Here is a 72,089-nt window from a genome sequence, read left to right on the forward strand (position 1 = left end):
GTCTCTCCAACATCACCAACAGAGTGGATCAGAGAGCAGAACCCTGAGCAGCTGCATGGCAGGGTTTAGACTGGGGTTTTAGGAAGGACCAGGAAGTTCCAGTTTAACAGTTACAGGACTGGGTGACATTCAGCAATGGCAAGCTTTTTATAAAGTGATTGGCTAGCTAACATAACTAACATTGAGCAAGATATCTCTAGGCCTCAGGAATGTTAGGTATTTTCTGTGTCACTGAATGTTCTACAAGGTTGGTAGGGTGCTCAGCACATATGTCCCACTTTAAGATACTTTTCCATCCTTGTGGTTATCCTCAGACTGTTCCTTGGGTAGGGAATCTCACAACATGGCCCAATTCCTGGTGACCTTATGGTAGAGTCACTAGTCTGGTGACATTTAGGTGACCTTCTTAGGCCTAGTTCCTGGTGACCTTAGGGGGTGTCAAGTAGGTTCTCCCAGTTCTAAAAGATCCATTTGATTTTGTCAGGGGTTTTAAATGGTATTGTCCTGTGTTAGAGAGCCCTCCAATATTAAGCTGTGATATAGAAGAGTAGAACTGATGATGTAAAGGATTTACTATTGCTGAGAAACTAGTGGTCTGAGTTAGAATTTAGCTGAAGGAAGATTATGTGTAAAACATTCCACAGATAAGCAGTATGCTAACCAGGCCTGTTAGAGATTAGGATCCCCGGATATACATGTTTGCTCACCAGGATTATCTAGAAATGTGGCAGGGTGAGGTTTTTTAATTTGTAACTTCCCAACATGTACTTAATAATTTATGATTGTGAGTGAAAACAGACCAGATTGGTGGGTGTTCAGTTTAGGTCAGGTAACTTGATCCAGTGAATATTGAATTTTGAATTAAGAGACTGTCCTATGCCCATATGTACAATCCTCATTGATACAGTTCTGTCAGTTCAAATTTGAGACACAGGCTATTGGCTAAAGCTGTGTCTGTCAGGTTACAGGTCTCAGCAGCTAATATTGTAAACAGGGAAAACATTCAACAGTATCTTATTAATGGCTTTCCCTCTACAAGAGAAAGGTCTGTGTTTGCAAAGTCAGTATGCCTATATGTTTTATTTTTCAACTCTGAGGTAAGAGCACTGGATGCTCTTCCAGAGGTCAGGAGTTCAATTCCCACCAACCACATGGTGGCTCAGAACATCTATAATGAGATCTGCTGCTCTCTTCTGGTGTGAAAGTGTACATGCATGCAGAACACTGTATACATAATAAATAAATAAGTCAGTTGTTGGTATTATTAAATTTTATTTTGTTGATGCATCACTGCTCTAGTCTCTTATTAGTTAATATTCTCTGATTATCCCAGTCATTAAGAATTTCATTCCTTTTTCTCTAGTTCTTTGATATTTGTTTTCATTTAAAGCAATGTCTCCAAAAGATTAGTCTTTCACATGTTATGTAGTTTACACTTTATTTAAACACTGAATGCTACCTCTATGCTCAGTGCCTAGAACACAATTCTGCAACTCTTTTCAGGTGGGCTCTGACTGGTCAGTGTGAAGTAAAAGAGATCTGTGAATGAGTGTCCACTGACCTCCCTGCGTTCCGTTTGTTTGTTTGGAGGTGGGTGATTACAAATAAAGAGGGACCTGTGTAAGAATTGAGATCACTGACCTACTTTGAAGCTGGTGTTGTCACAACACAGAAAGGGAGGGGGAGGAGGGAAGATGGCAATGATAATGGTAATCAATTTTAGATGGTCAGTAAATGTGAAAAGTGTATACTTAGGGCTGGGAGTCAGACACAAAGAGAATCAAGTTTATGGATTACTTGCTGAATTTGTTTCTGGAAAGCAAATTTTTACAGTTACACTAGTTCAAACACACAGAAGATCTGGACAAAGTGGGGTGGTAGTGCCTAACAGGAATGCTTTCCCCTCCCCCCATTTGAAAATGCACAACCTGAGAGAAAAGGTGTGAGTAATACTTTGTGTGCCCTAATATATATTCCCTGAAGAATATTGGATCATAAAGCCATTTTCAACTTTTAAAAAGAATTTTTGAGATTATAATGAAATTGTTTCAACCTTCTCATTCCTCTCTACTCTTACGTCTCAAATGCTGGGATGAATAGTTAAGGTGGCTACTTAACAATCAAATACAGATGGCTTTCAGGTTCTCCCAGCATCCCTCAGTCCTTACCTGTTACAAGGTATGGGTTTCAAACACAAATTTCTAGGCCAGGAGTTGAGCTGCCCTCCTCACAGCTGTCCTTCCTTATGTATTCTAACCGTTTTGGTTACCTGGTCTTTTTCATTTATCATTTATCCTCCTGGGCCTTTGTTCTGGCTCTCCACTTCCCTCTCTCCTCTCGTCTCACGTAGCTCAGGGTCATGTCAAATTTAGACCATCCCAGATTTCCCTGTGATTGACTATGTTCTCTCGTCTATCTATAATAAACTTTCTACTCCAATATTCCTAGGTACAGCCATATCCTTTTTGTTTCATTTCTCATTTTTATTGAGCTCCCATTAACTACTCCTTGCTTTCAAATTCATGGCCATTTGTTTCTTTAATGGTCGTTACTGTTTAGCTTTGACTTATGTTTGGCTGAAGGACTTCCCAACTATGAGGGGGAGATGACTGCACTGGACATTGATCGTGTAATGGAATGTGCAACATAAATGACCTGTATCTTGGAAGATGAGCAGGTGCCCTGGGAAAGTGGAAGATTGTATTTTAAAACATTTCCAAGATGAGGATGTTGCAGGATATTTGATCACAGTGTGATCCCTAAGATTGTGAACTGTAAAAACCTGTGCTTTGTTTGGTGTGGTTGAGCCCTAACAAAAACCTTAATAACAAGAACTTTCTATTTATTCTAAACAGGTGATTATGGTATTGTTACATCAACCCTAGAACATACCTTTAATTCAAAAGCTCTCTGTGCACAGGATTAAATAATATTAATCCTACGTCAAGAGGCAAAGCAAGAAACCAGCTGACAGGGATTAAAGAGTAAGTGGAACTTTCGGCTGAAATGTATTTAAGACAGAGTGTAAAAGTGGAAGGAGTTTTATCTTGGTAGATTTTGGGCTTTTTTAGCTTTGAGCTAGAAAGCCTTTGGCCTTGGGTTCCTTTGGCCTATCACCCTTGAGCTGTCATCTGAACTGGTGAGATTTTTTGGCATTTTCCTCTTGGAGGTGAGGTGAGTAGCAGGGTCAGGTGGGTGCTTTCTCTGCCTCTCTGCGCTAGCAAGTTTTAAAATCGAATAATTGGGATTTTCGTTCTTTTATAACAACATGAGGGTTCTGTGTGTCCATAGGGATTAGGGCAAAGCTAGAATGCCTCTACTATCTGCATCATTTGATCTTTGATCCACTGGTAGAGGAGCTATGACTGTCCTGACTCAGCTCTATTGTTCAAACTGATAAGGGTCTCTGGGCAGTCCTAGCAGTCAGGAGCAACAGTGGGAGGTAGCTTATGGGTTTGTTCTGGGATTTTTCTCTGATGCAGCTGTAGAGGGCTGTGAGTGAGATCAGAGGCCATGTCATGGTGAGTGTGGGGCCATTGTCCCTAGGCCAGGAAAAGCAGGCTGCTGAGCTATCACAGCCTGATCTGCTTTAACCGAGATGGGCTGTGGTTCAGACTATGGTTCCGTTGTTTTCCATGTGGTGACTTCAGCAGAGATCTTTGTCCTCTGACCCTTCTTGAGTGTTAACTGTCCAAGGAGGAGGGGACCCTGTGGCTTGGGCAGTAGAAAGTTGTGGTGCTTGTAGAATCACTATCTAGTGTGCACACCCAGGCATTGCTTTTGCTGTGCATTAATTAGATAGATTGGAAAACTGAAAGTCTCATTTCTAGAAATGCCTCATGTTATATTCCACACATGGTTTTGTGTAGCAAATTTTACAAATAGTTTTGAAACTGGTAAAAAAGAAGTGGTGGTGGTCATCATTGAGCAATAATTGCTTACTTTTTTTTAAATTTATTTTTTACCTTTCAACTACCACCGGGCACAATGGAGTGATTCAAGGGAATTCAATTCCTGGGTTCAAATGGATTTTCTGAGATGCAAAATTTTGTCAGTGTCAGGTGTGCCTGGGTTTAGGTAAGTGGGAAGGGAAGATTCCACATCTTGTGACATAATCCATGCAGCAAGAAACAGATATTAAATTATTCTTCAATATTGTTTTGTGTGTGAGTGTTGGTGAGGGCAGGGCTATGCTTGAACCCACAAGGGAACATGAGGGACTGCAAGCCATAGCCCATCTTTATTATGGTCTCCATTTTCCAAGAGACTTCCCGAGAAAAAGGATTCTCTGGAAAGGAGATTAGTAGTAGCAGGAGGGTCATAAATATAGCAGTTTAAAGGTATCACTTTGAGTTTGTCTTGTAGGAGTTGTGAAATCTGTGTTTATTTAATTTGTATTAAATTAAAAAAAATCAAAGGTACCTCTGATCCAGTGCACATTTTTCATGTTAGAGTTTCCTTAGGCCTTTTCATGTAAACTTGGCTATATTTTAGGCTTAAGTTTTTGGCTTTTTCTCTTATCCCCTCACTCTTTCACAAAATCTGTGCATTCTTGACTGTTGATGTTTGTGCTAAGTATAGAAGTCACATCATGCCAGAAGATTATGAGATTAGTGGCAATAGAATTGTCACTTATTTTTCTGTTTTCCTCTGTTTTTTACCAGGTGGCTTTTCTGATATGAGATAGAGATTTTGTGTTGTCCTTTAACAAGCATAGAACGACAATTTGCACTTATGTCTGTAGAAGGCAGAGGAGACTACATGAAGGTGGGTGATACCACTTGGCCAGTTTACTCCTTTTCTTTGGGCATAATCTTTTGGTGATCTGTCCTTTTTCTTTAGAAGTTTCATGTTTCCAGTGGACTCCATATTCTTTATTTGGATGTTTTTATTCTCCTGAAATTATTATATCAAAACCCTGCCCCATACCTAATTCTGGGGTGAGGATAGTTCCTTTTCAGGCAGTTATATCTTTTATAGGGCAAAATGGTTTTTGGAAATAGAAAAAGTATAATCTCTCAATCTAAGTTACAAAAATCTTTGAAAGTTTACAAATATACCTTCAACTCTATTTATTTCTAGATAACAAAGGACATTTACTTTGATTTTCACCCTGTCTTTTACAAGTAGCTTTTAAGTGGAATCAATGTAAATCCTATGTGCCTGCCTCTGCCTCCCACGTGGTATGTAAAAGGCATGTGCCTCCCAAATGCTGGGATTAGGGCTATGCTATAAACCACCAACACCCTGTCATTGTAACTCCTGAATTTAGAAAACAACTAATTAATAGATAACTGCTTGTCTCTGCTGGGATTAAAGGCACTGTCTATCACCACACTGATCAAATATGTTATATTCACTCCAAATTATTCCAACTCAAACAAGTTTATACCTTTGAATTTACTTAAAACATTTTAAACCTCTTAACTGTTTTTAATATGAAACAACAAAAGTATCCTTTTTTATTTAAAAAGAAAACACTAGTCTTTATAAGTTTGTGTGGACTCAAGGACCAAGTTGTCTGAGGAATAGTTACCCCTGCTTATTCAGGAGATCTCTACTATTCAAATCTAATTATTATCAATTTTGATAGGATCCACCATTCTATTCCTGTGGAAGCATTCAGTTTTACCAGTGAAGACACAGTTTCTCACTATCTACTCCTTTTAGTTATGTTTACTTTTTTTTTTTTTTGTTCTACAGTATTTAGGTGTGCTGTTAAGTTGCTAGGAATAGATCTTTCTGATTTTTTTCTGAATGTACTTAATGCTATAAACTGTCTTCTGGTCAACACTTCTATTGTGTAGTATGAGTTTTGATATGTTATGTATTCATTTCAAGAACTTATTGCAAGTTTCTTATATCTTTTGAGACTTCCACTGTTCAAGTATATCATCAATTTTGGAGAACAGTATATGAGTTGCTTAGAAGAGGGAATACAATCTTTTGTGCTTCGGTGCATGTTCTGTAAACATCATTTGGGTATATTTAGTTTTTTGATCTTAATTATCTGGATCATTTCTCTGTTCAGTTTGGTCAGAAGGACCTGTCCATTGGTGAGAGTGATATATTGAAGTCTTCCCCTACTGGTTTATGAGGGCTAGGATGTGATGCAAGCTGCAGAAGGGTTTCTTTTATAACTTGGGTGCTCTTATGTTTGGGGCATAGATGTAAAGTATTGAAATGTTATATTGCTGGATGTTTTTTTTTTAATATGCCATGTCCTTTGCCATCTTTTTATTAGTTGTTTTTGAAGTCTGTTTTGTTAGATATTAAAATTGCTATACAAAATTGATACTATTGTCCATTCATTTGGAATATCTTTTCCAACCCTTTACCTTGAGATAATGTCTATCTCAAGGTAAAGCTGTGTTTGATGTATTTAGAAGGATAGATTCTGTTTTATCATCCATTTTGTGAGCCTGTGTCTTTTTATTGGTGAATTTGGGTCAAGGGTATTAAGAGATATGAATGAACAGTGATTGTTAATCTTGGTATTTTGGTGGTGGAGGTGGTGGTGGTTTTAGCATCTTGTGTGGGGCTGTATTTATAGATACATATTGTGTAAATTTGACCTTAACATGCAACATCTTATTTTCTCCATTTGCTGATTGAAAGGTTCTGGGCATAGTTAGTAATATTTCTTGGCTTCTGTAGCATTTTAGAGTCAGAAGCACACTGTCTATGTCCTTCAATTTCTAGCATCTTAATGAGAATACAGGATTAATTCCAATAGATCTGCCTTTATTTGTTTCTTGGTTGGTTTTTGTTTGTCTGTTTGATTGGTTAGTGTGGTCCATTCGATTTTTTTTTCTGTTACAGCTTTTTATATTTTTTCTTTGTTCTATATATTTAGCATTTTGATTATTCTCTGGAAAGAGGACTTTTTTTATAGTCCAGTGTCTTTGGTATTTTTGTATGCTTCTTGTGCCTTGATAGACATCTTCTTCTTTAGATTAAGAATTTTTTTGTATGATTTTGTTGAAAATATCTTCTAGACCCTTGATCTCATCCTTCTTCTGCTAATCTGATTATCAGCACGTTTTTTCTTTTCATAATGTCTCAGAGTTCCTGGATGTTTTGTGATAGGGAGCTTTTGGATTTAACATTTTTCTTTGATACATGTATCTATTTCATCTTTTTTTTGTTTTTTTTTTTTTGTTGTTGTTGTATATTTTCAGACAAAATTGCTTTTTGTAGCCTTTGCTGTCCTGGAATCACTTTGTAGACCAGGTTGGCCTCAAACTCACAACAGTCCAGCTGTCTCTGCATCCCTGACTTCTGCTGTTAAAGGAATGTATAAACACACATGTCTTCAATTTCTTCTATTTTGTATTCAATGCATAAATTTATCTCCTTGATCTCTGTTTTCTGTGCGAACCTTTCCTCTGTATTTTCTTGCCGTAGTCTTTAATTTTTTCATTTCCAGGATTCCTTAAGTTTCTGCATTTAAAAATTAATTTTCTTTGGTTTTTTGAGCCTAGAATTCTCTGTGTAGCATATGCTGACCTTGCCTTGCTTTGTAGACCAGGGTAGCCGCAAAGACACAGAGATATCTCTGCCTCTACCTGCCAAAGTGCTGGGGTCACAGGTGTGATCAACATGGCCAGCTTGTTTTTGCTTTCTTTATTGATTATATTTCCATATTTCCAGAATGTGTTTCATTCTGTCATTCTCCATTCAGCAGAGGCCTGGAGCTCAGCTTCCAGATGAAGAACAGTGGTTCCATTTCTCTCAGGGGCAGCTAGAACACTTTAGGCAACACCCATGTTCACTAGGCCAGGGTGTGTAAGAATTTTCTATTGACTGTTACAGATAGCTTGTTCTTTTAGAATGAAATCACCAGTGGTAGTGGAAATTCTGGTATTCCAGAGCCTATGGCAATACCAAAGTGTTACCATTCTTGGATACACTGCTGTGCCTTGCTCTAAGGACTTTCACCTCCGAGGTTCAAGTAAAAGTCCATGCCTTATTGGCTTGCAGCCAATACATAGGCCTAGTGAAACACAGACCCAGTGAGGCCTAGGCACAGTGGGCCAGTGAGCAGGCCCAGAGGGGGATAAATGATGAATCTCAGAGGCCATGATGGAAGGCTGATGGTATCAGGTGGCATCTAACCTGCCAGCATGCCTGCACCCCCAGCATGTTTGTTTGCGGTCAGAATTTATAAACCTTGGCCAGAGGGACAAATTTCCAGGGTGAATGTTTGGTTTTCTGTGTCTAAGTATCAAGGATCCTTGGCTTAAATATTGGGCCATGATGCCTCATTTTCCATGCAATAGCATGGTCCTATTGCAAGAAGGAGGACACAGTACTTAATTATCCTATATGTGTGGGGAAATCTCAGCACAGTTGAAAGTCACTGCTGAAGACTAAAATCCTTAGCAGGGTAATGCATTTCTAGGAATTCCCAAATACTTGTTGGAGCAATTTCCTTATCAGGAAAGGGTTTGGCTAATAATCTGCCCTGAGGTCTATGTGAGGCTCTTTATAAAACCTGGGGTCATACAGATCCTGAGGTGAATTTTTAGGCTCTTCACTGAGAAAACAGAGTTCACTATCATAAACCAAGTGTAAATAACTGGCTATCCAGAGATGTCAGAGTTCACCCTAATCCAGAAAAGCCTCACATCCCTCAAATGTTTGTTGTTTCATGGCTTTATTTAAGGAATTTATTGGTTTCCTCCAATTGTTTGATTATGATTTTCCTGGATTTCTTTATGGAATTTATACATACCACATACCACAGCACATCCTGAATATATAAACATAACTGAAAGCACAAGAAAAAGATCTTAAAACAAAATAGATGAAGATGATATTGGTTGTTAAAGCAATTAAGGCAAAAAAGATGTTTAAGCGTATAATACAAACTCAGAGACAGATGTGGTACTGTGTCCTTACCATCTTACCAATTGGCAGAAGGATTGTGAGTTCAAGGCCAACCTAGGCTCCATAGCAAACTCACTTTTTCTTTAAAATTCTGCTTTCTTCCACTTGGCTTGAGAAATTTACATTTTCTTACACTGATGCAGACATATATCCAGTCATAGAAAATAATATGGTTTCCAAGTGATTTTAACAGATATCTTTTGCTTTATCAAAATAATATGAGATAATTTTAGTAGTCAAAATCATTTATCTTATATTGAAACATTTGTATGCTTTAATGGAATCTTCAATTGGAATAGCCCTCCACCTCCAATACATATTTTATTGTTGCCAAAGGAAATAATTAGATTGCACAAATTGAGTAATGGCCAGTGATTTCTTTGATTTTGATTTTATCTATAATCCTATTTTATTTGCTTATAGGACTATATTATTTTTATAGTCCTATCTTTGTGTTTGCTTTTGACAGGAGTTCTATGTATATTGTGTGATTTGATTAGTTATAATCTAACTATATTGTTTTTTTGAAAGTCATAGACCTTCACATATTTTCCCTTCTGAAAATTTATTATATTATGCTATAATTCCTTTAGTTTTTGTTGATTTGGAGACTTGATATAGAGAAGCAGTTTTACTTTTCTCTTCTTGATCTTAAAGGCTTGCCTCTCCTCATTTCTTGGTATATCTATGTTTTCAAGTTGTTGCAATCATCAATGTCTCGGTTTTTGCTTTTTAAGTGACTGATAGAATTAACACATTGTTTTTAGGCTTTTAAAACTTTCTCCTATATTGTTGTCTCTTTGTCCTTATTAGCTTCAGTGGTCAACATTTCCAAGCCTGCAGTCATCTGAGGGGCCTCAATAAATGGCATGCCCTCATCAGAGAAGTTGTTTGCTATAACTGTGAGAGATTGTGTTGATAGATGATTGATGTGGGAAGGCTCTTCCACTGAGAGATACAATATCCCTAAGCAAGTGGGCCTGGGCTACATAAGATAACTACCTGAGCATGAGACAGTGATGAAGCAAGAGACCAACCTAGGAAACATTTGCCCATGGCTTTTGCCTTAATTTCCTTCAAGCTTGACTTTCTATGCTAAGCTCCCAAAGTGATGGACTGTGATCTGACAGTACCAAACTAAACGTGTAAACGCATTCATGACCTGAGATGCTTTTAGTTAAGGGATTTAGTCACAACAACAAAGAAGCACATTAGAACAAAAAGTTATATGCAAAGAGTGATTTTACTGCTGGACAGAATCTTGGAATGTTCTCTTTTTAAGGAGTGCGGAAAACATCAGGATTTACGATGGCAAATGCATTACAAAGCTGTACGCAGAGATTCATCAGCTGTTCTGGTAGGACCTAGAAGATCAGAGTATTGAGAGTAATGCAGACAGAGGATGTCCATGTCATAAGATTCGGTGGACAATAGACTCTACAGAAAATCAAGCTAGAGGTCATTTGTGTGATATTTTAGCTGCCAATCATACTAATTCATTCTGCCCATGCCTTGAAATTGAGTGAGGAAGAATTAAAAATTGATGAACAGGATTTCTTAGATGGAATATTGAATCTGTTGAATGGTTAATATTAGAGAGACATTCAGGACCACAGTGAAAGAAAGAGACAAGTGGAACAGAAATTAGTGTAAAGCCTTTGTAGAGAAAAACAGTACTAGATAGTTTCAGATGGCAGTCACATGATGAAAGAGGCAGAATTTTTTCAAGGAGATTATCACCATCAAAGAAGAAGTCCTAGTTCTGGATTTGAAGCCTAAAATGATATCCATAGAGTAAATGCCTTTCTGCTAATTCTTCTGTTAATGGAAGGAGGACTCAAAGTGATTCCTAGTGCCAGGAATGAACTTCATATAAAGCCTGCTCCAAACGGTCCAAGAGTGACACCGTCCATCCCAATTTTGAATCCAAATTGACAGGCTCACCCATGTTGTGCTTTTTTTGGAAACAAGAAAGATGTAAAATTTAACGTAATAGATTCTTTGTGGTTTCTATTCAGCACTGCGCCAGCCTTCTGTGTTTGGCAGAGTCAGATCACCAGTGAAGATACTGTAAAGGTTCATTGCATGACACCATGAGGGGTGAAGCCTGAGTTGCATCTTGACACTACAAGATGTTGATATCCCTAAGTTATGAGATACCTGTCATGGAGTGCTGCCTATAGGGAGTGGAAGTAACCAATCTGAGAGATGTATGAGACGTTGCATAGATAGGACCCTCTAAGCCTTTTGAAACAGCAACAGGATTTGCTGTTTTCCTTGCTGGTCTTCTTTCCTTGGTACAGTCTTCTCTCACTGTGTATACATTCCTCTCTACTGGAATGGGAAGGGGTATTCTGTGTATCTATGTTGGAATGATGTAACTTGCTTCTGATGTGGCAGTCAAGAGATTTTCTTATATGTCAGAAGAGACTTTGGACATTTAAACAGTGTATGAGTTATTGCCAAATTTTAGGATCACTGAAGTTAGACTACTTTTTCATCATGGGATGGTCATAAGCCAATAGTGAATTTGGTCAGAAATTATTTGATCGAATCAAAAAAGCTCCCAGAGAAGATGATGTTTCTCATTTTGACATTGAATGAAAAATTTTCTGTCCTGAAAATCAGTATGTACACCAGGTAGGTTTTGCACTTACAGGTCTAACTCCAGTTGAGTTTGGGGTAAAATTTAGGCTAACATGCCTGGCATCAATAACATCATCATTAGCTGCTGAGTCTGGAATGTAGGGTTTTGGATTTTTTATTTTGTTTTGTTTTGTCTGTGTAAGCATAGGTTTTTGTGGCTATCTTCATCCACATCTTGCATTTGTAATTGCCAGAGAGTATATTTAATTTTTTAGGGGCATGTATTCATGACATTAACACTGAGCTTCCTGAGTCATTGAATTGCAGGAGTGTGACATTCTTCCAACCTGTTGTGTTTTTTTAACTTTATTCATTCATTTTATTCACATTTTTATTTAACTTTTATTAATTACACTTAATTCATTTTTTATCTCCCCATAAGCCCCTACCTCCTCCCCTCCCGGTCCCACCCTCCACCCTCCTTTCTGCATGCATGCCCTTCCCCATGTCCACTGATTGGGGAGGTCCTCCTCTCCTTCTTTCTGATCTTAGTTTATCAGTTCTCATCAGAAGTGGCTGCATTGTGAGGGTTCTAGGTTATCTCCATGAATAGTCCTTGGTTGGAGTATGAGTCTCTGGGAAGTTCCCTGTGTTCAAATTTTCTTGTGTTGCTCTCCTTGTGGAGTTCCTGTCTTCTCCAGCTCTTACTATTTCCCACTTCTTACCTAAAATTCCATTCACTGTGCCCATCAGTTGGCCATCAGGCTCAGCATCGGCTTTCACAGTCTGCATGGCAGAGGCTTTCAGAGGCCCTCTGTGGCAGGTTCCAAGGTTGTTTCCTGTTTTCTTCTTCTGGCTTTTAGAGGCCCTCTGTAGCAGGTTCCTAGGTTGTTTCCTGTTTCCTGATAAGCTAGGTTTAGATAGAAGGGGAGTAAGTAGTTCCTTCCCTATCAGATTAGGGAAAGGGCATAGGAAAAAAGAAAGAATGTGGGTGGGACTGGGAATAGATGACAGAGGGGTCTACAGTGGGTATACAAAGTGAATAAATTGTAATAAATAAAATTTAAAAGTAATTTAACATCTCAATTGTAGCCTCCTCTCTTGTCTCTTCCTCACCTCATCCTCCATTCCTCTTTCCCGCGTATCCCATTTCATCAGATAGGGGGAGCCCTCCACTCCTACCAGCTGATCCAAACTTATCAAATCTCACTAGGACTGTCTACACCTTCTTCCTTTGTGGTGTACCAATGCCTCCTCCACCATGAGGAAGTGATCAAAGAGCAGGCAACAGAGTCCAGGTCAAAGCCAGCCCCTGCTCCCCTTACTATGGATCCCACATGGAGACTGAGCTGCCTATCAGCTACATCTGAGCAGGGGTATGGGTCCTCTTCATGAACGGTCTTTGGTGCATGCATCAATCTCTGCATGTCCCCACAGTCCCAGATTTGTTGACCTTGTTGGTCTTCTTATGGAGCTTCTGTCAGCTGAGTCTTTCTATCCCCCCACTCTTTCCTATGACTCCCTGTGCTCTGCCCAAAGTTTGGTTGTGAGTATTAGCATCTGCTTTATCCCCTACTGGGTTGAGTCTTTCAGAGGACATGTATGTTAGGCTCTCATCCTGTTCCCTCTTTTCAGTCATGTCTGATATCGATTCTATTTGCACTTTTGAATGAGAATTGAGCATCCTCCATAGGGTCCTCCATTTTATTTATCTTCTTTAGGTCTGTGGATTGTAGTATGTTTGTCCTGTATTATGGCTATTATCCACTTATAAATGAGTATATACCATGCATGTCTTTCTGGTTCTGGGATACCTTACTCAGGATGATCTTTCCTAGTTCCATCCATTTCCCTGAAAATTTCACGATTTCCCTGTTTTTAATACATGACTAGCATTCCACTGTGTAAATATACCACAATTTTTGTAACTGTTGTTCCATTGAGAGACATGTAGGTTGTTTCCAGATTCTGGATGTTATGAATATAGATGCTGTGAACATAATTGAGCAAATGTATTTGTTGAATGGTGGAGCATCTTTTGGAAATATGCCCAGGAATAATATAACTGAGACTTGAAGTAGCACTATTTCCAATTGTCTGAGAAAGCATCAGAATGATTTCTAATGTGGTTGTATAAGTTTGCACTCTCACCAGCAATGGAGGAGTGTTTCCCTTTCTCCACATCCTCATTAGCATGTGCTGTCTCTTCAGGTTTTGATCTTAGTCATTCTGATGGACTATCAAAGTCATTTTGATTTGCATTTCCATGAGGACTATTGATATTTGGCATTTATTTAAATGTTTTTCCACCATCTGATATACCTCTGTGAGGAATTCTCTGTTTATTTCTGTACCCCAGTTTTAAAATGGTTTGTTGGAGTTTAATTTCTTGAGCTCTTTATATATCTTGTTACTAGCCCTCTATGCTGTATATAGATAGGGTTGGTGAGGATCTTTTCCCAGGCTGTGGGCTGTTGATTTGTTCTATTGACAGAATTTTTTGATTCATAGAAAGTTTTAGTTTCAGGAGATCTATTTATTAATTGTTGATCTTAGAGCCAGTACTCTTGGTGTTCTGTTCAGGAAGTTATCTTTATGTCAATGTGATCCAGGTGTTTTTCCCACTTTTTCTTCTAACTGATTTAGCGTGTCTGGTTTTATGTTGGAAGTCTTTGATCACCTTGGACTTTAGTTTAGTGTGGGATGGTAAATATGGATTTATGTTCATTTTTCTACATGTAGACTTCCAGTTATACCAGCACCATTTGCTGAAGATGTTGCCATTTTTTCATTGCATGGTTTTGGCTTCTTTGTCAAAAATCAAGTGTCCATAGGTTTGTGGGTTTATTTATAAGCCTTTGCTTCAATTCCATTGATTCACCAGTCTGTTTCTGTAATAGTACCATGCTGTTTTTATTACTGTTGCTTTATAGAATAGTTTGAGATAAGGGATGGAGAAACCTCCTGAAGATCTGTTTTTGTACAGGATTGTTTTAGCTATTCTGGTGTTTTCTGTTTGTTTGTTTGTTTGTTTGTTTGTTTGTTTTGTTTTCACATGAAGCTGAGAATTATTCTTTCAAGGTCTGTAAGGAATTGTGTTGATATTTTGATGGGGATATCATTGAATCTGTAGATTGTTTTTGGTAACATGGCAATTTTTATTATGTTGATCCTACTGATCCATTTACATGAGAGATCTTTCTATCTTTTGTTATCTTCAATTTCTTTTGTCAGAGGCTTGACAGTTTTTTGTTTTTTTCATATGGGTTTTTCACTTGCTTGGTTAGGGTAACACCAAGATACTTTATGTTTTGTTTGTTTGTTTGTTTGTTTTTCTGGCTATTGTGAGGGGTGTTGTTTCCTGAATTCTTTCTCAGGCAGTTTGTCTTTTGTACACAGGAGTGCTACTGATTTTTTGTTATCTTTGTATCCAGCCACTTCGCTGAAGTGTTTTTCAATTGTAGGCGTTCCCTGGTAGAACTTTTGGGGACAGTTATGTATACTGTCATTTCATCTATGAATAGTGATACTTTGACTTCTTCCTTTCAATTTGTACACCCTTAAACTCCTTTAGTTGTCTTATTGCTCTAGATAGGACTTCAGATACTATATTGAAGATATTTGGAGAGAGTAGGTAGCCTTGCCTTGTCCCTGAGTTCAGTGGAATTGATTTAACTCTCTTTCCATTTAGTTTGATGTTAGCTATAGGATTGCTGTGTATTGCCTTCACTGTTTTTAGGTATGTGCCTTTTACCCTCGGTCTCTTCGAGACTTTAAAGAAGAATAAGTGTTGGATATTGTAAAATACTTTTGCAGCATCTAAGGAAATGATTGTGTGGTTGTTTTTTTTCAATTTATTGATATGATGGATTACATTGATGGATTCCATGTTATTTAACGACCGCTGCATGCATGGGATGGAGCCTACTTGGTCATGGTGGATGATATCTTTAAAATGTTCTTGGATTTGGTTTGTATTTTATTTGAGTATTTTAAGAGGGATTGGTCTGAAGTTCTCTTTCTTTTTTGGGTTTTTGGTTCTTTGAGGATTTATCAAGGTGCCTTCAGTCTTACAAAAGGTGTTTGGTTATGATGCTTCCATTTATATTATATAAAATAGTTTGAAGAATATTTCTATTCTCTCTTCTTTGAAGCTCTGATAGAATTCTGCTCTGAAATCATTTGTCCCTTGGTTGGGAGTCTTTTGATGTTTGCTTCTATTCACTGAGGGGATGTAAGACTATTAAATTTCTTTACCTGATTTTGATTCAACTTTGGTAAGTGGAATCAATAAAAAAATTGTATATTTCATTTTGATTTTCAAATTTTGTGGCATATAGGCTTTTGACATAAGAGCTAATGGTTCTTTGGATTTTCTCAGTGTCTGTTATCTCTCTCTTTTTATCAGACTTGGTTGATTTGGATAGTGTCTCTCTGCCATTTTCTTAGTTTGGCTAAGAATTTGTCTGTTTTTTTATTTTCTCAAAGAAATAGCTCCTGGTTTTGTTGATTATTTGAATTGTTCTCTTTGTTCCTAATTAATTGATATCAGCCCTGAGTTTGGTTATCTAGTAGTCTGCTCCTGTTGGGTGTGTCTGCTTCTTTTTCATAGAGTATTCAGATGTGCCATTAAGTTGCTTGTATGGGAAGTCTCCAATAGCTTATGAAGGTACTTAGTGCTATTAAATCTCTTCTTAAGACTGCTTTCATTGCATATCATAAGTTTGGGTATGATGTGCCTTCATTTTCATTGAACTATAGGAAGTTCTTTATTTCTTCCCTGACCCAGATTTCATTGAGTAGGGAGTTGTTCAGTTTCCACGTATGTGTAGGCTTTTTGCTATTTCTGTTATTGTCAAGATCCACCTTTAGTCCATCATGGTATGATAGGATGCAAGATATTACTTCAATCTTGTATCTGTTGAGGCCTGGTTTGTGACTACTGTATGGTCATTTTTAGAGAAGGGTCCGTAAGGTGCTGAAAAGAAGATATATTCTTTTCTGTTTGGGTGAACATTTCTCTAGATATCTGGCAGGTCCATTTAATTCATGGCATCCATTAGTGTCATTATATCTCATTTTAGGTTCTGTTTCACTGCTCTGTCACTTGATGATATTGAGTTGTTGTGGTCTCTCACTATTAATGTGTGGAGACTGAAATGTTCTTTGAACTTAATTAATGTTTCTTTTACAAATGTGGGTACTCTTGAATTTGAGGCATAGTTGCCCAGAATTGAGACACCATCTTGGTGGAATTTTCCTTTTTTTGAGTTTGAAGTATCCTTCCTCATCCCTTTCAATTAATTTTGGTTGAATGTTTGTTTTATTAGATATTAGAATTGCTATTCCTGCTTGTTTCTTGTGTCCATTTGCTTGAAAACCACATTCCTGCTTCAACATCCCAGGAACTTTTTCCAGGGATTAGCTCAGTGATCTGAGGTTGGAACCAATTTTCCCTCACCGTTGGGTTTCCTTTCACCTGGGAAACACAGTCAGTGGTGTTTTGTGGCCTACTGTTCCAACTGTTGGTCACTGTGCAGTCTCTGCTACCCTGCTGATCAGACACAGTGTGCAATCAACTCTGCCATCTGGGATCTGTTTTTTTTAATTTTTACTGAATATGAGTATTTTGCTTGTATGCATGACTATGCACCTCTTGTGTCCCTGCTCCTCATAGTCAGAAGATCACCTCAGAACTCATGAACCTAGAACAATGGATAGTAGTGGGATTCATGTAAACACTGACAATTGATCCCAATTATTTGCAAAAGCAGCAAGAATTCTTCACTGCTGAGCCATCTCTCCCACCTTATGTTGCTTATTTATGACCAGAATTTACATTGCTAATATTTTTCTCTTTCAATTTTTACCTGTTTAAACATGCTTTCCCTTTTAGTAAGATCTTATTAATGTTACAGTTTAAGCTGTGGCACTGCTGGTTTCTGGAAGATTAATACAGAATTGAGTTGAATGTATAATTCTTTGTAGGAGCTTCAGTAAAGACCTCTGAGTTTTTTCTACCTATTATATTTGTTTGATTGACATTTAAGGAAGACTCTGACTTACAATATAGGTCTGGATGTCCTGAAACGCTTTGCATAGATCATGCTGGCATCCAACTCAATGAAATTCACCTGCCTCTGCCTCCTGAGTGATGGAATTAGAGGCATAACTGAATATACCCAGCTTGTTCATCATTTTTGTAGTTAATAAATGTTCATAAATTTCTCTGATATGTACTCAGTACTGTTCATTGTTCATTTCTCTCTGTGTCTCTGTCTCTATCTTTCTCTTTCTATTTCACTCTCTTCTCTCTGTTTGTCTTTGTCCACATTAATTGGCATGTCTATTCCAAGGCTATATCCTATTCAAAAAGTTCAGATATGACAGTTATTCAATTTTCTTCTGAGAATGATTATTGATAACATTAGCAATTCTTTTTTTAATATAAAAGCTTTAATCTTTATTCTTCAACTATAGACTATACATGATTTGGAAAGGAGAATATATAAAACAATTATCAAAAAAGAATAATGTGGTCTATATCTTTTCTTTTTTCTGGTCATTCACAAATATGATCTTATCAGCTATGATTGTTGTTGTTTGACACCTCACATTATTTTTATTTATGTATTTACTGTAGTCCACTTTCCCTTCCACAAATATATGAATCTCCCTTTTCACATATTGATATGCCACTTCCCTGAAGCATGGTAAAAAGATGATATTCAGTGCCATGTTGTGTTTTGACTGAGGTTATCCATTTATTCTGTGTCCCCTGATTACCACATCTCATTTGTTGCTAGATAAAATATTGTGATTCCTTTTCCTTCCACCTGTCTCATGACAGAGTCCTGACTGACTTGATCAAGGAACTGACCAGGATTCATAGATCGCTCAAGAACCCAACTGCTCACTACTTTAGATTCCTGTCTTACAAAGTGATGAAACTCCTGTAACACAGTTCTTCAAAGCACACCTTTGGTTTTTCTTACAATCTAACCTTTAGGCTTTTTCTTCTCCCCTCCTTCACCCAATGCACAGCACCCAACTGTCTAACATTAGCACTTCTGTGTCAGAAAATATATGGAAGAAGCACTAGAATTATATGGTTATATTTCCAAAGAAGTATAAATTTATATTGTTGCCAATGTTTCTGTTGTACAATTGTATATTGTACAATTATATTTTAGAATTCAGTGACATTCAATGATGTGCATGTGAAATTCAGCCAAGAAGAGTGGGCTTTGCTGGAATCTTCCCAGAAGCAACTCTACAAAGATGTGATGCTAGAGACATGCAAAAACCTCACTGAAATAGGTAAGACTGTGAATTTTCTTTCACTTTTAAAATAAGGAGACAACTCTTACTTTGTTGTTGATCCTCTTCTGCAATTCCAATTGAGAATGAGGAGGAATGAGGTGATTTAATCAGGCATAGTACTAAGGGTCACAGAATGTAGTGATTTAAGTTTTTCCTTAATAATAATATGATATTTCCAATAATATATATTTCTGGTACTATATTTTAGGTTACAAATGGGAACACCATAATATTGAAGAACATTTTCAAAGTTCTACAAGTAACAGAAGGTAAATTTATATGCATGCTGATACAGACACGAGTGTTAAGAAATTTTAATGTGTCCTGGAAGTGTTTGTTTTTATTTTTGTTTTTGTTTGTTGGCTGCTTTTTATTTTTTGTTTTTGGAAGAATTTTTTTTTGTAGCCGTGGCTTGTCTTAGACTTGCTTGGTGGAACAGCCTGACCTTGAAATCACACATATCTGCCTGTTTCTGCCTCCACGAATGCAGGGATTAAAGGCATGTACCATACCTGGCTGTGTCCTGGAGGTTTTGAAGAAAAGCAACAGTGTAAAAACAGCACTGCTTTAAGTGTGCTGATGATCATTAAATTCCCACAATTCCATTTACCTTAATGTCAGGTATCTGATTTGTGTTTGCAAGGCATTCCCTAAGATAGAAGAAAATTAAATAATGTTGTAACAGAAAATACCATTTAAATCATATAGACATTACAACTACTGAGTTGAACTGCCAATCTGTTTAGTCTCATTTTATCTACTCAGATATTGTAAGAGGTATACATATTGAATAGGTGATCAGTATGTGTCCAAAACTTCCTAATAACAACCACTGTTACTCATATTCATGCAGTAACATTGGAAAGTTTAGTGAAAGGAGCAGCTTATGAGAGTCAAGAATATTGTTGTGGAGAAACCTTAATCCCTATATGACATGTCTATGATGAACAAAAAACAAACTGTGTTAATTCAATGAGGGAATCCTTTATTATTCTTGTAATTTAAATAGGTATAGCATATGTCACAATGTTTGTAAGGCACATGAGTAGAGGGATATTGAAAGAAGCAGTGTAGCTGTCTTTCTCCAAGAACAATTACTTTTGTAGTAGTCCCCACTTTGAGTAGAATTTCTGAATGCAATAAATGGTTACTGTTAATTGGTTTTGCAACTTAAATGAGAATTCATCAGCAAACTAATACTGCTGAAAATACCTATGAATACTAGGAATTTGGAACTTCTTCTGCTTCTCTTGTCTCACTTTACAAAGGAAGTGTCATTCATACAGTAAAAATAATGCGAATGGGATTGCTGTGGTAAATCTCTGTATTCTTACAATAATCTCTCTCTCTATAAATATAAAAAAATACTCTTATAGAAAAATGATGCTATGAAAGTGAACCATGGAACAAATGCTCTTACCATCACAGGGATCTTTGAAAATACCCATAATGAAGGGAAAAATCATTAATGTAAATAACATGATAAAACTTTAAAATTTGATTCTCCTTTACCATTTTTATGAAATTATGACCAAATTATGAAATTAATTAATAAAGATAAATATATTTATTAGTGTAAAGCACTGACTGTGGTAAATCTTTCACATGTGGTAATTATCTCTGCAGGCATGCAAGCAGTTGTACTGGAGAGAAACCTACTAAATGCACTCTATGTGGTAAAGCTTTCTCCAATACCACTGATCTCATACGGCATAAAGGAACACACACTGGAGAGAAGCTTTACAAATGTAATCAATGTGGTAAAGTCTTTGCACAAAAGAGTCATCTCATAAGCCATAGAAGAACACATACTGGAGAGAAACCTTATGAATGTAACGAGTGTGGTAAAGCCTTTACACGAAACAGTACTCTCTTAAGCCATAAAAGAACACACACTGGAGAGAAACCTTATGAATGTAACCAGTGTGGTAAAGCCTTTGCAGAAAACACTCATCTCTTAATCCATAAAAGAACACACACTGGAGAGAAACCTTATGAATGTAACCAGTGCAGTACAGCCTTTGCACAAAAAAGTCATCTCATAAGCCATAAGAGAACACATATTAGGAAGAAACCTTATGAATATGCCCAATATGATAAAGCCTTTGCACAGCCGAGTAGTATCCACAAACAAGAAAAGACACACAGTGGAGAGAAGCCTGGTGAGGGTAATTAGTGTGATAAAGCCTTTGTATGTAATATTCATCTCCTAAGACAACAACACATTGTGGAGGGAAACCATATAAATATAACTATGTGGCAAAGCCTTTGCACATAACTTCTAATAAATCAAAAAACACATACTGGAAAGAAGCTGTATGACTGTAACCAATGTGAATAAACTTTTGCACTTCAGAATAATCTCCACACTCATGAAAGAAATCCTAATGGACAGAAAGCCTGTGAGTGTTTTTAACATGGTGAAACCATTCCACATTTGTATAATCTTCATCATCATGAAAGGATTCATAATGGAGGAAAAACTTACGAATGTGTTAAAATGGTGAGGCCTTGCACAAATCTAGAGTCATCATTATCATAAAAGTATCCTTACTGAAGAGGATTTCTGTGAGTATAAGCAATGTGGAAAGGCCTCTGTGTACTTTGGTCCACTGAGATCCAACAGAACTGTAAAACTAGCTCAATGGAAATGACCTCCCTTTTCTAAAGGGGAACGGGAATAGGGAGAATAGGAATGGAGGGTAGTACTGGGGGAGAGAAGGGAGGGGGACTACGATTGGTATTTAAAGTAAATAAACTTATTTATAAAAAGAATACAATGAATATTGAATATCAATTACATGCAACAGTATTATATAATAAGGTGTTTATGGAAGACTTATTGATAATCCTGATTCTCAACATTTACTGTTTTCAATTGCCTCACATTACACAAGAAACTTTTAGTCCAGTGGATGAATATGTAGGGAATGGTGAACTAACACCAGCCAGGAAGTTCTCTGAGAGTATGAAAACAGTGGTAGCCTGTAGAAGTTTCTTTGTGTACACATACCTATTGTTCCAGCGGTACTATTGAAAAACATCACAACCAACACTGAATTTTGAGATATGAGGGAGGAGGCTTTCTTTTCCATGTATGACCCTGCTTCTGGCCTAGATGTGTAACCATGTCAAGGGTGAGTTTTTCTGGAGAGTGTCTTTAGACATAGACACCACCAATCAAATTTGTTAGATGGCCTTTGACACAGATACCCGATCACTCCTCCCTTCAAATATCAGAAAATTTAATTATTTGTTCTTGTTCTTGTTCATATGATAGGAATGTGCTGTTTAATGCAAATCGAGTACCCTTGAATTGCCTAGTATTAAACAATTATCTACACCTATGCTTGGAGCATCCCAGGCACTCCCCAAGGGGTATAAGCTTGTTTTCTGGAATTAAAGTTGAACTTACTTTCTGAGGTTATTCCCAGTGTGGCTCATCACTGTTATGCTTGTAGGCTTTCCAAGCTTTATACCTCATCTTCTGCCCCTCATGCCTTTCTGGGTTGGTTGAAAACAGCCTTCTAGGCAGCAAGAGAATCATGTTCTCTGAAATGCTTGTGATAATATGTTTCAGTGGTTATAGCATTTCAATTTCACATGTTTCTGCATGTGAGATGGTAAATTAAACACTATATTGGGGGCTGGACTCTTTAAAATGAGTTATACCTAGTGTTTCTTTCATGGCAAGGTTGCAGGAAAGCTTCATGGTATGAAATCTTTTAAGGTGAGTATAGTGGCCGATGGAAAAGAAATAATAGCAGAAATTTTATTTCTCTGCTTTTAGTAGCTGAGCACTTTTCCAATAAGGTATGGGTGGATGGCAGAGGAGAGTTACTTCCCTTTTGAGTAGGCTAGGGAAAGGGGATGGGGGAAGATGAAGTGAGGGTAGGAGCAGTAGGAGTTGAAGGAGCGACCTTCAACCATCATACATAATGAATAAATTGTGAAAAATAAAATTTTTATTTTATTAATAAAAACAATTAATAAAATAAAAAAATACTAAAAAAAAAACAAAAGAGCAAAATAGCAAAATTTTGAGTCTAGTTTGGGTTACTGCCCTTCCTCAAAGAGAAGAAAGAAGATATATAGAAAGAAAAGAAAAACATAATCTTTGTCTTTGTCACCTTTCTTCCCTGTGGGCTCACTTGATAATCATTATCCAATGGAGACCATGCTTCTCTCTCTCTGAACTTTATGTTACCATAGCAGTAGGATTCAAACCTGGAACTAATGGCAGAGGTTCCTAGTTAACATATCAAATCAAACCTACGTGACATTTTCTCCCAGCAATCCTTCAGTTCTTCGATGTTGTATGGTCCTCCAGGCTAGTATAGCCCATGCAATACCCTGAATTCTCCTTCCCAGGGCCTGAGCTAACCTCACTTCCCCTTCACCCATATATAGGCAAACTATTTTGGCTACCCGGTCCTGTCAAGAGCCATTCAGTAGCAATAGCAAAAGGGCTGTAGAACTCATGGAATGTGGCTCCCCTGTTAGCATAGTCACGAGGAGTTTGTCTTGGAGAAGCATAATCCCTAGAACTGCTTGTCCTGAGGACTTTGTGCTCTTATGTAGCATATCTCTGCTTGTTGCCCTTATGATGCCCATATTCCTCATAACATGAGTTGTATGAAAACTCTAAAGAGGCTTCTAGCCCATCACTGGGCGATATCATTGGCATTTAAAATTAACAATATTTGATCTCTTTCCACCTGTTTACTGGAGCAGATTAATGAATTAACCACTGCCCTTGAAAGGAGCCATAGATGTAGATTGTTAGCAATGACCATTATACTTAGAAACAATTTGGTAAAATAGATTGTTTAACAAGGTCAGGGAAGATGTTTTTGCTAATGGCTCTGATTTAAAATATCTTAAAGAACAATTTAAAGTTAAGAAAAGTACACCGTTAAAAAAAGCCAGGGATGATTTAAGGTTGATGAGCCGAAACAATAGCCCAAGGTAGCATTGGCTGTCTGGACTCCCTCAAACTGGGTCTAAAACTGAGACAGCAGTTGATTCCTGTATATTTGTTTTTCCCCTCAGCTTCTTGATATGATTTAATAAAAATGATTAATGAGTAGATGCACACCCCTTTAAGATTTAAAGTACAGGTGCCAGTACAATGCCATTTTTATTACTGTTTCACTATAGTACTACTTGAGATCTCAGATGAAGATACCTCCAGAAAATCTTTTATTGTACAGGCATTTTTTAAAATCAATTCTGGGTTGTTGTTTTTTTTGTTTTTTTTTTTTTTTTCCATATGAAACTGAGAATTGTTCTTTCAAGGTCTGCAATGAGTTGTGCTGGTATTTTGATTGGAATTGCATTGACTCTTTAGATTTCTTGTGGTAGAGTGGCAATTTTTACTATGTGAATCATACCAATCCCAGAGAATGGGAGATCTTCTGATATCTTCCTTGAAGTTCTTTTTTCCATACAAATCATTCACTTGCTTGATTAGAGTCACACCAAGGTACTTTATATTATGTGTGGCTTTTGTGAAGGGGTTTTGTTTCCCTAATTTCTTTCTGAGCCCATTTGTCTTTTATATACAGGAGGGCTTCAGATTTTTTAATTTAATTTTGTATACAGTCATTTTGCTGAAAGTGTTGATCAGCTGTAGGAGTTCCCTGGTTGAATTTTTAGGGTCATGCATGTGTACTCCCACACCATCTGCAAAACAAGTTGGACTCGATTTGGAGAAAAGGGAACCCTCCTCCATTAATGGTGGGAATATACACTTGTACAAGCACTTTGGAAATCAATCTGGTGCTTTCTCAGAAAATTATGAATAGTGCTACTAGAATATTCAGTTATACCAACCATGGGCATATATTCAGAACATTATCAACCATACAACAAGGACATTTGCTCAACTATACTCATAACAACTTTATTGACAATAGCCAGAATCTGGAAACAACTTAGATGTCCCCAAACCGAGAAATAAACACAGAAATTGTGGCACATTTATACATTGCAATACTATTCAGCAATTAAAAACAAGGAAATCAGCAGGCAAGTGGATGCAACTAGAAAAGATCACTCTGAGTGAGGTATCCAGAAGCAGAAAGACACTCATGGTATATACTCACTTATATGTGGATATTAGCCATATAATACAGGATTAAAAATACTAAAAGCTAGAGTCCTAAAGGATCTAAACAACAGGAAGAACCCTAAGGAAGATGCTTAATCCTCATTCAGAAGGGCAAATGGGATAGACATCGGTAATGGGGAAGATAGGGAACAGGGCAGGAACTACCACAGAGGGCCTCTGAAAGAATCTACATAGCAGGGTATTGAAGAAGATGGTTAAACTCATAGCCAAATTTTGTGTAGAAAGCATGGATTTATATGGAATATTTAGGAGGTAGAAAGACCTGGATGTGAGAGGCCCTCCACAAGGAGGCCAATTGAGCCCAAAAATATGGGCCTGGGGGGTCCTGTTCCAACCAAGGAACATGAATGAAGAACACCTAGAATCCCTGCTCAGATGTAGCTCATAAGTATCTCAGTTTCCATGTGAGTTCCCTATTAAGGGTGACAGGGGCTTTCTCTGAAATGAATTCAGTGGAAGGCTCCTTGATCAGCTACTCCTGGAAGATGCAGACTTGCCAGGCCACAGAGGAAGAAAGTGCTGCCATTCTTGGTAAGACTTGATAAGATAGACTAGGATAAGATAGTAGGGAAGGAGGATTTTCCCTATCAGTGGACTAGGAGAGGGGCATAGGGGTAGAAGAGGGAGGTAGGTTGTAACTGGTGGAAGATGAAGGAGGGGCTTACAGCCAGAAAACAAGGTGAATAAATTGTAATAATCAATAAAAAAGAAAAAAATGAGTTTTTTTTTCATGAGATGGCTGGACTCAGGCAACTGTCTCTTAAAAACAACTAGAAAGAATAGTATTTCATCTCTACTCATTTTCCTTTTTCCTGTGATACTATATATAATAAATACCCTTAATAAAATTCAGTGGTTTGTCATATATTCCTAGTATTGTAATATTGTAAAATATTGTACAAATCAAATTTTGGTATGTTAAGTGTGTAAAAATAGTTTATGAAAAAGTGGCTTGAATTTTCAAAAGAGCAAAGAATGATTACTCAAAACTCAGGAGGGTGAAAATGGAAGGAAAACTGATGGAAGAGTAAATAATATATAAATAAATTAATATCTCTTACACAGTAATTATAACATTTTGGTTATTGAGATTTAAAAAAATATACAGAGAATATTTCTCAAGTAAACAATGTAAGCTATTATTAATAGCTCTTATGCATGCACCCCAAAGTATTTCTTTATATTATTCCTCTTGTCACTGAAATGTGTTCTTTGACAAGTCATGCCACTACACCCTGATGTTCAGGCTCTAATACTGACTATTCAGTTCTTATTTCAGAGCACTGAGTGCTTATAACCCAGTTATAAGTCAGACAATGTTTCATTTCTGTGTCTAGCTCAGGTCATAACTTGATACATTTTGAGTTCATCCACAATTTCAAAGTAAAATGATTGCCTTTCTTGAAATGTTAAATGTTCTCTCTCACTCTTGCATATACACACACACACACATACACACACACACACACGATACATGTAATAGCAGTTATTGGCAACCCAAGACTTGAAATTGAAAGAGCCAAAAGAGGGATATATGAGAGATTTTGTAGGTAGGACAGAGAAATGAGAAATAATGTGATTATATTAAAAATCTCAAAAAACAAAAGTACATGTTTTCCATGAATAAAATTTGAATAATATATTTTGCACTCATGTGATTCAGGACAATCAAGTCCATTCTCTCTTAGCATACGGTAAGCTTTGCTTCAGTAAACATGAGTGTAGATGTGTGCTGGACCAGTCCAAGTCATCTGTTGCATATCCTCATTCAGTGTGTACAGTACATACTCTCTTTTAAATTGACTCAAGAATTTTAGTATTTGTTTGTGTGAACTTTATAAAATAAAGTTCCCCTAAACTTCTTTTTTGGTCCACTTTCTTCTACTGTCTCCTTCCATCCTTTTAAACAGAGATGCTGTCCAACCTGGATGATAAAGAGTGTTCAGTAGATGCAGCAGAAAAATGGACATTGTTGTCTAGTCCATTCTGTTAGTTCCTGACTTTCTATTGGAGAATTGAACATCCAAGTTGAGAGATTTCAATGAGCAATGTTTATTATTTCCCTTTATTTTGTAGTTATGGTGTGAGGTTTTTGCCTCCTGATTTGATGCTTGGGATTATTCATTCTTTCTCTCTTGAGCGATCAGGAGTTATTCTAAAGAGCCTGAATTTATATGCAAGTTAGTATTTTCAACTTGCATCTTTTAATATCCCTTCTTTGTTTAATATACTTTTCTTCACATTTAATGTTTTAATTTTATGTGCTGAGCACAATTTCTTTTCTGGTACACTTTAATTGTTGTTCTATATACTTTTTGTACTTTTATAGGCTACCCCTTCTTCATTAGGTTAAGGATACATTCTTCTATTATTTTCCTGAAAATATTTTCTAGAATTTTTGATCTGAGTTTTGTCTTTTTTTTCTATTTTTATTATTCATAAATTACTTTTTTGCACTTTTTAGATTTTCTGGATCTTTTGTGCATAGCTATTTAACCTTTCTTTTGACACACTTGTCTTCTTCTTCTTCTTCTTCTTCTTCTTCTTTTTCTTCTTCTTTCTTCTTCTTCTTCATCTTCATCTTTTCATCCTTCTCCTCCTCCTGCTTCTCTTCTTTCTCCAACTCCTCCTTCTTTTTTTCTTTCTCTTCATCCTCCTCCTTCTCCTTCTCCTCCTCCTTTTCTTCTTTTAAAAATAGTCATTTTACTTAGATATTTATCCGGATTAAAGTTTTCTGTTCCTCTAATCCTGGCAACTCTTTCCCATATCCTCTTCTATTCTGTCTAAATTCACCCTCATATTAAACAAGGAGAGCTATAATGTATAATAAGAAAATAAAATAGCAAAAAGACAAAAACAAACACATCCAAGTAGGAAAAAAAAAGAAAAAGAGCCCAAGTTGGGAAATGATGTAGACTTGCTCAAACATGCAGGAATCTCACAAAATATTAAACTTGAAACAATGGTATACACACAGAGGACATGTAGCTTTAAAAATAGAAAAAAATCTTCAGCAAATTAAAATGAGAACTATGATAAAAACATTTTAAATGAATGCCAGAATTCCAGGACATGAGAATCCAAACTTGTCAGTGAGGGAAATTTTTGGGCATCTGCCTATTGGAATGTACTCTTAAAAATACAATTAAGAGTAGTCTCTTGGATAAAATGAGTGTCCCTTGGAGAAAACTACATTTTCATTTGCAAACATTTATCAATTAGAGATAGGGCTAGGGCAGAACTCTAAAGGCCTTGTGCATGGTGCCTCAGTCTCTCACAGTTTATCTATTCTTCAGTCCTCTTAATTTATACTGCTTTGTTCTTTGATATCCTCTTTCTTTTCTGGCTCTTACACTCTTCTGGCTGAATTACTGAAGAGCCTGAAGGGCATATTCTGAGGTTTTTCACTGACTGTCTATTTTCTCTATGGGTCTCTGAAATTGTCTCCATCAGATGCAGGATGATACTTTTTTGATGATGGCTGAACAAGATACTGGTCTATGAGTATAGCAGAATGGTGTCAATGGTCATTTATTACTTTTAGTAGAATGTACTATTTGTTTTTCCCCCACAACCATGGGCTGTGTAATTTCCTTTTCTTGATCAAAAAACCAGTGTTAGGTGTGGATTCCATCATGTGAAGTGGGCCTGAAGTCAAACTATAGATTGGTATTTACTCCTACAACTCTTGCACTAATATGTCTTACAGGTAGAGCATTGTTATAGTTCAAAAATTTGGTATCTGGGTTAGTGTTTATATTTCTCCTCTTGTAGTTGCAAAGTACATCGCATATCAAAGTTGCTAGAATGTAAGTGTGAAGGTTCTATGTAAGCACAAGCTCTATTTATCTATGTTCCAGGTAAGTGTAAGTGTTGTCTCCAGCAAGAGGGCATTGTAGTCAATTTCTGAAGAGCATCCTATAGTCTTGGCAAAAGCCTGTATTGTTTTGGCATTACAATCACACTATTTTAACCAGTACCTCAGTTAAATATTACCAGTACTGGATGCTTTACTTAGTGTCAAGAAATTTCCATTTGGGACTTTCTTCTTGTGTGGTGATTTCATTTATATTGACTCTTTTTATAAATATGATTTAGAACGTTTCTATTGCATTAGGTTTCCAATGACCCTTAATTTTACCTGTCTTTTCTCATGTTACCTTTTCATTGCCCTCTTCCTTTCCCAATCCCCTTCAATTCTATCTTTTTAGCCCACTTTCCATTTGTTCCAAGTATTTTATTTCCCTTTCCTATGGAGAAATCTCTGCCTGCCCTAACCTCCAGTTCTTAATCTGTATGTATCCCTGTGGTATTATATTCAGTTGCTTGCATATTATACATCTTGCAACTAATACATATGTAAAGCAAATACATACCCTATTTCTCTTTTTGGGTCTAGATTCTCTCACTCTCAGTTACCTGCAAATCTGCATTTACCTTCATGTTCCATGATTTGATTTTTTAAATGTCTGAGTAATATTTGATTATGTAAATGCACTAGTACTATAACAAAAAAAAATAGAAATACACACTGCAATGCAAGAAATACACATTGGAAAAACAGATAAAATCTTCATAAATGGTGCTGACCAAACTAGATGTCTATATGTAGAAACATAGAAATAGGTGCTTATTTTCACTCAACGTCACCTCCAAATGGATTAAAACCTCACCAAAGTTCATATACAGTTAAAGCCATGAAGTCAGCACAGCTATTTGACAAAGATCCAGCACAGCTGAGCTGCATGTTATAGTAGCCTTCATGCTATCTTCCAGGCTTTGTCTTGATCTCCACTTGCTACATGCTTAGAGGGCTTTCAGTACATGTATGACCTGGGGACATTGGAGCAATGAGAAAATTTTTAATGAATCATTTATGCCTTCACTCTGTGGTACTGCTTCTAAGCTTCCCCAGAAAAATTCTGAGCATACTGCCCCTCTCAGAAATATCAATTATCTGGCCCTACATGAATGTCTTCCTTGTGGAAGTTGTAACTCACATAAAAATGGCAGAGAACTCCTTATGAGACTTCAGCTCCAAGACAGTCTTGAAAAATCTACCCCTATGCTTCCTCAAGAAGAAAATAATCAGAACAACATACTCTTAAAAAGGCAAACAAAGTTTGTAGTGCTAGGAGAGTTGATATCATTGGAGAATAAATACCTCATACTGCTGTATCCTCAGGTGATTACTTTGCATATGAGATTAGGAGTTACATATGATATGCCCCCCATGACTATATGGAGCTGTAAATGAATGTCTGGAGATATCATCACCTTAAACTAGGATCTATAATGATGGACAAAGAATGTTTTGTAAAAATGATTTTAAAAGTGAGGTATTATGACCTCCTTTTCCTAGAAATATCAGCTTTCACAGTATCACTGTAGTGTTGTATGACCAAAATAATGAAAAAAATACTTAGATTTAGCACATAAATAAATTCTACAAAGATATGAGGTATAGACATTGATTTATGCCAGGAATTGAATAATAACTGTTGCTGCTTTGGCCTAAATTGTTTTTCTTGAGGTTGTCCATTAAAATTTGATAATATACTTCTCAGGACAAAGCAATATGTCCAAGGCTGCTTAAAGATTTTTTATTTATTGCCATTGAATCTGAGAATGCTTCCAACCTGAGAATGGGCTTTCAGGCTGTGGCAAATATGCCTCCAGATCCTCAAAACTGTCAGGTTATGGGACTGATGAAGAAAAATGATAGTAAAATATAAGGTTTATCAATGCTGACTAAATTTATGACCAAGAGACAGTTAAAACACACGTCTGGGGACAAAAAGGATATCATCTATGTTTTAGAACAATGTGAATCCATCTTTTATTATTGAAATCTGTCTAAATAAAGAGGTACTATGACTGCCAGTCAGTCAAGACTCTAAGTTTCTTTGGACAACCATTTCTGACTCATTTCTGCCCTGCCTTATCCTTCCCTTTTCTCTGGAAACTATCAACTGCTGGGGCTGGTCCCCAGTCTTTCATGACAATCTTTCTTTTCTTTCACAGTAGGGTGACTACTCACAACTGAAGATCTAGAGTTACATGCTTCAGAGTAGATAGGACATGTGATATCTGTTTTCTGGATTTTAGTTACCTAAATCAATATTGTCATTTATATTTCTATCTACTTATGTGCATACCATTTCACTTATCTATATCAGTTGAAGGATATTTAGGTGTTCCCATTTTGTACCTATTGTGAACAGAATAGCAATGAGCATGGTTGAGAAAATATTTTTGAAGGAGTATGTTGAGTCCATTGTGCATATGTCAAGGAAAGTTATAAGTGGTTCATATGGTAGATTTATTTTCATCATTTTGAGAATTCTGCACACTGATTTCCACTGTGGATATACAATTTTGCAAGCACCCTTTGCCAGAGGTCCAGGTTTTTGCCTGTCCAACAGAAGATGTCAACTGTCAGCCTAATTCCTGTTTCCTCCAGAAAAATAAAATACTAAGGGAAAAAATATAGTACCTGTATTATTTATCACAATTACGATTATGTAATTAAAATTTGAATACTTATATGTCCATGAATTAAAAAGTAACATGTATAACTTACTAAAATGTTTTTTCAGAAGTGGTTTCTATTCTGAAATAGAGTGTATCTATATAACATTGTTTAAATGAAGGGCTCATTTAGTTACGGTTAGAAATACATTTTATATAAACTTACTAAAAGTAGGGGTAAATAATTTCATTTGAAGACACTAAGGTATTTTATTATAGTCTGGTTATTGGACTTAATGATGGGTGAGTCATGGTGCTTGAGAAAGATCCCCAAAACTATAGCTGTGCTGACAGATAAACACAAAGCCATGCAGGCCAGGACCAAACCCAGAGGATCCTCAAATGACAGGAAGGTCACTGCCATGGGCAGGCACTTGTTTCTCTCAAGGTTTGGGTACTCTTGAATTCAGCAAGGGATACACTCCTGCTGATCTGTGGCGAGAAAGTAAATCAACATCTCAACTCCTACAAGTCACTCCATGTTCAGTGCATGAAGAAAGATTTCCAATGATACTGTGTGCATCCTATCACATTCTCTTTTACTATAGTACCAAGAAGGACACTAAACATACATTATTTGTCATTTGAGGTAATGGTTGCCTAAGGTTTTTTTTTCCTAGCTAGATCTATGATTAAAGATGTATTTTTTTGTGTTTTTCTCAGTCAATTGTGTCTTATTTATGCTTTATTCTGTCACCCTTGTTTATCATTAATTTTTACAATTTATTCACTTTGTATCCCAATTTTAGCCGCCTCTCTCTTCTCCTCTAGGTCCCAGCATCCCTCCCTACTTCTCTCCTATCCTTCTCCTGTAGTCCTCTGATAGGGAAGGTCCTATCAGACCCTATCCTATCAGGTTCCTTTAAGACTCCCTGTATCCTATTCATCTGTAGGTTGACTAGGTGGTCCCACCAGGGAGAAGTGATCAAGAAGCAGGCAGCCAAGTTCAGAGACTGTCTCTTCTCCCCTTACTAGGAATCCCATATGGACACTGAGCTGTCTATGTGCTACATCTGAGCAGGGGGTCTAATTCCTCTCATGCTCTTTGGTTGATGCATGAGTCTATGCAGGGCCCCAGGACCCAGATTTTTTTTTGTTTGTCGGTCTCCTTGTGTGACTCCTGTCCCCTTTAGGTCCTTCTATCTCCCACTTCTTCAATAAGACATTTTGTGCTCTATACAAAATTTTGCTGTGGGTCTCTGTATCTGCTTCAATCACCTCTTGAGTGGAGTGACTTAGTGTTCATCTGTGAAAGGCTCCTACCCTGTTCTCTCTCTTCTATGCGTTCTGGCGTCTATCCTGTTTTCTTTTCTGAATGAGAATTAAGCATCTTCCCTATGTTTCTCTGTTTCTCCTTGTACTTTAGGTTTTTAAGGTCTGTAGATTTTAGTATGTCCAATCTATATTGTATGGGTAATAATCACTTGTAAATGAATATATACCATACATGTATTTCTGCTTCTGAGATACATCACTCAGGGTGATTTTTTTTAGTTCCATCCATTTGCCTGCAAATTTCATGATTTTCTTGTTTTTAATATCTGAGTAGTATTTCCTTGTGTAAATGTACCACAATTTCTGTATCCATTCCCCCATTGAGGGACATCTAGTTTGATTCCAGATTCTGGCTATTATGAATAAAGCTGTTATTGTCATAGTTGAGCAAATGCCCTTGTTGTATGGTTGAGCATCTTTCTGATATATGCCTAGGAGTTTTTTAGCTGAGTCTTGGGGTAGCAGTATTCCCAGTTTTCTGAAAAAGCACCAGACTGATTTCCGAAGCAGCTGTACAAGTTTAGATTTTCACCAGCAATGGAGGAGGGTTCTCCTTTCTGCACATCTTCTCCAGCATGAGTTGTCCCTTGAGTTTTTTCTCTTAGTCATTCTGTTGGGTGAGAAGTGGAGTCTCAGAGTCGTTTTGATTTTCACTTCTCAGATTTTTAAGGATGTTGAGCATTTTAAGTGTTTCTACACCATTCAATATTTCTCTGTTGAGAATTTCTGTTTAGCCTTGAATCATATTTTAAATTGGATTATTTGATTTGTTGGGTTATTTATATATTCTGGATATTAGCCTTCTGTCAGATGTAGAGTTGGTGAAGATCCTTTCCCAGTCTGTAAGCCATCCTTTTGTTCTGCTCACAGTGTCCTTTGCTTTAGGGAAGATTTTCAGTTTCATGAGATCCCATTTATTGATTGTTGATCTTTGAGCCTGTGCTGCTGGTGTTCTGTTCAAGAAGTTGTCTCCTGTGCAAATATGTTCAAGCCTCTTCCTCATTTTTTTTAATAACAGATTAAGAATGTTAGTTTTATGTTGAGGTATCTGATCCACAAGGAATTTACTTTTGTGCAGGGTGATAAGTATGGATCTATTTGTATGTGTGGACATCCAGTTAGACAAGCACCATTGGTTGAAGATGTTCTTTTTTCCATTGAATGGTTTTGGCTTCTTTGTCAAAATTCAGGCATTGTAGGTGTGTGGGTTTATTTCTGGGTCTTTGATTCAATTCCACAGATCCACCAGTATGTTTCTATGCCAGTACCACACCGTTTTTACTGTTTTTCTGTAGTACAGCTTGAGATCCAAGATGGAGATACCTCCAGAAGTTTTTTATTGTACTGAATTCTTTTAACTATTCTGGATTTTTTGTGTTTTTTATGTAATGTTGAGAATTGTTATTTCAAGGTCTGTAAAGAATTGTGTTGGTATTTTGATGGGAATTGCATTGAATCTCTACATTTCTTTTGGTAGAATGGCCATTTTGCTGTTTTTTCTTACTGGTCAATGAGTATGGGAGATCATTCCATCTTATGATATCTTCTTCAATTTCTTTCTTCAAAGACTTGAAGTTTTTTATACAGATTTTGCACTTGCTTGGTTAGTCACACCAGTGCACTTTATGCTATTTGTAGCTATTGCAAGGTTGTTTTTTTCCCTAATTTCTTTCTCAGCCCTCTTGTCTTTTCTATACAAGAGGGCTTCAGATATTTTTTAGCATCTTTGTATACAGCCACTTTGCTGAAGGTGTTTATCAGCTGTAGTACTTCTCTGGTAGAATTTTTAGGGTCACTCATGTATACTGTCATATCATTTGTGAACAGTGATACTTTGACTTTTTCCCTTCTGCTTTGTATCCCCTTGATTTCCTTTAGTTGTTTTACTGCTCTAGCTAGAACTTCCAGTACTATGTTGAAGAGAAAGGAGAGAGTGAGCAAAGTTGACTTGTCTCTGATTTCAGTGGGATTGATTTAAATTGCTTTCCATTTAGTTTGCTATAGGCTTGTTGTATATTATCTTTGCTGTGTTTAGGCATGTGCCTTTTATCTCTGATATCTCCAAAACTTTAAATATTAATGGAACTTGGATTTTATTAAATGCCTTTCAGCATCTATTGAGATGATTTTGTGGTTTTTGTTTCTCAGTTTGTTTAAGTCGTGGATTACACTGATGGATTTCTGTATATTGTACCTCCCCTGCATGCCTAGAATGAAGCCTACTTGGTCAGGATAGGTGAGATATTTGATGTTTACTTGGATTCATTTTGCGAGTATTTTATTGAGTATTTTTGTTTCAATATTCATAAGAGAGATTGGTTTGAAATTATCTTTTTTAGTGTATCCCTGCCTTTTAGTTAGCCTTTGTGAGGTTTAGGTATCAAGGTGAATGTGGCCTCATAGAATGAGTTTGGTAATGTTCCTTATTTTTCTGTTTTGTGAAATAGTTTGAAGAGTATTGGTGTTACCTCTTCTTTGAAGGTCTAGTAAAATTCTGCGCTGAAACCATCAGGCTCTGGGCTTTGTTTGGCAGGGAGAATTTGATGATTGCTTCTATTTCATTAGGGCATATAGGTCTATTAATTTAGTTACCTGATCCAGATTCAACTTTGATAAGTCGAATCTAGCAAGAAAATATTCCATTTCATTTAGATTTTCAAATTTTGTGGCATATAGACTTTTAAGGTAAAACCTAATGATTTTTTAATTTCCTCAGTGTCTGTAATTATACCTCCTTTTATTTTCTGATTTTGCTGATTTGTATAGTGTCCCCCTGTGTTTTAGTTAGTTATGCTAAAGGTTTCTCTATCTTTGTCATTTTCTCCAAGAACAAGCTCTTGCTTTTGTTTATTTTTTGAATTGCTTTCTTTGTTTCTAATTTATTGATTTCTGCCCTAAGTTTGATTATTTCTAGCCATATACTCCTCTTGTGTATGTCTGCTTCCTTTTGACTAGGTCTTTCAAGTGTGCTGTTATGTTGATTTAAGATGCTTCAGATTTCTTTATGAAGTCACTTAGTTCTATGAACTTTCCTATTAGAATTACTTTCATTATGTCTCATTAGTTTGGGTGAGTTGTGCCTTCATTTTTGTTAAATTCTAGAAAGTCTAATTAGTTTATTTCTTCATAATCCAGCTGTGATTGATTAGAGTTCAGTTTCCATGCATATGCAGGCTATTTACTATTTTTGTTATTATTGAGGTCTAGTTTTAGACCATGTTGTTTTAATATGATACAAGATATTATATTGTTATAATATTCTTTTGTTGGAATGTATACAATTTACCCTTGTTCATTCAAAAGCTGGTTTCTCTGCTCCGTTGTCTGGTTTAAATCCAGATACTGCATTGTGATGCTTTTTATAAGCATCACCTGTCTCAAGTTTGCATAAACATGCCACCATGTGTTCTTTATATTGTCAATCAAAACAACCAGCCCCAATACTGAGTAATGGAGAGGATAAGGTGAGACATTCTGGTCCAGAGTGGGAGGAAGAGGAAGGAGACAGGAGAGGAGACTAGGAGAATCTGCAGGAGAGGGCTTGGCACCGCATGCAGAAATTAACTGGAACTAAAATATCACAAAAAGCAAGTATGATGGGTGAATCTGAATCATAGGAAACTCTGCAGACTTGGAGGTTTAGAATGGAGAAATTTTGGCTAGCATTGTGCTCTAGGTTAATTAAATAAATCCTAGTCTCTGTGTGGTGATTTGGTTATACAGCTGTTTAGGAATAACCACTGCTTAACTAAAAGATTTATCAATAGTAAATATTAATAATCTACAACAAATGGTATCCAACTAATCTAGTATCCACACACTTTCAATCCTACTTTAATATAATTTGGTGGGGGAGAGGAATAAGCTCTCAGCGATACAACCCAAACTTTAAACCTAAAAACTCCCAGATAAATTACTGGCTCTTTAAGAGAGACTCTTAAACATGCCTCAGAGCAAAAGACAGCCTACTTTGGGCAGAACTGAGACTGAACAAAACTGGCTGCCACTATATTCTAACAGGATGAGAGAAACATTAATACAGACTTCTTTGAGCTTGGCAGATAATCTCTTCTATGGTTTTAAGACAGAAATAAAGGAAAGTTTAGAAATTATGACTATGGTTACATTCATATTCCTCAATTTAACTTTAATAATTGATTTAGCCTTTTATGTCTTCTCAAAGGCAAAGGCATTAGAAAAGATACTGGAACAACACAAAGAACATGTAGAACAATGTGAAGAAAAAAATGAAGGTTGGAAACAGGACATAAAAGAAGAGACACAAAAACTTATAGAACATGATAAACAACAGGAAATGAGGGCAGAGGATTTAGAAAAGATACTGGAAAACACAAACAATTAGAACACTACAAAGAAAAATTAAAAGTTAGAAGGGAGGCATAAAACAAGAGATTGAAGAGATTATTGAACAAAACAAACAACAGAGAGATAGGTATGAAATATGGGTACAGACTTAAGAAAAAGAGTTTAGAATACTAAGTAAAGAACATACTCAGGCAGAGGCAAAAGATAATAATAAAGAAAGCCAAACAAAGGTGGTTAGAAACCAAACGTTAGCTTATCCAGTCGGTGTACAACAGAGACCAGCAAATGATGATCACCCACAGGATTACCATGAGACTGAATGGCACCCTGTGGAAGTGCCAGACCAAAGAAAATTTAAAGAAAGTGTCACCAATTTTGGAATGCATTCACCATTTGTAAAACAAATGCTGACTTTCTGGTCAATCAGTAGAGGAATCCCAAAGGACTGGGAGGATATGTCAAAGGCAATAAAAGAACCTGACCCATATTTACAATCACTATCATGATGAAGAGAAGAGGCTAGAGAGATAGCATACAAAAATAGAGCCAGGGCTGTTGGTGTTTCTAAGGAACAGTTGCTTGGTGATGGCCAATAGGCTGACACAGAGATACAAGCTGTATATAATGAAGAAACCTTAGCATTATGTCACCTAGCAGCCTTAAATACCTGGGACAAGGTTGAGGAATCAGGGAAAAGGATTGAGCCATTCTCTCAGGTCATACAAGCTCCACGTGAACCATTCATTAACGTTTTGCAAAGATTGACCTCAGCTGGTGGTACAAGCATATCAGATCAACTAGCTAGAAAAGCCTTTGAAAATGCAAAGATTTTGAATGCAAAGAGGTAATACGGCCATTCAAAGCAAGGTGTGCACAAAAAGACAAATGGGTTATAAATACAATTGACAACAGACCTCAATCACCCAATTTGGCCTTGATAAGAGAAGCTATCCCTAAAGACATTGGGAAATGTCTTAATTTTGATGGGCAAACGGAGTTACCAAAAAAAAAAAAAAAAACAAAATAATTCAAAAGGGAGTCTATACTTTTTAGAATATGCAGAAGATGTGGCAAGGGTTGACATCAGATTAGTGAATGTAGAACACAGAGAAATAGGGTAATCCTTTATCAAAAATGCCTGAGGGGACCTTTCTCAGGCCTCAATACAGGACAGGGATACTCTTCCACAAGAAAGTTAAATGCCACTGCCCTGGGAATAAACATTAAAAACTTCAACAGTGAGGCCAGGGTAAGTTTTATAGATAAATCAAACAAAACAAAACAAAACAAAACAAAAAAAAAAAAACAGGAAGGGAAAAAACCAAGTATACTGGCAAACCTCTATAAATGATCATAGGCCAAAGTTAAAGATAATTTTAAATAATATTGAAATTGAAGGAATGGTGGATACTGGGGCTGATGTCGCAATTATCACTCCTAAATTTTGACCCCCAAATTAGCCAATTCAAGAGGTCGATATCCAATTCCAAAGAGTTGGAACTTTATCTAAAGTGAAACAATAAGTCAGGTGGCTTAAATGTATAGGACCAGAAGGTCAAATAGGAAAATTAAGGCCATATGTGGCTGAGATAGCCATAAACTTATGGGAAAGAGATCTGTTACAACAATGGGAGACCCAGATTAACAACCCCCAGTTTCAGAGGCAAAACAGGTAATACTCCTGATAAAGAAGTTAAAATTATTTTAAAATGCCATCAAAAAAGATACAGGCTGCCCAGCCTGTCCATAAACCAGATACAAGCATTCTTTTCAACTTCATGTTGGGAAGCCACTGCTAATAAAACCCCCACCACCTTACCAAGGTGGTTGGTTGACCAACCTATTTGGATTGAACAATGGTCTATGAGTAAAGAAAAATTACTGGCATTAAAACAGCTAGTCCTGGAAGAACTGGAGGCTCAACATATAGAGGAGTCCAACAGCCCTTGTAATTCTCCGGTATTTGTCATAAAAAAGAAATCTGACAAATGGAGGATGTTAACAGATCTCAGAGCCATTAACAAAATTATTCCGGCAATGGGGTCATTACAATCCGGAATCCCATTGCCTTCCATCTTACCTAAACAATGGCTTATTATAGTGATTGATTTAAAGGATTGCTTTTTCACAATTTCTTTACATGAACATGATAGGGAAAGGTTTGCTTTCTCAGCACCCACTTTTAATAGAAGCTGTCCAATAAAGAGATATCACTCGAGGGTCTTACCACAGGGGATGTTGAACAGTCCTACTTTGTGCCAATATTTTGTACAACAGCTGTTAGAGATAATTCATAAGCAGTTTCCTCAATCCATAATTTACTATATGGATGATATCTTATTAGCTGATTCAGATAGAAAAACATTAGAAAATATTTTTGATGAAATAAATAGAACTTTGTCTTGTTGGGGTTTAGAGATTGCTCCCGAAAAAGTACAAAGAGGAGATTCTATTAATTACCTAGGGTACAAAATAGGTCTACAGAAAACTCCACCACAAAAAGTACAAATTAGAAGAACCCAATTAAAAACTCTCAATGATTTTCAAAACTTGCTGTGAGATATTAACTGGCTCTAGCCTACATTTGGTTTAGCTACTCAAGAGCTAAATAACTTATTTCAAAACTTACAGGATGATAAGGACTTTAAAAGTCCAAGAACATTATCAATTGAAGATGAAAGTGAATTGGCTCTGGTAGAAAGGAAATTACAAGATGCATATATTGACCATATTGATCCAAATAGGACCTGTATTTTGGTTATCTTGCTTTCCACTCATTCTCCCGCGGGAATTCTTATGCAGAAGGTCAACTGTGTCTTAAAATTGATATTTTTGGCACACAAACAAAATGAAAAATTTAAAACCTATATAGAAAAGTTCCTGAATTGATCCTAAAAGGAAAAATGAGACTTCATCAGTTGGCTGGAACAGATCCAGCTGAAATTCTGGTGCCCTGTACCAATGCTGAGATTGTATCGTTATGGGTAGAGATATTGGCAAAGAGCTTGTTGTGAGTTTTTGGGAGAAATCAGCAAAAGGTACCCAAAAATCAAGTCACTTCAGTTTATAAAAAGAAACAATTGGATTCTCCCTCGTATAATAAAAGGAACTCCAAATTTTGGAGCTCCCACATTTTATACGGATGCCAATAAATCAAAAAGGGCAGGTTGTAAGTCAGAAAATCTGAGTAAAGTGGTGGGGGGGTCCTTATGATTCAGTTCAAAAATCAGAATTATATGCAATTCTCTTGGTGTTATCAAATTTTCAAGAATCTCTTAATATAGTCACTGACTCTCAATATTCAGAAAGATTTGTTCTACATATAGAAACTTCTGATCTAATTCAGGATAATTTGGACTTAACTTCACTCTTTCTTCAGTTACAATGAGTAATCAGAAATAGAAATAATCCATTGTATATAACAGATCAGATTTGATATGGGTCCACCAGGCCCTCTAGCACAAGACAATGTTGAAATTGATCAACTATTGACAGGAAGAATATTAGAGGCCTCAGAATTTCATTTAAAAAAACACCATGTTAACAGCAAAGGCTTAAAAAGAGAGTTTTCTATCACTTGGCAACAAGCCAAAGAAATTGTGCAAAAATGTCCCACTTGTTCTTTATATAACTAAACTCCACTACCTGTAGGAAGTAACCCTAATGTTAACCAAAGAAATGAAATTTGGCAAATCACGTGTTTTATTTTATAGAGTTTGGTAAACTGAAATATGTGCACTATACTATAGACACATATTCAGGGTTCCAATGAGCAAAAGCCATAAGTTCTGAGAAGGCTGATTCAGTTATTACACATTTATTAGAAGTGATGGAAGTTATGGTTATGCCTACACAGATTAAGACTGATAATGCTACAACATATGTCTCTAATAAAGTGAAAAGATTTTTTTTACATATTATAAGATAAAACATGTAACAGGTATAACTCACAATCCTGCTGGTCAAGCAGTCATTGAAAAATAGAATCATACTTTAAGGGACATGCTTAACAATCAGGGAGGGGTATTAAAACACCACAGAGATAGATTACATAATGCTTTATTGACCTTAAACTTCTTAAATGTTAATGAAAAACAAAAAACAGATGCACGACACTTGGTTATAGAAAAAAAACTGCTGAATTATTTCAGCCTATATATTTCAAAGATATCCCAATTTCAAAATGGACAGTAGGGAATGTGTTACACACTGGGGAAGAGGTTTTGCATATGTTCACACAGGAGAAGAGAAATTATGGGTTCCTTCAAAACTAATAAAATCAGATATCACAGAGGAAGATCACCTGAAGACCTTGGCCACACACAAGAAGAGAGAAATCAAGAAGACCAAACAGAACAGGTAATATAAATTGATAATCCCTTCACATGGGAACAACTCTACAACTGACTGAGACATAAAAAATGTCTCTAGCGGAATTTCAGCAGTGCATGGCCAACAATTCCTTGGCTATAATAGCCTCAATATTTATTATGCCATTCTTTTAATTGGCATTGATAAAATTGCTTTACAGTTTAATTTCATACTGAACATCTCTTACATTTATAATTTTAGAACTGTGTAATGCTTGTGAGAAATTATATGTTTGCAGAACAAAAGGAGTGAATACTGGAGATGCTGGACCAAACCTGACAGAATCCTCCTTCCAGCATGCTGAGATATTAACACATCTGTTTCAGAATCTTGCATGTTCCATAATTCTGCTTGTTTCTGCCTCAACTGCTTCAATTGGTGTTTCTCATCATGACCTGTTCCCAAGAGAGCTTTGAAGAAAGCTACAAATCTTAATTGGTCCAGCATTTTAGACTGTTCTAAACAGGACTTTTATTAACTCTTATTATTTTCTCAACATTCAAAGACTGGACCACAAATATTGCTTGCTTAATTAAACATGTTTTCATTTTTCTTTGGGTCCCCAGCAGTATTTCTGCATGTCCAAAATGTCAGCTAGAAGAAATCACTGATAATGATGTCCTATTTTTTTTTAAGGGGGAATGGGTAGGTTTTTGGTTGTTTTCTGTGGCTACAAGTGTTTATTGTTGTTGGGAGATATTTATAAATTAATAATGGTCTTACTCAGAGTGAAACTGTTATGTCCAGTACGGGAACCCCAAAAGACCAGGGATACACTCTGCTGTAAATACATGAGGTTTTTAAAACTGTATACATGTTTGGATATGGGACATAAACTTCCTGTGGACACAGGAGAGGAATGTAGCCCTGAGATCTAGGGAAGCATGGTTTTTATGGGGCAAAACTGCAAGCAGGAACTTACATGCTTTGGCATTACATGATTGGGGAAGGGGAATTGACTTTTGAAATGATTGGTCCACTTTAGGTACTGAGACTACAAACAGTTCTAGCCTGGTCTTACGGGCCAGTTTCCTAGCAACTGTATAATTAGTGGGCAGGAAAGAATGCAGTAAGGGTAATTTGTCCCCTCAGGGCATTAAGGCTCATTCTTCCCCAAGGTGGCTGGATGTGTTTCCAACTAACTAGCCTTTATTCATGCTTCTGCTTTAAACTTTAAAACAATACCCACTGATTTTAAGTCTTTGGTCTCTCAAATCCACTTAGAATTAATGTAATTGAGATTTTAAAACTGAAATAAAATGAAGTTTCAAATCTTTCTTCCACCTGCTATTTTTCCCATAAGCTCTACTGTGTGCCTTCCTTGTGAAAGGAACCTGGAAATGTGCCAGTAGGCCTGGTTCTGATATTTTTTTTATTTCAATATTATTATTATTATTATTATTATTATTATTATTATTATTATTATTTTGGGTTTTTGAGACAGGGTTTCTCTGTGTAACACTGGCTGTCTTGAACTTTCTCTGTAGAACAAGCTGGCCTTGAACTCACAGATACTCACCTGCCTCAGCCTCCCAAGTGCTGGGATTAAATGTGCGTGCCAACATGCTTGGCAGGACTTTTCTGTAGCCTGATTGAAGTCATACTATGTAACTTAGAACATGTCCAGTGTTGTGAGTGTAAAGAGCTGGCAGGGGGCACAAGCCCTTGTTTTTTGGAGACAGGGTTTCTCTGTGTAGCCTTGCATGTCCTGGACTCGCTTTGTAAACCTAGATGATCTGGAACTCATACCACTGCTTGCCCCACTGAGGGTCACAGGCATATGACATCACAGCTGGCTTTTGTTATAATCCTTAAAAATGATTTATAATCTCTGTCTACCTTCCCAAGACCAGGCCTGTTTTGACTGGGAGAGTCGGCACTCACTAAAATAAAGGGGGGCAGGGACCCAGGATTCTTTTTTCAGTGAGCAGGGACTGGTTGGGCCCTGGCTGAATAGAAGAATTTAAACTGGACACATTTAAACTGGGATTATGTGAATTTGTGGCTGGGGCTGTGTGTGCAATAAACTAGCTTTACTTACTAATGGAAGGGTGTGCTTTTTCCTCCTCTCTTAGGAAGTGTAATTCTCATCTGATTGTTTGTTTTTATATGTATGAGTGTTTTGTCTGCATGGGTAGGTGTGCCTGTGTATCAGATGGAGGTGAAGGTGTGTGAAGAGGGCAGAAGAGGGAGCTAAAGTCCCTGGAACTGGACTTACAGATGGGGGTAGATACCAGGTGCAAAACAGAACTGGTCCTTGGCAAGAACAAGTACTCTTAACCCCTGAATCATCGCTGTAGCCCCTGAACTATAAAAGGCATCCATCATCTCGTCCTCAGTGTTGTGGCATATTGGAAGAAATCCTCTCACAATATTGACCATAAGTCTAGAAGGAGGTCACTGAAATTTCTGGGATCCTGCGATGCCCTGCAGCCAGCATGACCTTGCCCCCGGTGCTATGGGGGTTAGTAAGGAAAGTGGAAACCACATTGCAGAACACCATCATTCTGGGTGTCAGAAGCCTGGCTTCTGTAAATATGTAAAGCTCTAGCCAGTAAAGTGATAGTAGACACTCCTCAGTGACAGGACAGCTGGGTATCCCAGGATACAGTAGAAAGCAAGAGTTGTGTGCTTGTTGAATATGACAATTGCCATGGCCCGAGAGCATAGATTTGTGTCACTCCAAATTCCATGTTCCAATGTGGAGGGAGTCCCATGAAATATTTATAATATCAGAACAGCCATAAATGCTCTTCAGTTAGACCTTAGAAAAGTGGGTTATGGCAAAGCATAGAAAACAGCTATGGGACTCCAATGCCATCAGGTGAAAATTTTAACATCAGGCCTGCCAGACGCTTGTGTTCTAGTTAGCACCACCCTACAGGTATTCATCAGTCCTAGGATACTAGGTCCAACAAAGAGGCTGGCAAGGAATGTCTAATAGGAGCTAAAGAGGGCCAAGACAAATTGTTATTAGGCTGTGGACATACTGTCTCCACCTCACTCCATTTCTGATTGGTCAGTCAGATCTGTCCACATGTTTCCTCTGTAGGAATTCTCATTCCTATGACGAGGTAGGTGGTCAGGTTCAGGGTTTGCAAATCTGTCAACGTGGGAGAGACATTCCCACCGAACTCCACAGACAACAAGTCAAATCCAAGAGCAAATGAGAAGGACAGACAGGCGACTGATACCAGAAACCACCTCAGTGTTCCAGAATTATAGAAAGATCCACACATACACATATAGCAGTATTCTTTCTCTGTCTGTCTGTCTCTACCTCTCTGTCTCCCTTTCTTTCTCTCTCTCTCTCAAACATATACACCACAAATGAATCATGAACAGACTCTCAGAGTGTCTTGCTGGGTAATACAGATGACTGTGCTGTGGTGGCCAACAAAGAATAAATAGTAGAAGAAGCAGTAGCAGCAGATAATCAAGGGATCGCTTAGAATTCTGGGATTGCCCTTGACAATGGCCAGGAAAGGCTTAGTACTTCACAAATTGATTTAAACCACAGCAGTGATAGCAAAGAAGCACAGAGATGTACCAAAACCTAGACCAGAAAACCCTAAAGGGCAGGCCAGATCATTAGTTTGGGGAGGTGGATTTATGTCACAGGCACACACTTTCGTATTTCATAAAGAGGAAATTGTCAGGCTCCAATCTTCCAGAAATCAATAAAACGGTTGAGGTGTCTAATGTTATCAATAAAAATAGCAAAGAAAAAACACGAGGGAAACGTGGGTACAAAGATACAGATATTCACTCACACAGAAATACCATAAAAGTGTGAAATTAGAAGCCATATGCATACAAAAGAACTGAATATATATTGTAGCCTTGACAACCCACAAATATGCCCTTGAGTTTTTCTGTTACTGCTCATGAGGCTAACCAGTTAGTCTGGTTTGTGGCCCCTTGGAGAAAACTAACTTTAAAATTCATTATTATTATTATTTAAAGAGGTAGTGAGTGTTCTTTTTGGAGGGAGGGGAATTTTATTGATGATCCATGGTGCATTTCTTTTTTTTTTCTTTGAAAATTTATTATTTGTAGAGTATTCTGTCTGCATACCAGAAAAAGGAGCCAGATCTCACTATAGATGGTTGTGAGCCACCACGTGGGTGCTGGAAATCAAACTCGGGATCTTTGGAAGAGAAACCTGCAATCTTAAGCTCTGTGACGTCTCTCCAGCCCCATCGTTTATTATTATTATTATTTATTTTTTCTTATCAGTTACATTTTATAAACTCTGTATCCCAGCCGTGTCCCAATCCCTCATTCCCTCCCAATCCCTCCCTCCCTCCCTCCCTCCCTCCCTCCCTCCCTCCCTCCCTCCCTCATCTCCTCCCTGCCCCTTTCCAAGTCCACTGATGGACTTGGAAAGTCTCCTCCCCATTCATCTGATCCTGTTTTATCAGGTATCTTCAGGACTGGCTGCAAAGCCCTCCTCTGTGGCCTAACAGGACTGCTCCTCCCTTCGGGGGTGGAGAGGCCAAAGAGCCAGTCATTGAGTTCCTGTTAGAAATAGTCCTTGTTCCCCTCACTTTGGGAAAACAATTGGTTACTGAGCTACCACAGGCTACCTCTGAGCAGAGGTTCTAGGTTATATCCATACATGGTCCTTGGTTGAATGTCAGTCTCAGAAAAGACCCTGTGCCCAGATATATTTGGTCCTTGTGGAGCTCCTATCCTTTCCCAATCAGACTAACTCCCCTTCTTTCTTATGATTCCCTGTACTCTGCCAAAGGTTTGGTCTTGAGTCTTTGCTTTGAAAACACTGCTAGTTAGAGTCTTTCAGATACGCTCAGTAGACTCCTGTCATACGTTCAATGCACATCCCATCTGTCTTTCTAAACGAGGATTGAAAATTCACCTTCTTTCATTTCCCCTACTTAACTAAAATGTTCTCAACTCTGGGCCTTTGATATGTTCTTTATCATCTTGTGCTGTTAAATCCCTCTTGTTTTCTTTAGGTTTCATAGTAGATTTTATAGTGACGTACACATTTCTCTGCATGGTCTATGGGTTTGTTTATGGTGGAGTAGCCCACAAAACTGTAAGCTTATAGAGAAAGAATTGTGTTTGCATGAATTATTTTCTGTGTGTTCAGGACTTAGCACAGTATTTGGTACCTAATGCACAAACAGTAACTATCTGGGGAAGGACAAATAACCTTTTAAACAGTAAATGGCTTTAACAATTTCTTCATAATTTGATAGTAATACAGAATTCCCACACAGAGGATGGGAGTATGTAGCATTTTATTTGTTAATGCCAGCCATTGTGCTATCTGTAATAAACTTCTCATGGAGTCTTTTTATCTTGTTCTGTTACTGTTGTGACTAGTATAGCCTCCTCTATGCCTGTTGCCTTCTCTCTGTTCTCTTTCATTTCTCCCATAACAAGTTACTTCCTTTAATCTTTAATGAGGTTTAGCATCTGGCTTTATCATATGCAAGGACTATCTGTATCTACCTGTTTTGTACAGGAGCTCGGAATAAAGCTTGGAAGTAGAACATTTGCATCACATATATGAGGTAAAGAAGGAGGAGAAAGAAAAGGAACAGGAGAAGCAAAGCATTGCTTTTCTTTATGCAGATGCTCTGCCATAAATAGGGAGGTTAACAGTCTCTGCCTTCCAAGCAAGATAGAAATTACAGATACAGCAACAGTGCTACTTATTTGGTATTAGTTTTTAACCTGGTCCCTCTCCTGACATTCACTCTGTACCTGCTTTGTACATAGTTGGGTTCATGTGCATGTACATTTTCTGCAAAGAATCTATGTTTTCATTAAATTTTATGAGAGGTCAGATCCTCAAAAAATGTCCTGGGTTTTGCATTCTGCCATACTTATCCCTAGGAGACCATGTCTGTGAATCTGATTACCTCCTCTCTGTACATCATTTGATGTTACGACTTCAGGATGCATCTTGAACCTTGTTTTCAAGAGAATGTTGTAAACATGCCCTAAGCTTAACAGGCATTTTGTGCCTCATGAAAAATATTTCATCATAAAATGTTCTGTCTGAAGTGAGCATCTGAGATCATTGTAAAATGCACTCAGTTACCTTCATTTTAGTCATTAACATTATTAGAACGATTTATTGTTTTTCATTCCTTTTTTAAGAGACGTAAGCATGATGACCCTGGTGTAAGGGACTGTGTACACACTGTTAACTATGAAAATAAAACCACACATTCAGTACAAGCAAAACCTCCAAATATTGATAAGAATTAGGTTTAGATTTAGGGCCCCAAAATAATTCAGTTGAAATGTGAGGAAGACATTGAAACAGCAAGCTTTTAGAGTATATATATATATGCACGTAACTATGATGAAAGGATGTACACATAAACACAACTTAAGAATTCTTCGGCATACACACAAAAGGTGGAACTTAATTAAGCAGGATTTGTTTTCCTTTCTGTTTTTTTGCCAGGAAATTTTTGAACATGTTCTTCCTCTCTCCTCCCCTCCCCTCCCCTTTAGCACTTTGGGGAGCACATTGACAGAGGTTCCCCACCCATGCAAACCACAATCATATACATATGCTTTCTTAGATTTTCTAACAAAATTCTTCTAGTTGCCACTCTGGGACCTGGCCTAAAAAATAATTGGCCTTTCCAAGTACATTCGTTAGACTGGGAGGTCCAAGCTCCCCCACCTCTCCTGTCCTAGGGCAGGCAGAGGCAGCACTGGACCCTCTGCACTTCCTTTCCGGGAGGACTGGCCCATTATCACTCTTCCTCAGGATGCATGGCACAAGTGTATCCCGAGGAACTCTGCACACTGCGCCCCAGCCTCCCAACCCCGGCGGCAGGAGGGCACAGTCCCGGGTACCAGCAGCCAGCACAGAAGCTCTTGTCTGGATGCAGGCAGGCTCTCCCGACCCGCCCAGCCCCCGGCTGCAACGCTGCGGTCTCTCCCCGCGACCGCCATCCTGCGGGTCCCTCACACACGCCCACAGCCAGCCAAGCTCGGCTGCACTGGGATGGCTGCTGATACCCGTGGACCCGCTGCTCCTCCACCTCGGGACCCAACCCTCTCTCCTTCCCGCCTCCCAGCCGCGATGCCAGGCCCAGCACCACCTAGCCCACTGGAGGGCTGCTGGGGGCGGAGGCGGAGCCCAGAGGCAGAGGCGGGGGAGGAGCCCGAGAACGGAGGCGGAGCCCGGGGCGGAGACGGGGGAGGAGCCCGGGAGCAGAGGCGGAGTCAAGGGTTGTAGGCGGAGCCCGATGGGGGAGGCGGAGCCTAGGTGGGCGGAAACGGAGCCGGGGCGGAGGCGGAGCCCAGGGGCGGAGGCGGAGCCCAGGCGGCGCCCGCCCCACATTCTTACCTGGCTTCTCCTAGTCTCAGCCGACCAAGATGAAGTAGTCCACTAGAGGAACCACGACCCCCGCCACCACGCCCGGGAAGCGGATTCCCATCGCCGCCCTCACCGCCGCCGCCCACCAGGCCCAGGCGAGCTCAGCGAAAACCTTTCAGCGTCTGTATCTATAGCGACGGCGCTTCCATCACGCTTGACAATGGAGGCGCGCACTGCGCCTGCGCTGCACCTCGTGCCAGCCCCTCCTCAGCCCCACCCGAGAGGGCTCGGACTTCGGGTTCCTCCGAGGCCGCTCGGACCCGCGGCTTGGAGAATGGGCGGCCGGGCGCAGCCTCGCCACGGAGGCTGAGCTCTTAGAGGCTGGGCCTCTGCCTCAACGTCCCCCTCCCCTATTCTTTATTTTCCTGGAGCGGGGTCTTTCCTTCCACCTTCTCTCTCCCTTTTGCAGGGGGAGAAGAAGGTGGAGGGGCGCTGGGTCCCTTGAAAAGTTTGCTCTTCTCTGCTGCCTGCTTGCCACTGGCAGCAGGGAGGAGATTCTCCCGCCCTCTGCTGGAAGCTTGGAATTTGCACCGCCGAGGCTTTTTGCTGCAAGTTTCCTGTTTATGTTGTGCAGATGGGGATTTTAGAAATATGCCACCAAGCTGGCGGGGGTAGGAAAAGACTTGCGCAATCTTCAGAGGCGCCAATGGTTTCTGGGCTGTGACCTGTTAGTGCAAGCTGAAATAAACCCATCTCTTCCTTAAGTTGCTTTTGGTAAGTGTTTTATCACAGCAACAAAATAAAATGATGACAAAGCCGTTTGGAAAAGTCAACCCTATAATTCATGACAGCAACTGACCTAATTTTGCCAAGCAAAAATTTCAGGTTCTTAGAGACAAGTTATTAGAACTTCCTCATTCTGAATTAAGGTTTCATTTACTTATTTTTTTTTTTTGCTTGTTTTTTGTTTTCTTATGGCTAGAGCTGGAACATGGCCAGTACAGTGTTGTCCTGGCATGAACAAAGCTCTGGGTTCAGCCCACAGCAGGAAAAGCATGGAGTATGGGTTAGTTCATAGCTGTAATTCCAACATTTGGGAAGTAGAAGCAGGAAGGTTAGGAGTTCATGGCTTGCCACTATCTTTGTCTTTAAAAATCAAAACATAGCAGAGCTTGGTGGTGTTATGGTTTTAATGCCTGAACTCAGAAGATAGAGGCAGGTGGAGCTCTGTGAATTCAAGGCCAGGCTGGTCTACAAAGCAATCTCCAGGCCAACCAGAATTACATTATGAGACCCTGTCTGGACTTTTTGGTTTGGATGGCGGATACATGTATAAAATGGATTTCATACTAAAAGTGTAAAATGTAATGAGAACATTCACAGCTTTTACTTTTAAAAAAAGATTTATGTATTTATTCGTATGTTCACAATGTTCTGCATGCATGTATCTCTGCATGCCAGAAGAGGGCACCAGATCTCATTATAGATGGTTGTAAGCCACCATATGGTTGCCTGGAATTGAATTTAGAGCCTCTGGAAGAGCAACCAGTGCTCTTAACCTCTGAGCCATCTCTTCAGCCCCCAGAGCTCCTACTTTTTGTTTAGTTTTTTTTAATGATTCTTTATTAATTACACTTTATTTACTTTGTATCTCCCCTGTGGTTCCCTCCCTCCTCCTGTTCCAGTCCCTCCCCTCCTCCACCCTCTTCATGCATGCCCTTCCCCAAGTTCACTGATAGGGGAGGTCTTCTTTTCCTTCCTTCTGATCCTAGTCAATTATGTCTCATAAGGAGTGGCTGCATTGTCTTCTGTGGCCTGGCAATGCTGCTTCCCCCTCAGGGGGAGGTAATTAAAGAGCAGGCCAATCAGTTCATGTCAGAGACAGTCCCTGTTCTATTATAATGGAACCCACTTGGATACTGAACTGCCATGGGCTACATTTGTGCAGGGGTCTTAGGTTATCTCCATGCATGATCCTTGGTTGGAATATGAGTCTCTGGAAAGACACCTATGCTCAGATTTTTTTTTGTTCTGTTGCTCTCCTTATGGAGTTCCTGTCCTCTCCAGATCTTAATGTTTCCCACTTCCTTCCTAAGATTCCCTGAACTCTGCCCAAAGGTTGCCCATAAGTCTCAGCATTTGCATTGATAGTCTTCAGGGCAGAGGCCTTTCTGAGGTCCTCTGTGTCAGGCTCCTGACTTGTTCCCTCTTTTCACCTTCTTCTGATTTCCATTCTCTTTGCCTTTCTGAATAGGGATTGAGCATTTTAGCCAGAGTACTCCCTATTGATTAGTTTCTTTAGGAGTAGAGATTTTAGTAGGTTAAACCAGCTTCTACTTTTAATGCCAGTCCTAACTGTGTATAAGTTCGTTAAGTTGTTTAGACTTTGGGTCTGATTAATTTGATATGTAATTCTTACAAATGAAAAGTTTATTTTGTTTCACATTCTCCATAAAGGTGATCCAAAAACCTTATTTTTAATTTATATTATTTTTAATGGAAGTAGAGTATGTACATGTGCATGCAGGTGCTTGGGGAGTCCACAAGAGGGCAGTAAACCCCTTGGAGCTGAGTTACAGGCAGTCATAGGCCTCCTGGTGTGGATGCTAGGAACTGAATGCAGGTTCTCTTCAAGAGCAACATAGTACATGAAATCATCTCTCCAGACCTAAATTAAAAAATCTTTAGGTCCAATCTCATCCACCCAGACCTTGTTCCATTTTTCTGGATAGAGGAAAGTCAGGGTCTGTGGAAGTCATAGTTTGAATTATACCAATGGAGAGTAGGAAAAGCTGAAACCTAGGATCCTAGCTACTCTGGATGTGCTGACTCTTTCGGTTATGGCAGGCTGTACTTAATCTGAAAGGAAATGTTACATATCACAAAAACACTGTGTGTACAAAGTGGCCAAACATGCAGCCAGTTGCTCTGGATCAGCTGAAGGTTTAACCGGACAAACAATAGAGCTGCTTTCAAAGTGAACTTCCATTTCCAGGACTTGAAGGAAACACTGGGACATAAGCTCTTAGGAGAAACCTGTGGTGAGCAGGGGCCTGTGCCAAGGAGTGTAAAGAATTAGGAAAGAGAGGACTCGGGAATCATCGCATAGATCTGTCCATCTCATAAGCTTTTGCCAGTGCATTCTCTGTGCCTCACCTTGTGCTAAGAGGCAGGCAGATGACAATCAGAAAGTCAGAGGCTCCTGCCTTCCCAAGCCTCATGATGTAGCAAAAGAGAAAGTTGTCAGTCTAGAACACAGTCATTGTCAACAGGCAGTGACAGAAAGCACTAGCTGTCTTTGGCAAAGACCAGTTGAGCAAATGCTTAACTCAGAAGCCTGTTATAGTTTCTGAAGAAAACAGATTACATCAGCACTTACTCAGAAGTCTCCCAAGCAGGCTAAAGAGTGCTGTGTTTAAAACGTGTGTGTGTGTGTGTGTGTGTGTGTGTGTTAATTCTGCTTCAGCCTCATGTAATATGACAGCTGTAGCGAAGACAGACAAACATCTCCACAGATCACTGTTTTGCCAGGATATCCAACAGAGTCCTCAGAGAATGGCTTGGCATACATATTTGGTTATTCATGACACCGTTTCTCTGTGTAGCCTTGGCTGTCTTGGAACATTACTCTGTAGACCAGGCTGGCCTCAAACTCACAGAGATCTGCCTGCCTCTGTTTCCCAAGTGCTGGGACTAAGGTGTGTGCCACCACCACCCAGGAAGAATATAATTTTTAACTCTTCATATATCACTAAAAAGTATATGAAGTAATATAATATTTTAATCACAATATTTAGCCATTCTACAAAGTACAAATATTTAAACTGCTCTATGCTGAACATCCTAAAGACAGTCTGCCTTCCATGCCCATATATTTCATATCTTCAAAGTCAACTGAATACAGGTGGAAAATACTGAGGAGGAAAATCAAAAGCAGCCATGGTGGCTCATGTCTGTGGCCCATGTAATCCCAGCACTTTGGAGGCTAATGTGTGGGGGGGTGAGCAGGAGAGTTGAAGGCTGCCAGGTTTACACAGTGAGCATCAGTGAGAAGAGATTACATTTAGTAAGACCTGCTTTGCCAAGAAAAAGAAAATAGAAGGAAGGGGGTAAAGGAAGGGAGAGAGGGAAGTAAGGAGGGAGGAAGGGAGGGAGAAGAAGATGCACAGAGGAAATGAGGAAGGAAGAAGGACATTTTTTAACTTCATGTATTCTGAATATGTACAGATAATCTTTACTTGTTTCTATTTCCTAAGAAATACTCTAGTGACTACTTATGTAACAGTGACACCTAAAGATGATTTCAACTTTAAAGTCTGTAAAAGGTTTGTTTTACACAAATGCTAAATTCTTTAGTGTAAAAGACTGGAATATGTTTGAAGATGCCGTGTTGAAACCCAGTACATTTTCTTGCTAGCCTAAAAAATTAATAAGTAAATGTGACAGGGACATCCAAAGATTTAGATCTGTGTGAGAGAATCTTGAACTAAACAACTGTGCATATCAAGAAAAAACTGTATATTCAAGTTATTTTTAAGCTAAATAAATCAGAAAAAAGCATTAATCACTTGTCTCCACTGTCTTCTTGTTCACTTTGCTCCATCTCTAATCTTTCTAACATTCCTAGAGGAGAATTTCCTACCATACACTCACAACCTTTTCTCCATCTCTTTCTCTCTCTCTCTCTCTCTCTCTCTCTCTCTCTCTCCATGGACATACCCTCCTTTTTAAAATCATACTATATTGGGGATGGAGACACTGCTCAGCAGTTCAGAGCACTTATTGCTCTTGAAAAGGATCCAAGTTAATTCCAAAAGCCCATTTTGGAGGGCTATCATACCTCTGTAACTCCAGCTCAAGGGGCTCTCTCCTCTGGACCTCACAGACATCTGCACTCATGTGCACAAACACACACACACATAATTTAAAAATGCTTAAGGTTTTTTCTAGGCAGGGTGTGTCTGTGTATCCTCGACTGTCCTGGACTCACTTTGTAGACAAGGTTTGCCTCGAACTCTCAGATATCCACCTGCCTCTGCTTCCCAGGGTGCTGGGATTAAAGATGCACACCACCACATCCAGCTTTTAACTACATTTATATTACATTTTATTTGTTCATTTTGTGTACATGGCATGTCAGAGGATAATCTAAGAGAATGGGTTCTCTCCTTCAACCATGTGGGTCATAGGGATTGGACTCAGGTATTTAAGCTTAGAGACAATTGCTTTTACATTCTAGCCATCTTTCTGGGCAAAAACACAGCCTCCTCCATATATTTCCATATCTCTCTCCAAACAAACAAACAAAAATCTAATATGTAGCAGAAAATAAGAATATCCAATTAATTATCCCTCTAGTAAGACATTTGGGATACCAGTTTAAAAAAATATTCTTTAATAATTAATTGACAAGGGGTCAAATTTGGAAGCATCGGTGAACACTATAGAAGAAGTCATCGGTGAACACTATAGACCAAACCATTTGCTTCAATGACTTCCCATGATTCTCAGAACCATCTATTCTTATACATGAGAAATTGGGCTCATGGTCAGAGAATCCCACAGAGACAGGCACACCAAACCCAGAGGCAAAATCAGTAAAAGTAGCTGACTCATCCCAGCGTGGCTTTCAAGCAGATCAGCTGACACCTGGAAGTTTTTGGGTGTGTGAGCATATGCTGGAGAAGCAGAACTAAAGGGAGGTCAAGGTGAGGCAGGTATCTTATCTTGTCACCTGACAAGTTAGCCCTTGGAATCCAGGTGTACTGACTCACATCCTTACTCAGAACTGAAGCATGGGGATAGTTGAGAATTCAAAGCTAACTTGGACCTGCAGAGTGAAATCCAGGATAGTTCAGGCACACATAGTGAGACCCAGCCCCAAAAAGCTAAGAGAAAAGAAGAAACAAATGTCCTTAAAAACAAGAAGGTCTAGCTTAAAATTCTAAGTCAGCCATTTACATGAATCAATTACTTATTTTTCTCTTAGTCTTAGTTTCCTCATCGATAAGGCATGGATAAAATTAAAGTTTCTACCCACAGATAAGCATAGAACCTACCTCTCAGTAAAGACACATCTCCTTGCAACAGACACAGACCATTGTAGAAAACCACAGCAGATCACAATGCAGAGATGTAGAGCTGAGCCCCAAATTATCTAAAGCACAACTCCTTCAGCTAAGGCTCAGGAATCATAGTGGAAGATTGGGTGGAACGATTGTAAGAGCAGAAGGAACAAGGCATTCCTAGAAATGTCAGAGAAGCTACACCAATGAAGCCTCAGCAACATGGCTGCCTAAACAAGACCTGAACAAAGACAAAACACGTAGACAAGAGGAAGGGCTCAAGGGGCCCCAATGCTAGAAGAACTACAGCCAACTAAGGAATGCTCAGAGCAGGGAAATAGTCTTCCTCAGGAAGAGCTTCCAATTTGGTTATCCAATGACAAGTGGTCAGTGCTGAAATCATATACACACCTTATGTTATGTAGAGCAAGCTTGCTGTATATATAAATTTAGGAATATATATACAAATAGGTAACAACAATGAAAGAATATAGGCCAGGAATTTGAGAAAGAGCAAGGGAATGGGTACAATGGAAGGGTTGTAGAGAGAGAGAAAGGAAAGAGGAAAAAGAAAGAATTATATTTAATTTCTAAACAATTTTTAAATTAAAATTCCAGGAAGAAACTATGATCAAAGTGCAATATATGTAAATATGAAAATGTCACAGTGAAACCAATTATTTTTGTACAATTAGTGCATATAAATAAAAATGTAAAGTTCAACTTAGCTTACAGACTACAAATACAACACATGTATGCATACACAACCCATTAAGTCCCCATATCCTGTGCCAAACCCCACAGTATGGGGTGGCAATACAAAATGAATAACATATTAGTTCTTGTTAATTAGCTTATATTTGCTGTCATTATTATTAAGTGGAAAGCCTGAACCAAAGGTGAGGAAATCCCTCAGCAGATGCCCTATGCAAGCCTGATACACTGAGCTCAAGACTCAGAAACCCACATACAGATAGAAGACATCTATTCCACACATTTGTGGCCTAACTTACATATGTGCTCATGGACACATGCGCACACACACACACCAAATAAAATAAAATAAATTTTAAGAAAAGAAGCAAATCAACCTTGACAAGAAAAACAACCCAGCAATTTTTTTCAGCCAACTACCTATCTGGGAATGATGGTGGTAAACAGTAGGGCATGGGGACAGGAGATGCAGAGCTGGGCCAGTACCTAAGGGCTGATGCAAACTTGTTCTTGAATTTGAGGAAACACTTCTGTCAGTGAACTCCTTGCTTCTCTCAAGTTGGTTTGGCTTGGGATTCTACGCCTGCCTGTGCACATGCACAGTAACTAAATAAATGTGAAGGAATTAATAATTAAACAGACACACAAATATGTGAAGAAATTTTTATTTTAATGAGTTCAGTTGAATAATTCCATAAGTGTGTGTGTTTACACATGTATATTCAAAACATCATGCTGTACGTGGTAAAGAGAGTCTGGCTGCATACCCACATGCTGCATATTCAAAGAGACAACTGGCTGCAGATAGAAAACACTCAGAAGAAAATGCCAGGCATGGTAACACATATCTGTAATCCCAGAACTAGGGAGGCTGAGGCAGGATGTTTTTGAGTTAAGGCTACCTGGGCTGCGGAGGTGTTTCCATTTCCTAGCTATTGTGAGTGAACATGGCTATGTGGGGATCTGTGGAGTAGGGTGTGAGTCCTCTGGGCATGTGTCAAGGAGTAGTATAGCTGACTCATACTGTAGGTTGATTTTTAACTTTTTAAGGGTCTCCACGCTGAATTGCAGGGTGGCTGGAGCAGTTTGCAATTTCACCAGCAATGAATAAGGCTTTATTTTTCCCTGCATTTCTCTAGCATTCTTGTTTATTGTTTTGTTGCTTTTAGACATTCTTAGTAGGGTAAATGAAACTTCAAGTTGTTTTGATTCACATTTCCATAATTACTCGGAATAATATATATTTTTGAGATATTTCTTAGCCATTTTTTTCTACTTTTGAGAACTCTCTGTTTCGGTCCCAGGCCCCATTTTTTTTTTCCTAATTACACTTTATTCCCTTTGAATCCCCACTGTGGTTCCCTCCCTGCTCCCATCCCAATCCTTCCCTTCCTCCACCCTCCCCATGCATACCCCTCCCCAAGTCCACTGATAGGGGAGGTCTTCTTTTCCTTCCTTCTTTCTTGAGACTGATACTCCAACCAAGGACTATGCATGATTTAACCTAAGACCCTTGCACATATGTAGCCTATGGCAGTTCAGTATCCAAGTGGGTTCCATTGTAATAGGAACAGGGACTGTCTCTGACATGAACTGATTGGCCTGCTCTTTAATTACCTCTCCCTGAGGGGGAAGCAGCATTACTAGTTCACAGAAGAAGACAATGCAGCCACTCCTGATAAGACCCAATTTTTTTTTAATGAATACTTTGTTTTTGTTTTATTTTTGTCTCTTTGGTTTTTGTTTGTTTGTTTTGTTTTTTGAGTTTTTCAAATATTCTTAATCTTAATCCTGTCATATGTATAACTGGCAAGACCCCATTTCTGTGAGCTTCTTCTTCACTCAATCATTTCTTTAGCTGTGCAAAGGCGTTTGAGTTTTCCTAGGTCCCACTCATAAAACTAATTGTTGGCTTTAATTTTTGAGCAAATGGAGTAATGGAGTCCTATTGAGAAAGTCTTCTTTTTTTTTGTACCTACACCATGCAGGACATTGCCTGGTTTTTGTTTGTTTGTTTGTTCTAGAAGTTTCAGTGTTCTCGGTTTCAAATTTAGGTCTTTGGCCCATTTGTAGTCAGTTCTTGTGCAAGGTAATAGGTTTGGCTCTAATTTCATTTTTGTACCTGTGGACATCCCCTTCTCCCAGCACTATCTGTTGAAGATGCTGTCTTTTCTCCAGTGATTGATTGCTGCTTGTTTGTTTGTTTGTTATTTGGGTTCTTTGTCAAATATTAAATAGCTGCAGCTAAATACACTCATGTTTGGGTTTCAGTCTTATTCCCTTAGTTTCCAATTCTGTTTCTGTATCCATAGCATACTGTTTTAGTAGTATAGCTATGTAATGTATCTTGAGATCTGGGATGGAAATTCCTTCAGCATGGTTCATGGTTCTTCCGGCTATCCAGGTCTTTTGTGATTCCATGTGAGTTTTAAGGTAGTTTTTGTTTTGTTTTTTGTTTGTTCATTTGTTTGTTTTTGTTTTTGTTTTACTGTTTCCATGAAGAAAGAAATGGAGGGGAAGTTGATTGGGGTTGCATCGGATTTGTAAATGGCTTTTGATAATTTTTACTATGTTAATTTACAAATCCATGAGTCACCTGCTTTTGAAAATTACATTTTAAGGAGCTCCACAAGGAGAGCAACAGAAGCAAAAAAGCAGGGCACAGGGTTTTTTTCTGAGACTGATACTCCAAAAAAGGACCATGCATGGAGATAACATAGAACCCCTGCATAGAAGTAGCCCATGGCAACTCAGTGTCCAAGAAGGTTCCCCAATAATATGAACAAGGACGATCTCTGACATGAACTCATGGGCTGGCTCTTTGATCACCTCCACCTGAGTGGGGGGCAGCCTCACCAGTCCACAAAGGAAGACAAAGAAGGCAGTCCTGAGGGAACCTGATAGACTAGCATCAGATGGAATGGGAGGAGGACCTCCCCTATCATTGGACTGGGGGGAGGGGCATGGGAGAAAAAGAGGGAGGGAGGGTGGAATTGGGAGGATGTGGGGAAGGGGACTACAGCTGGAATATAAAGTGGATAAACTTAATAAAAATTAAAAAAAAGAAAGTTACATTTTATTGGAGTAAAAGAGGTACTAAGCAGTTAAAAGCATGTATCACTTCCTAGCACCCACCAAAGAGGGCTTATAACCTGTAGCTCCAGCTTCAGGACATCCCACAGCCTCTTTGACCTCTTCTTAAACTCATATATACAGATACATACACATATAGACATTTTTTTTTAAACTGGGTCTTGGGCTGAACAGATGGCCTGAATGTTAAGAATGCTGGCTGTTCCTCCAGGGTGCTAGGCTTTAATTCCTAACACCCATATGGCACCTCACAAATGCTGATTACTCCAGTTACAGGGAATCTTATTATTATTTTTTATTGGCCTCTATAGACCCTAAACATGCACAAAGTGCCCAGATACACAGGAACAATACCTATACACATAAAATAAATAATAGAAAAAAATTTAAATAAATCTTTCTGTAGAAACTACATTTCATTTTCCTATTGTGTAGGCAGGAGAGGTAATATAAAGATACAAGGATGTAGTGGTGTATACATGGACACAAAAAGCACAGCTCAGGCCTCAAAGGAAAAAAAAAAACTCAGTTTATTCTCGAGCCAAATTTGAGTGACAGAGGCCCAGGAAACATGCAGATAAGTCAGCCCAGGTTTCACTAATGTAGTTTTATGTTTATGTTTTATAGTTTCAGAATAAAGAAAACCCTAAAACCAGAGCCATTTTAAAATACACTGTTGGGTTCATCAAAGAGACAGTGACAGCAAAATGCTGGAGTCACTTCCCCAGGTCTCAGATGCTATCTGATGACATCATCAGCTTCAAGGTTGGTGGATGCTAGTGGTCTGCTCAGTTAACTGAGCAGATGGTTTTTATCTGTTAACTACAGGACATTTCTTCCAACACATAGGTGGGCAAGGAAATAGCTAATGGAAGGAAAAAACTACTTGCAGGCTAAGATACAATTTGGTGCCAGGCTGCAACTTTCCCATCTCTGCACATCACTGCATCTCTAAGCAATGAAACTTTGCAGACCCAACTTCTTTCCAGAGACTCTCCTTCACAGAGGTCAGAGGACAGCTTGAGGGAATGGTTACCCTCCATGCACCATGTGGGTCCCAGGAATTAAACTCAGTTTATCAGGCCTAGCAACAAGTGATTTTACTGACTGAGATGTCTTGCTGGCTTAGTAGACATCCTCCTTGTAATCCTCTTCATACTGAAAGGTGTGCTGGCTAATTTACATCAACTTGACATAAACTTGTGTCATTTGGGAAGAAGAACCTCAGCTGAGAAAATTCTTCCACCAGTCTGGCCTGTAGGCAAGCCCTGTGGTATGTATTCTTAAATGATGGTCCATATGGGGTCTCTCCGGGCTGCTATGGTCAGTGCCATTCTTGGACTGGGCCGGTGGTCCTGGATACTGTTAAAAAGCTGGCTTGAGCAAAAAATGTCCTTCTTTCTTCTCTGCTGGGTCCTGGCTGCTTGCTGTTGAAATGGGAAAGTTCATGAAACTTGGGAAAGTGGTGCTGGTCCTGGCTGGATGCCACTCCAGATGCAAAGCCATCATTGTGAAGAATATTGATAATGACACCTCAGAGATCTCTTACAGCCATGCCTTGGTGGCTGGAATTGACTGCTATTCCCCAAAAGTGACAGCTGCCATGGAGAAGACAAAAATTGCCAAGAGATGAAAGATCAAGCCTTTGTGAAAATTTATAACTACAATCACCTTGTGGCCACAAGGTATACTGCGGACATCCCCTTGGACAAGACTGTTGTCAAAGGGGATTTTTATTTTTAGCGATGTAGCTCTGATGTACAAGTCCAGGTGGGAGGCCAAGGTCAAGTTTGAAGAATGATACAAGACAGGGAAGAACAAGTGGTTTCTCCAGAAGCTTCACTTTTAGGTGCATTTTTGTTTCCATCATTAAAAAATTAAGAAGAAGGAGGAGGAGGACAGTTGGCTTGGCAATTCGTGATAATCAAGAAAGTGAACAGCATTCTTCCATGGACTCTGCTTCAGATTCTGCCTTGAATTCTCATCATTAATTTCTGTCTAGTGGACTACAGAATTTAAGTTGAAGTAAACATTTTTCTTTCCAAGTTGCTTTTGGTCATGGTGGTTCATCACCATAATAGAAATCCTGACAAAGACACAGCAACACCAGGTAAAAAAAAAAAAAAAAAGGATAAATGAGGATCACTGAGATGGTGGCTTCTTGTTCCCAGAAGACACTGTTAGGAGAAATGGTGGAAAGGCACACAGTTTGGTTTCTAAACAGGACAAGTCGTAAAGGAGGGAAGATCATGTGGCCTAAAAAGAATACCTGCCAGGGTCTGTTCAGTGGACTTCCAGCCTTAGTTCTGTCCTATCCCACAGGGATAAATTGGTACTTCCCTTAATACTCAGCCAATATCAAGAATGTCCATAATATCAAGGCATGTTGGTGCATACCTGTAAATCCCAGCACTAAGGGAAACAAGGCACAGGTCTCTCTGTGAGTTCGAGGTCAGCCTGGTCTACAAGGACCATGCAAAAAAATCCCCAATCTTTACAAACAAACAAACACAATATCTAGTTTTCCCTCAAGTAGAACCCTCATAAGCCTTGAGTTTAAATTCATCATGTAACAGATAATTGGCAAATTTCCAGGTATAATAAATGTAGGAAAACTGCACTGTTGTTCTCATTAATTTTTGCTTGTGAGAAATTGGGTCCAGGATCAGCATATCCCACAGAGTCAGACACACATGGAGCATGGGAATAAAATCCAGCCCAGGAAAAGTTGCTGAAATATCCCAGGTAGGCCTTAAGGGGCCATCCTCAGGCAGCACACTCTCTGTGAGACCTTATCTCAAAAATAAGTGAATAAGAGCCAGTGAGATGCCTCAGCAGATAAAGGCACTCTACTGGCCCAAACATGATAACCTGAATTAAACACCCAGTTCCAAAGAACAAGGAGAGAAGTAAGTCTAAAACACTTTTCTCTAAGTTCCTCTTGCTTGGCAGCACTCATACACATATACAACGATAAATAAATGATGCCAGTATGTAAGCCAAATAAACCCTTTCCTCCTGAAATTGCTTTAGTTGTGGTATTTCTTCAGAGCAATGGTAACCTTAACTAGGACATCCTGTTTCAAAAACTCTTCATTCCTGTTCATCTTAGGTGTTCCAAGTGGCTTTCAAATACATGCCAATGTGCCATTTCCCAATTCCTGCCTTGTCAATAAGACCTGTAGTCCAGCAAAACATAAAGTGGTAGCAGCAAGAAGAAAAAACAAATTCCTAGTGAATTGCTAAAAGCAATAGTTAAAAATAAACATCTCTATTCTTGATTCTTGGAGCCCTAAAAACTGGTGATGAGAAATACAGCAACATGTGTGAATCTAATTTACACATGTGTAACATCCTAGAAGATGATGCTCCAAGGAGCTTTATACAATCCTCACTGTAACCAAATCTCTGAAATTTCATCCTGTCACTGTACCAGACAACTACTCCCAGGAGGAAGAGAACATGACTGACATAGGGTTGTAAGCCCAGAGCCTGGGGATGGAGGCAGAAGATTCAGTATTTCAAAGCCAGCCTCGGCTACATAGTAAGTTTGGGATACTCACATAAGAACCTGTTAAAACAAAACAAAACAAAACAAAACAACAACAACAACAAAAAAAAAACTAAACCCAACCCAAAGCAACCAGCCAACATCCCTCCCTCCAAACAAGCAACCAATTTCCTAGAAATCCTAGCTGTTCACTGAACAGTATATGGAGATCTTTGTGGGTTTATCTTTTCATGTGTGTGACAGAAGTGTTTTGAAGAATGACTGTAGATGCTTGACCACAAGTCACCAAGTTATCAGGGGAGCTAAGTTCCCCATTATGAATTGGGTGCCATCCAGCCCTCCAAGGCATAAAGTTGGCCATTTTGAACAGTTTTCCATTATTAAATGAAAATTCTTTACATGAATCAGGATCATGGAAATCCGGAAGGGATAAATACTTTGCATAAGAAAAGGTTAACAATGCTTCTTCCCTTCGGTTGCATCTGTGGTCTCTTCCTAGTATTGTAGAACAGGTTAGATGGGGAAGAGACTCTAGGGCTTGTCTCAAGACAGCTCTGCATAATATTTTTGGCACTCCCCAAAAGTGGCTCTAAATGATTGATTGAGAGCGAGGACTTGAATCCAGCACCTACTGTAGTTTGTTATTATCTTACCATAGTTCTATATAATAATCACTTCATAGACACACAAACCTCTCCAGAAACTATATGATAATTACTTATCAAAAAAGTTCCTGTGTCCAGATGTAAAGGAGCACTGTGATAAACTAATAGGTACTGCCTATATAGACCCTATTCTATCAAGCTTTGTTTGTTTCCCTCTAGGGCAGGATACAGATAAACAGATTTAATTCTAATGCAGGCTAATGAAAGGCAAGAAGAGAAAATAATTCAAGTTTTATATGAGTGTATGGATAGGGCAGGGCCTAGTGGCTCATGTCTTTAATCCCAGCACTCAGAACATAGTGTCAGGCTTATGTCTGTGAGTTTAAGTCCAGTTTGTCGCATGGCCAACAAAGTGAGCTTCAAGACAGCCAAAACGATACAGTGCTAAAAAGACAGCATCTTCAACAAGTGGTGCTGGACAACTGGATGTCTACAAGTAGAAAAATGCAAATAAACCATATTTATCACCCTGCACAAAACTAAAGTACAAGTGGATCAAACACCTCAACATAAAACCAGACACGCACTAAATTGGTTAGAAGAAAAAGTGGGGAAGAGCCTAGAACTCATTGGCACAGGAGACAACTTCGTGAACAAAACACCAACAGCACAGGCTCTAAGACAAAAAAAATCAATAAATGAGACTTTTTTTAGATAGCTATGTAGCCTTGGCTATCTTGGAACTCTCAATGTAGACCAGCCTGGCCTCAAACTTATAATCTGGTCTCACAGATTCCCTTACTTTTACATAGAACCACATAAATGCTCTCTAAACTTGTCCTCTACTTCTCTAATTCCTGACTGAAGACATCTTCTATCTGGACCACCTAGAAAAAGTGAATTCAGTGTCTTGAAGGGAGGCAAGCTTGCACTTCCAGGAGAAGGAAACAAAAGCCAGTAGAAGCCTGCAGACCTGGGCATAAAGAGCAAGGGAAAGGAGATGGGGATAGCGTCTACATGGTAGAATGCTTGCTTCAGGAGCACAAAGCCTGGGGTTGATCACCTGCACCATGTATTCTGTGGATAATAGCACAAGCCTGGAAACTGGCACTTGGAGGTAGGAGGATCAGAAACTTGGAATCATTCTTAGTTACATGGCAAGTTCAAGACCAACTTGGGTTTCATAAAACCCCTTAACAAAATAAATTAAAAAGTAACAGGAGCTGAAGATATAGCTCAGTACTGAAACAGCTTCCTAGCACAAGTGACACCTGGATTCAATCCTCAGTACTGCGGATGGATGGATGGATGGATGGATGGATGGATGGTTGGATGGATGACATTCAGTAGTTGTAGCAAATGCACAATGCTGATGTAAGGTGTTAATAACAGAAGGAAGGTGTGGTGATGTGTGTTCATGATCTCAACACTTGAAAGGCCAGAGCATGAGAATCAATAGCTCAAGCTTTTTTCTCAACTACATAAAAAGTTTGAGGAAAGCGAGGCTTATATGAAAACCTATCTCAAAAAATACAAAACAAAACAAAAAAAAACTAAATAAGTTTTAAAAATAGTGGAACTGGGAGCTAAGCACTATTTGTTCTTCTTTGTGTGCATCCATAAATCCTATTTCATAAAGGCAGGAGGGAATTACAGTATAGATGACTAACCTATTGTAGCGTTTAAGAATCTGAGTCTAGGGGGCCTGGTGAGATGAGATGGCTAAGTGACTAAGAGCACTGGATGCTCTTTCAAAGGACCCATTTTCAATTCCCAGAACCCACATAACAGTTCAAAACTGCCTGACACCAGTCTCAGGAGATCCATTGCACTCTTCTGGCATCCTCAGGGACCTGATACACATGTGCATAGGCATACACATAAAATAAACATAATTTTAAAAATTCTTTAAAGAATTTGAGTCTTGTCTAGTGGACATATATAAGTACACTCTTCATTAATGGTGACCTTTTAAGAATGAAATAAAGCTGGGCAGTGGTGGTGCACACCTTTAATCCCAGCACTCAGGGAGGCAGAGGCAAGCGGATCTCTGTGAGTTCAAAGCCAGCCTAGTCTACAAGTGAGTACAGGACTCAGGTTACACAGAGAAACTCTGTTTTAGAAGAACAAAAAGAGGTCATAATTTGTACCTTCAACCCCTGCACTTGGGAAGCAGAGGCAGGAGAATCACTGTGCAGTCAAGGCCAACCTGGACTACACACTGTGTTCTGGATCAGCATGGTCTACAGGATAAAATTCTATCTCACAAATATAATAAAATGACTAAAATAATATTAAAAAAGAAAAGATCATCCTGAGTGAAGTATCCCAGAAGCAGAAACACACCCATTGTATATACTCACTTATAAGTGGATACTTATAGGATACTAGTCCTATAATATATGATAAACATACTAAAATCTGTACACTTAAGAAGCTAAGCAACAAGGAGCACCCTGGGTAAGATCAATCCTCACTCAAAAAGACAAAAGGTATGGACATTGGAAGTAGGAGAAAACAGGAAACAGGACAGGAGCCTACTACAGAGGGCCTCTGAGAGACTCTACCCAGCAGTGTATCAAAGTCAATGCTGAGACTCATGACCAAACTTTAGGCAGAGTGCAGGAAATCATATGAAAGAAGGCAAAGATAGTAAGACCTGGAGAGGACAGGAGTTCCACAAGGAGAGCAACAGAATCAAAATATCTGGGCACAGGGTCTTTACTGAGACTGATACTCCAACCAAGGACCATTCATAGATATAACTTGGACCCACTGCTCAGATGTAGCCCATGGCATCTCAGTATCCCAGTGGGTACCCTAGTAAGGGAAACAGGGAATGTCTCTGACATGAACTCAGTGGCAGGTTCTTTGCCCACCCCCACTGAGGCTGGGAAAAGCTTTGCCAGACCACAGAGGAGGACTTTTCAGCCAGTCCTGATGAGACCTGATAAGCTAGGGTCAGACAGAAGGGGGGAGGACCTCCTCTATCAGTGGAGGAGAGGAGCATGGGAAGGATGGAGGGTGGGATTGGGCGGGAATGAGGGAGAGAGATACAGCCAGGATACAAAGTGAATAAACTGTAATTAATATAAAAATAAAAATTTAATTTTAAAAAAAGGAGACAAAAAAAAAAAAACAAGAGAAATGCACCTCTGCTCCCCTTTGTAAATATATGGTTGAGAGACTTATGAGTCACAGGATTCAATGTAATTCCACAAACTTTTATTGAGCATCCTCTACCTGCAAGGAATTAAGCGCAGGGACAAAATTCCAGAGGTAGAAATGTCAAGGGTAGTGTTACTTGAGATGACAGAGCCCCAGAAGATGAATGGTATAAAGCTATTATGAGCTGGGTTTCCAGCTGTCTGAATCTCCTTCCCTACAGAAGTTGATACACTGGATGCCCCACAAAGGAGCCTGCCATGTGACCCAGTCACTTGTCTTATACCCGGCCCCGACCTACATTTTTAAAAGTCTGACTTATACAAAGGTAAGAAAAAGTTTAAATTTAGCTGCTGGATAAAGACGCAAGATGTGAGCTGGCCTGCTTTTCAATGAGGACCATTGTAAACTTTTGCACTTAGTTTCCAAAAAGAAATTAAAAAAACAAAAACAGAATAAAAAACAAAAACAAAACAAAACAAAAAACCCTCAAGAGCACAGATTCACAGGGATACCTGGATTGATAGTAATTCATGTAAAAAAGAATAAAATAAAATAATAAAATAAAATAAAAACAACTGGGCTTTTAATTGACCACAGATTTGTTCTGAGGCATTAAAGGTATGTGGCTGATAAAAACAAAGGTTAGGGCAATTCTTCAACACAGCCATAAATCTACTGTCCAGATAAGATGGTAGTGTTTTGATCCTGTTCTAGGCAGACCACACACTATTTTCACAGTGAGGCATCCATTTCCCTGTTGTAACTCGGCATCCTTGACCATTTTTTATACAATTATTTATTTTTCAGAAGTATTTCTGCATTCACATACAAGTGTCATGGCACTCATGTGGAGGTCAGAGGACAACTTCTGAGAGTCAGCTTTCTCCATGTTGGTTCTGTGGATTAAATTCAGGTCATTGGGTATGGCAAAAAGCATCTTTAACCATGGAGCCATCTCACAATCCTTCCACCCCCTGCTTGACCTCATTACTGTGAAGAAATGTTTCCTCACATGCCTTTTCTGTTCTCCATTCCGACATGTTTTTGAAAACAGTATGTGAGAACAGACAAAGAAATATAACAAAACACTATACATATAAAGATAACAAAGTGGTACTAACCAGATAACCTGGTTCTTTCCTGAAAATGCCACCATACTGGCTTTGTTAAGTGATTCTGTTATTATAGTCTCTTCTCATTTGGAACCTGGGCCTAAATGTGGAAGTCATGCTTTTCAGCCATTATATATACTCCAGACTCCCATGCCTTAATCTTAACCAGGCATTTTGTCCTTCCTAGATTCCTACTTCCACCAAAGACACAAGAGACCAGTCTTACCAAACTTCTGTAGGACTCTAAATCTTCCATTTAGTCTGAAACCTAGGATGCTGTGAGCAAAGTTGTTACCAGAACAAAACTGTAGAAGTTCCTCTCTGATTCTCAATAGAGGAACATCGAATGACAAAGAAACAATTAAGGAAATGTTCAACATCCTTAGTTATCAGAAAAATGAAAATCAAAACAACCCTGAGATCTCACCTTACACCCATCAGAATGGCTAAGATCAAAAACTCAAGTGACAACACATGCTAGAGAGGATGTGGAGAAAGGGAAACCCTCCTCTACTGCTGGTGGGAATTTAAACTTGTACAACCACTTTAGAAATCAATCTGCTGCTTTCTCAGACAATTAGGAATAGTGTTTCCTCAAGATCCAGCTATGCCACTCCTAGGCATATATCCAAAATATGCTCTAGTACACAACAAGGACATTTGTTCAACCATGTTTGCAGTAGCTTTATTTGTAATAGCCAGAAGCTGGAAACAACCCAGATGTCCCTCTGTTGAGGAACTGATACAGAAATTGTGGTACATTTACACAATGGAATACTACTCAGCAATTAAAAACAAGGAAAACATGAAATTTGCAGGCAAAATGTGGGAACTATAAAAGATCATCCTAAGTGAGGTATCCCAGAAGCAGAAAGACACACCTGGTATCTACTCACTTATAAGTGGATATTAGACATATAATATAGGATAAACATACTAAAATCTGTACACCTAAGGAAGCTATGCAAGAAGGGGTACCTGGGTAAAATACTCAATCTTCATTAAAAAGGCAAATGGAATGGATATCATAAGAGGAATAAAATGGGGAACAGGAAAGGAGCCTACCACATAGGGCCTTCGAATGACTCTATCCAGCATGGTATCAAAGCAGAGGCTGAGACTCATAGCCAAACTTTAGGCAGAGGGAGGGAATCTTATGAAAGAAGGGGGAGATAGAAACATCTAGAGGGAACAGGAGCTTCACAAGGAGAGAAAAACAATCTGGACACAAGGGGGCTTTTTCTGAGACTGATACACCAACAAAGGACCATTCATGGAGATAATCTAGAACCCTTGCACAGAGGTAGCCCCTGGCAGCTCAGTGTCCAAGTGGGTTCCCTACTAAGGGGAACAGGGACTGTCTTTGACATGAACTCAGTGGCCTGCTCTTTGAACACCTCCCCCTGAGGGTGGTGCAGCCTTACCAGGACACACAGGAAGACAATGCAGCCAATCCTGATAAGAACGGACGGACTAGGATCAGATGGAAGGGGAGGAGGATCTCCTCTATCAGTGGACTGACATACGGAAATGGGAGGAGATGAAAGAGAGAGGGTGGGGTTGGGAGGGGATGAGGAATGGGGCTATGGCTGGAATACAAAGTGAATAAACTATAATTAGTAAAACAATAATTTCTCTAAAAGAAGTTCCTCTCTGCCCTTCAAGTTAATAGTTCTTCCCTGCCCAGGGATCTGTCCCAATTCTCACTTCCCTCTCTATCCTTGCCCTGATGAGAAGTGGGAGTTGGGAGAATACCAGAAAATGAGGAGGAGAAAAAGAGAGAGAGGAAGGAGCCACACATTGGATCTCTGCCTCTAATCTCAGCATTCAAGAGCTGGAAGCAGCAAATGACATGAGTCCCTAACAAAGAATAAAAAGCGGGGGCAGACTCAGATGTTAAGATCATGGGCTGCTCTTCCAAAGGACCTGGGTTGGGTCCACAGCACCTATGTGGTAGCTCATATCAATATGTAACTCCAGCTTGGGGGAATCTGCTTCTCTCTTCTGGCCTCTATGTGCATGCATGTGGTGAACAGATACAATGTGAGCCAAACATCCACACACATAAAATTAAAATAAATTTCAAAAACACCTAAAATAGTTTAAGGAAGGAAGGTTCTATTTTTGCTCACAGTTTGAGAGTACAGTCCATTGTGGGTGGAAAGTTTATGGTGACAGCATAAGGCATCTGGTCACATCATGTGTGAAGTCAGGAAGCAGAGAAAGAAGTGCCAGCAATCAGCTTTTTTTTTTCTCTTTATGATTCAGTCTGGACTTGAGCCCAAGGGGAAGTGCAGTGTGGGAGCTACTATGTCAACACCCTACAAAGCAGGGGTTCAGATAACTTTAAAATCACACATCACAGTGCATCCCACAGGACACAGGAAATGTCTCTATCACCTACAATGGTGTGATCAGAGCACTTCCTTCTAACTCCATTCTGGGTTTATTCAGTGGTTTGGGCTAGCCTGGAAATCTTGCCAAACTGCATAACGTTCTCCTGAGGAACAGTCTTCCAGATTCCAAAGGATGGACTTGCAAACTGACTTCTGTAGTGCAGCACCATCCACTGCTGGGAACTGCCTTGGGACAGCTCTGGAATTCTACCCTGCAGCTGCCTGGCAGAAGAGAACCTGGATTTAGCCAATCCAGGGTGGGGTCAGAAGCAGAGGAAAGCTGGTAGATGCTGTTGCTGCTGCTGTTGCTGCATACTAAGATGCAACACTCTGACACAACTGGGAGAAAAGGCTCAGAGCCTACAGTACTAAGGACTTTACTGATAGGCACAAGTCCCCTTCCCACACTTGAAGCTGATGAAAGAGAGACTGACTCACTTGAAGATGAGAGGCATCTGCCATTTCCAAGAGTTGCAGAGTAAAACCTCCCTATAATCAGCTACAGGTTTGAGTGCCACTCCCTACCAGAGCCACATTGGCTTTCAAGATTCCTGAGAGCTATTTTGAGTAGTTTCAGTGCTCACGATCCTGGCAAATTTAGCCATTTTTCAGACAATATTTAGATTCTGACACAAGTGTGAACTAGATGACTTTTCAAGGCACGGCACAATGTTCTGTTTAAAGCTTTTATTTCCTTCTCAGAGCATTCTCAAAGTCCTCTAACCCCTTTGTGTGGCCTCCGGGAAATTTCCCTAAGGTTCTGCACACACTCATGTGGGGATGGGGCAAAGGGAGAGGTAATGAATGAGGGCAAACCCTCATGTGTTTTGGGTCCTGAGGAATGTGGAGCTTGCAAAGACCCTTTGCCTCTGCAGCATATTGAATTTCCAAGATGTGTGGACCAATGCATCATCTGAGGCATTTCATGCTCTCTGGATGTTCTTAAAGTTGGCCTCAAAATACATGGGAGTGTACAGCTACAGTCCCTTGCTCCCTCATGAGTGATAACTAGGAGCTGGCTTGCATGTCAAACCTGTTATGGCTGAAATAATAGCATATCTGCAGCTTTGCTTTAGGTGACTCACTTAAACAGTCTGTAGTGACTAAGATTACAGACTGAACAGACGGAAGGGACAAAAGGCAAATTGCAAAAGTGCTCTTTTTCAGCTCAGAGAAGCCTCACTGTATTTTCTTGACAGCATCCTACTCACCAGACACAACAAGAGACATGAAAGCTGGCATGGCAAACACTACAAAACAATCCTGCCTTAACACTGCCCAACAGACTTATTGCTCATCAACAGACAAACTTGCTAAAGAAGGCATAGCCTTGTCCACCTGTTCATCATGGATCCTACCCATGTCCTTCTATTGAAAACCTTTCTCAGGCTGCAGCTGTGGTGACCTTATGACTAATCGGTTCATTTGTACAACCTACTGGTCATATTCAGTTCTCTCAGCAATAGCTGTCTCTACTCTCCCAACAAACTCAAAGTGAGGAAGCTGGCTGCGCTTTATGGCTGGAGCTTTGAGTTTGGGGTAAGGCTTCTGGGGTAAGCCAAGGACACAACAGATGCAAGGAATAGTGGGCTCCCACACTTCTCAAATCAAGTATACCAGTAAGCACTCACCTTATTATTCACCTGAACAGTTGTTTCCCTGACTGGAAAAGAAAAGTAAGACAACCCAGAATCTTCTAGAAATAAGAACTGTCAAGAGTACCTTGGGAGGAGGGGACAATTGAGTCATTACCTTAGACCTTCAGGAGTTTTCTTTCAACTTGGGTTCTCTTAATTTCCATTTCCATGATCCCATTGCTCCCACCCTCCAAGAAAATACTACTTTAATAACTGGCCTCTTGACATGGCTTGTGCCAGGCTGGAAAGTTCCCAAAGCTTTTACACAGCCCTACAGAAAAACAGGACATAAACAAGAAAATGTATGATGTATAAAGAGCAGGCTTGTGAACCACATTAACAAGGGCAAGAGTTGGAGAACCAGACATGGGAGGAAGGGATTTTCCATGGTACGACTTTCTTGTTAGTTTTTTGAGAGTCATTTTTACTCTGTAGGAAATGCATCTGTATTTTGAAGCTTATACAGTATGGCTTTCCATCTCCTTATCACACTCAAGCACTCAGGGTTTGTTTGCCATGAACTGTCCGTCTCAGTTATCCTGGGAAGCTTCCTCCTACTCCTCCCTACCTCCACCCACACCAGGACTTCTGAAGATATGTGGAAAGGTGATTGGGCTCAGGTATTCAACAAATGTGCCCTTGTGTATGAGCTGTAGTGCAAGACACAGGAGTGCAATAACTCATACTTTGTTTTATCAGGCACCATCTGATAGGAGAAAATTTCCAAGGTCATTTCCTTAATGCTCTATGTCATTTAAAAAATATTAGATGTGACATTAAAAAGAATACTACAAAAAAAAAACATTTATCAGGCACATTAATCTCTGCCAATAAAAATATTACAATTTAGAGAATTCCTAAGGGACAACAAGAAAGAAACTCTTGCAAATGATTACATCTTCCCGAAGACGGTAAAGAGGAAAATCCCACTTTCTAGAACAGTCAAGATAGCTCATCTCTATCCTCTATGACTCCCATAAGATGACTAAGAGCCCCTATCAGGCCAGTCCAGCTCTCCAGACTGTGAACTCTTTAC

The 72,089-nt window shown here is 38.9% G+C and overlaps 1 pseudogene; it reads right to left on the minus strand.

Moving 5' to 3' along the window:
* Positions 1-18,030: 18,030 nt before the first annotated feature.
* Positions 18,031-48,385, minus strand: LOC132650947 (single-stranded DNA-binding protein, mitochondrial-like; annotated as a pseudogene).
* Between the last annotated feature and the right edge of the window lie 23,704 nt (positions 48,386-72,089).

This window comes from Meriones unguiculatus (assembly GCF_030254825.1).
Source record: "Meriones unguiculatus strain TT.TT164.6M chromosome 13 unlocalized genomic scaffold, Bangor_MerUng_6.1 Chr13_unordered_Scaffold_37, whole genome shotgun sequence".
Classification (NCBI taxonomy): Eukaryota; Metazoa; Chordata; class Mammalia; order Rodentia; family Muridae; genus Meriones; species Meriones unguiculatus.